Source organism: Pleurodeles waltl, chromosome 1_2, assembly GCF_031143425.1.
Source record: "Pleurodeles waltl isolate 20211129_DDA chromosome 1_2, aPleWal1.hap1.20221129, whole genome shotgun sequence".
In the NCBI taxonomy this organism is placed as follows: domain Eukaryota; kingdom Metazoa; phylum Chordata; class Amphibia; order Caudata; family Salamandridae; genus Pleurodeles; species Pleurodeles waltl.
The window spans coordinates 30,060,083-30,132,171 of NC_090437.1; positions in this window are offsets into that span (position 1 = coordinate 30,060,083).

Below are 72,089 nucleotides of genomic sequence, written 5' to 3' on the forward strand. Positions count from 1 at the left end.
CTAACGCCAACTAACGCCATATTTATACTATGGCGTTAGACGCTTCGGGCGCCAAAGTGCCCGGAGAGTGCGTCATTTTTTAGCGTGAACCCCTTCCTTGCGTTAATGATATGCAAGGGAGGCGTTCCCGTCTTAAAAAATGACTCCCAGGCCTTTACGTGGTATTTATACTCCCGGGCAAAAATGACGCCCGGGAGTGGGCGTGGCCAAAAACGGCGCTTTTGCGCCGCTTTTTAACGCCTGGGTCAGGCATGGCGTTAAGGGACAAGTGGGCTCAAAATGAGCCCAGAGTGCCCTCCCCTGCCCCCAGGGACCCCCCTGCCACCCTTGCCCACCCCAGGAGGACACCCAAGGACGGAGGGACCCATCCCATGGACATTAAGGTAAGTTCAGGTAAGTATTATTTTTTTTTTTTTTTGTGGCATAGGGGGGCCTGATTTGTGCCCCCCTACATGCCACTATGCCCAATGACCATGCCCAGGGGACAGAAGTCCCCTGGGCATGGCCATTGGGCAAGGGGGCATGACTCCTATCTTTACAATGATAGGAGTCATGTTGATGGGGGATGGGCGTCGAAAAAACATGGCGCAAGTCGGGTTACGACGATTTTTTCGACGTAACCTGACTTGCCCCATTTTAAGACGCCCATACGCCATTTTCCCCCTACGCCGGCGCTGTCTGGTGTACGTGGTTTTTTTCCACGCACACCAGGCAGCGCCGGTCCGCTTGCGCCGGCTAACGCCATTCCATAAATACGGCGCCCGCATGGCGCTTCAGAATGGCGTTAGACGGCGCAAAAACTTTTGACGCTAAACTGCGTTAGCGCAGTTTAGCGTCAAAAAGTATAAATATGGGCCTCAGTGTCATTTTTTTTTACTCTAATTCGGTGCAAAACTAACTCCATATTTATACTTTGGTGCTAGACCCCTCTAGCACCAAATTTATGGAGTTAAAGTCATTTTTTGAAAGTGGAGACCTACTTTGCCTTAATGAGATGCATGGTAGGCGTTCCCGTGCAAAAAATGACTCTATGGCCTTAACGCCATATTTAGGGGCATATTTATACTCTGCGGCATATTTATACTCTGTTTGCACCAAATTAGTGTCATATTTTTTTACTCTAATTCGGTGCAAAACTAACTCCATATTTATACTTTGGTGCCAGACCCATCTAGCACCAAGTCCCTGATTTAAACTTTTTTTGCACCGCATTAACGTCATTTTATGACACAAAAGTGGCGCAAACTTACAAAATATTGGCCCTTATTTATACTTTTTGCTGCAAAACTGCACTAACTCAGTTTTGCACCAAAAAGTTTAGCACCGGCTTGCACCATTTCTGTGCACCAGCCGGGCACCATATTTATGGAATGGTGCAAGCCGGTGCAAAGGGTAGGCTAGAGTTTTAAAAAATGACTTTATTTGGGTGGGGCTGGCAGTATGGAAGAAGAGGGTTTAGCACCAAACAATGGCTTTAGGCAGGTTAGAGTTAAAAAAAATGACTCTAACCAGATTAGCGTCATTTTATGGTGCTAAACCTACCATGCCACATGACTCCTGTATTAGAAAAGGCAGGAGTCATGCCCACCACACCAGTGGCCAGCACAGAGGACAGGGTTCCCCTGGGCATGGCCATTGCACCCGGTGCCATGTATGGGGGCCTATGGCACTTTCAAAAATAAAATGCACTTACCTGTACTTACCTGGGATGGGGTCCCCCATCCTCGCAGTCCCTCTAGTGTGGGTGGGGGTGCCCCTAGGGCCTAGGGAGGGCACCTCTGGGCTTATTCCATGGTGTTCCACCATGGAAATAGGGCCACAGGTCCCCTAACACCTGCCCTGACCCAGGTCTTAAAAAATGGGGCAAAGCAGCTTTGCCCCATTTTTTGACCCCTCCTTCCTCCCTTGCACCATTTTTACATGGGAGTATAAATATGGTGTTAAGGCCATAGAGTCATTTTTTGCACGGGAACGCCTACCTTGCATCTCATTAAGGCAAGGTAGGTTTCCACTTCCAAAAAATGACTTTAACTCCATAAATTTGGTGCTAGACGGGTCTAGCACCAAAGTATAAATATGGATTTAGTTTTGCACTGAATTAGAGTTTTAAAAAAATGACGCTAATTCAGTGCAAACAGAGTATAAATATGCCCCTTAGGGTCAAAAAATGATGTTAATCTGGTCAGAATCATTTATTTTGACTCAAAACTGCCTAACGTCATTTGTTTTTAAGCTAGCCTACCCTTTGCACCGGCTTGCACCATTCCATAAATATGGTGCCCAGCTGGTGCTAAAAAATGGTGCAAGCCGGTGCAAAACTTTTTGGGGCAAAACTGCCTTAGTGCAGTTTTGCACCAAAAAGTATAAATAAGGCCCATTGTATTTTGATACTGCCCCAGGTTTATGAGATTTCATAAATCTGAGGCAGCGTCAAAATCTAAAGCAACCCCAGGGATGGCATTAGCATGGCATAACAAGAATTCTGTTGCACACACAGACTGACCAATTCACCATAAAAGATTGTTTTTGTGCAGGAAAGTTGTCCCTTCCTTCACAAAAACAATCTCCCCCTCAACACAGTCATCCTTGCATTATGGCACAAGGGTGGCTGTATTGGATCTCAGCAGCAACTTTAGCACCTGTGCAGGGGGAAACACAGGTGTGTGCCATATTATTATAAATACAATGCATCCCTGTATTTTAGAAGTGATGTATGCGGTGCTTCCAATTTTAGCGCAGCAGCCATGCTCCACCACTTCTATTATATCTGTCCCTTAATGCTGCACTCCTGGCAAAAGAGAGTTTTCCTATTTAGCTCTTTTTCAACTGTTCAAGCCTTGGTGAAGCGAATTGGAATTACTTGGCAAATATGACTGCTATTAATACTTTTTTAATGCTGTCAAAGATACTATTCAGTGTTCTATTTTTACAAACTATTTACAAATGTTAAATGATGAGATACAACAAGAAGAAATAATTGCTGCTGAGGTAGCTAAGGGTAGTTCTCAAAGCACACAAAATTCAGCACTACTAAGTCAAGATCCTCTTGTACAACCTATTATTGAAAACACAGCTGCAGCAGCTATGAATGAAGTGGAAACTGCAGAGGAACAAGTGAGGCAGGAATTTGTGGATCTGGAACATTTAATTGCACAACTCAATAATGAACAGAAGGACATTTATATTGAAGTAAAAGACAAAATAAAACATGGAATTTTTCACAAGAAGAAAGAATGTAATTGCTCATCATTCAAGTCACTACTTTTATATATCAGTGGCCAAGTTGGTCTTGGAAAAAGTTTTTTAATTAAAGCTCTCTTTACTTACCTACAATAGACTACAGAATAAAATTCTTCATGTGTTGTAACAACACTAACTGGATTAGCTGTACACAATATCAAAGGAATAACTTTACATAGATTATTTATGATGCCAGGGGAGCATGAAAAAAAGCTGGATACCAGAAGTTATCTGGTGAAACTTGTCAAAAGTTGGCAAGGGTAGCAAAGAAATTTAAGTTTTTAATGTTTGATGAGGTAAACATGGTTTCAAAACCAATGCTTGCCTTTGTTCACCCGAAAATGCATCAGATTTTAAAAACTGAATACGACATCTTGTTTGGAGGAAAACATTTAATTGTTTTCTGTAACCTGCTACAGCTTATTCCTGTTAAAGGACAGCCTGTTTTCAAAACTCTTTCACATGAAGAAACTCAGAAGCCTTTGGGAAGTATTGGCAATTTAAACATATAACAGTATTTCAAACACAAGGAACTTGTGAAAAATATGTGTCATCGCTCTGACATGGAATATGGAAACATTCTAAAGGACATTAGAGTAGGAGTTCTGACAGAGGAGGGAAAACACATGTTGGAAAGCTGACTTTTCAAGAAATTGTTTTCCTGTAAGAAGACGGCAGCAGAGCTAATGGATAACATTCATACAGAAGGGACTTCATAGTTTCTTTAATGCCCACACTTCAAGAGTGTGCTGAATTTAATGAAGAATTACTAAAAATAGAGAATGAGGACATTTTGGAGATGACTGCTGTCAACAAAATGGAACACCAAGGAATAACTGTGTTACTCAGTGAAAAATCACAAGATAAATTGAAATCTTTGGCAAAATCTGGATCCAGGACTGCTGGACTAGAGAAGTGTTTCCATGTCTGCAAAAACTGTAGGGTAATTTTAAGATGCAATTTAAGTGTTGAAGAAGGATTATTGAATGGTGGGATGGGTAAAGCTATATATTTCCTTCAATATTTCATTAAATAACCTAACCATAATGACGTTGAATTCTTAGCTATAAAATTTGATTGAGTTGATGGCGTTAAGCAACTGGACGATGTGTTGTACTTTTATGTTGTAAAAGACTTATATGTATGGCAAAAACAGTTGCCAGTCTGTCCTTTGTATGCTGTAACTATCCACAAGTCTTAAGGTTTATATGTTGATGCTGCATCTATTAATATTGGATGTATGGTATTTTAAGACGGAATGCCATATGTAGCATTGTCACGAGTTCAAACATTATCTGCTTTGTTTCTGGTTGATTTTGATGAGAAGAAGCTTAGTGCAGATGCAAATTGTGTGAGAGAGTAAAACAAATTAAGAAGTAAATATGGTCCTCATTTCGGACACTATTCTGTTTATGAAAAACTGGTATTATGTCCTAAGTAGAAACTGATAAAAGAAGCAATGAAAATTACAGAAAAGACAGAGAGCAAGGCTAACCAAAAAGATGTCCAGAAAACAAATTGGAAAATGATGGAGATATTGTAGGTTACCAGTTCGACAACACTAAACTGCTATGCTTATGTTGTTCTTAATGTTCTCTTTCATCTACCACATGTTGTAAATACAATTCAAGAAAAACTAGGGAACACATTGTGTACAATATTGTTTCATTGCCTTCAAACGCTTATCTTGTGACAGAAGTGTAATACATTCTGTTTCAGGGATTCAAGAACTAGTAGTCAAATATAGTGGATCTGTACTATTTACTCTAAATGCTCAACCAGATGCATGGGAATTTACCATAGTGCTCCTTGGAGCTTTAGAAGAAAAAAATGTACATTTTGATGACAAATTTGGACTGAGTTATACATGGAACCCTGCGTTTGGAGATTGCTCTGTCTCATCTGCCACTGAAATCTATTCTGGGCAATTTCGCTACTTACCTCCTTCCATCTACTCACTCACCTATACACCCACTCATGCACTCACTCACTCGATTATGCATACAACCTCTTATGCACCCTCTCACTCACATACACAGCTACTCACGCACCCCTTGTCTTGTTAGTAGTGCCACCCTATGCTGACTTATACATAATTTAAAAAATACTTATGCTTACTTCAGTCTAATTATTTTAATTGTAAAGTATTTTCAAATGTACATTATAAAAAGCCAGTGTTTCTTATTTATTTTACACAACTGTCATTGAGAAAGCCAATAGCTATGGCTTCTTGTAAGAGCAATGGTACTTTTTGTATGATATATATTTTTAAAATTATACAAAGAACCAAAAAATAAATTAGTCAGTCGGTACAATACACTAAAAAGGAAGGATTCCTGTAATGTTATACTTACAAAATATACTTTAAAACAAAATAGAAATTCACTCAAAAAACCAAAGGTCACAGGGACATTAAAGTTACGAGATAGAATTAAAACATCCATAGAAATTCACAGAAAAAAAACAAAGGTTACAGGGACATTACAGTTAGAAAATAGAATTTAAAACCTTGGAAATTCACTGACAAAAACAAAGGTTACATGAACGTTATAGTAAGGAAATAGAATAAAAATAAACTTAGAAATTTACTGAAAAAAACAAAGGTTACAGGTATGCTTTAGTTAGGGTCACATTTCACTCAGCAATGCATTACGGGGGTGTGACTTATAATTAGCTGAGGTAACTATAACTGATGAATTTCTATAGTTCTGTATGAGTGAAATGTGAGCCTAGTTATAGCGTCCCTATAACTTTTGGTTTGTTCAGTGAATTTCTAAGGTGTTATTATTTCTATTTCCTAACTATAACATCCCTATTATCTTTGTTTTTATTCAAGTGAATATATACATACACATATATATAAATGTATCACCCTATTAACCCACAGTCCCTAAACCAGTAAATTACCCTTACCATCCAAAAACCCAGACCTACCCTGAACCCTTAAAATTACCCTTGCCAACCAAAAACAAGGAGTGGACAGGGGGCTCAGCTCTGCTGATGGAGTTAACAGAGTTTTTGGTACTCTGTGCTCCACTTGGAGCGCTGAGTTCAGGCAGAAACTCTGCTAGCCTGACAGCGGAGCAGAACTCACAGGTGTGTGCACTGCAGCCTAGTTATGGGCCACACAATGCAAGTGCAGACTGGGCTGCACTTTACACTCGGCCCAAAAGAACAACATTTGCCCCGTGCTACAATAGGCTTTGCTTTCTGCTGCTCAGCTGCATGGAGCAGGTTCAAGCTGTGGCTGAGGTCTCCCTCCTTTCACTGCCTCAGCAGCCTGGGAGCAGGGGGCTGACGGAGACAGAAAGCCAGGCTGCAGGCAATGGTGACCCTACAGGATCCTGTTAAGACCCTCTTTTTGCTTTCTCTTCTATGTGCACATGGAGGCAGGCACTGGGCATGGACACTATTTGCATATGAGCGGGGTCTGTGCTTGGAGAAATTAAATGTGCAGTCACAGCTCCACCTAAAAAGAACCTGGATCCCCAGAGTCCCTGGGAAAGGAAGGGGGTGTTATGGGGTGCTGTGCAGAGGCCAACAGGGAGAGCTGGAGACCTGTTGAGCATCTACTGCTGAGTGGTAGACTGGCAGCCCCCACCACATAGAGATGTGTGTGGCCTGAGAGAGTGCCTTAGAGCCCAGTGGCAAGCCAGGTTGCTGGTGGTGAGCTGGTTTGCTGCTGCTAGTGCTGGGCCCCAAAGAACGGGCAGTCTGAGGCTGTGTGTAAGTGCCTAAGAAGCAATTGGAAGGCTGGTGTAAGATGGGAGTGTGCTTGGCCTGTGAAGGAGGGCAGTTGGTAAAAAGAAGTGTGTAGGTGTAGAGAGCAGCAGGCTCCAGGCCAGTGGACTGTGTCAACACAAGAGGCCTGAAACGGCTGCCTGTTGCATGCCACCCTGGCCTGAATCTGCCCAATCTCAGAAGCACTAAGCAGGGTTGGGTTGCCCACTCTGTAGTAGAATGCTGTGAGCTCTGCCCACATCTACCAAAAACCCATGCCCACCCTAAACCCTATAATTACCCTTGCCATCCAAAATCGTACACCTACCCTAAAATTACCCTTACCACCCAAAACTTATACTCACCCTAAACTCTAAAATTACCTTTGCCACCAAAAACACACACACACCTGAAACCCTAAAATTACCCCACCTCCCAAAACCTATACCAACCCTGGACCCTAAAATTACCCTTGCCACCCAAAAACCCGCACACACCCTGAACCCTACAATTACCCTTACCTCCCAAAACCTATACTGACACAAAACCCTAAAATGACCCTTGCCATCCAAAACATAAACTCATGCACACCCTAAAGTTGCCATTGCCACCCAAAAACCCATATCCATCCCAAACCCTAAGATCACCCTTCCTACAAAAGATCCATTCCAACCCTCAACCCTGAAGTTACCTTTGCCACCTAAAAGCCCTTACCCACCCTAAACCCTAACATTGCCCATACCTCCCAAAAACCCATATCCTCCCTAGACCTTGAAACTAACCTTGCCACCTAAAAACCAATACCCTACCTAAATCCTAAAATTACCCTTACCGCCCAAAACCTATGTTCACCTTAAACCCTAAAATAACCCTTGTAGCCCAAAAACCCATATGGCCCCTAATCTCTAAAATTACCATCACCACTGAAAATCCATACTCATCCTGAACTCTAAAATTAGCTTTGCCACCCAAAACCACATGCCCACCCTAAACCCTCTAATTACCCTTACCTCCCAAAAACCCATACCCATCCTAAACCCCAAAAATACTCCTTCCACCCAAGAACCCATACCCACCCTAAACCCTAAAATTACAGTTACCACCTAAAACCTATGCTAACCCTAAACCCTGATATTACCCTTGACTCCTAAAAACCCATACCCATCTTAAAACCTAAAATTACCCTTGCCACCTAATCATCCATTCCAACCCTAAACCCTAAAATTATCCTTGCCACCCAAAACGCATACCCACCCTAAACTCCAAAAATACCCTTGTCATTCCAAAACCCATACCCAAAAAAAGAAACGGGGCACAGTAGGATTACCCTAACCCCCTGCCTTGGCCCTGGAGTCCCCCTGGGACCTTACCAGGGCAAAAAAGCATTTTTTTAACTCACTGTGAAATTCACAATTCATTTAAAAAAAAAAAAAAAAAAGCAGTCTCCTGTGCTTGTTTTTAATTTTGCCCCCGGGTGGGCCAGGTCCTGGGACCATTGCACCTTTCATAAAAATGTAGGGAGATAAGGGGGCTCTCCTCTTAAGGCTCTTAAAAGCCCTTGGACTACCACCTCTCTGGGGCTAAATTTGACAAACATACAGGGGGGCCTAGCAGCTCCACACGGGCCCTGTGCACCACCACTCTCCTTGGGCTATAAGTAAAACATTATTTGGGAAGCCCAACAGACACTCCCGGGCCCCAGGGATAACCAGCTTCCTGGGGCTATAAGTACAAAATGATGAGGGGGGCATGCGGGCCAATTCATTTTTTTAAAAAAAGGAGGGGACCATTTACAGCCCTGGGGACCACCATCTCCCCGCAGGCTGGCCCGTGCAGAAGAAAGGAGAGGGGACATCTGGCACCCCCACTTGGAGCCATATATGATCCTGGGGACTGCCACCACCAGTGTCGGTCCCTGCTATCTCCCAAGGTGCCTAACCACTGGAGATGGCTGTTTGCTTGGCAGGAGCTGTGATAGCTCCCACGGGGGAAAAAGAAACACTCTACGTTCACCAAGCAGGAGTTGTCAAAATGCTCCCACTTTCTGAAAGAGGAGTTTTTATCTGCAGGCAGGGAATGAGATGAAAGTTTTTTTTCTGCAAGCAGCAACTCCCTGCGTGTAGGAGTAAAGTCGGCTCCCGCAGGAGACAGGGAGCAGCTGGGGCCACAGGGGCCTTGAGTTTCCACCCGCAGTCCCCACCATTTTGTTTTAAAAAATCGACAAATGCTGCCGTACGTATTTCTATTAAGTAAATACACAGTGCAGGATTCATTGTGCCACGATATTCGTTTAAAAGAAAGTAAACCTCAATGGAAAGCACTTACAGATATTGACAAAGCAGGTGCCCAAGTTGAACTTCACTTCTGTGTGTACTAATCATCATCATTTCTTCCACATGGTCAAGGCAAAGCAGGTGCGTTTTCTTTGCATTTCCACTGTGAAAGGTTATCTTTAATCCAGGACCCTGCAGCCAACCCACTCCGTTCACAGCCAAAGGCCATGAGTGGCACAGGGTTGGGTGGTTATAGGGAGTTGACTGCAGAGCCTAGCACAGGTCAGGCCCTCCGACCAACCACCGTGCACAGCCTAAGACCATGCGTGGCACGGAGGCTGGCGTTATAGGGTGTTGGCTGCAGGCCCTGCTGCCATTCCCCACCATGCACAGCAGAAGGCCATGCATGGCAGTGTTTGGATTAACGTAAGGTAATTAAAATTACTTTACGGTAAAAACAGAAATTCCCTGAAAAAATCAAAGGTAACAGGGATGGAAAAGTTTGGAAATAGAATTTTTAAAAAATTACAAATTCATTTAAAATAACTTGCGACCTCGCCATGTACTGCTAATTACCTCACATATTACAACACTCATGACATTGTTGATAACATCATTGTTAATATCAATGTAATTATTGAGGAGAAAACAATGCATGGTGAGGGCTTGAGTACTGGTTATCTTAGGGCAGAAGTTATAGTTTTATAGTTGAAATAACTCTAACTATAACAGCTTAGTTTCTATGATTTTGTATGCTTGAAATGTGAGCCTAACTATGACGTCCTTGTAAGCTTTGGTTTTTTAAGTGAATATATACATACACTTGGTACTTACCTTCAAAATACTTACATTTACAAGTAAAGTTTTTACCATCCACATGCTTTTATCATTCATGCCTTTACAATGAAATTCATTGTAAAGGAATCCGTGGTAAAGGCGTACTCGTGGTAAAAAATGTTGTTGTAAAAACGGTAATGGTAAAATTTGTTTCACTGTAAAGCCCCTGTTGTAAAGGCATTTGTGAATTTGATGATGTGGTAAATGATGTTTCCCTTACTACCCCATGTGCAAGACTCTTACCTCACTGCTGAGCATGCCAAGGGCTGTGTGCTGCTGCGGCTCCCTGTGAGAGCCAGCTCTGCCACCTAGTGGGGGCCCGCAGTACCTCACCTGACCAGGCCGACTGAACATAGAGCATTCGCCCAGTGCACGGCCTGCCCCGCTGAAAGACATACATGCCTGCCATGCAATGGAGTGGCCAGCAGTGAGATGTCAACAACATGTGCTGGTGGTTGCCCAGAATGGAATAAGTGACAGAGGGCAGAAGCAGTTGTGGTCGCCCATGCTCAGGAAGTGCCTGAGAGGGGAAAGTGGCGAGGCGTCAATCTGTCTTCCCAGCAAAGGCTACCCCAAGCATAGGCAAGAGTTTTTTGTTTAAGTTATACGAAGAAAAAGGGTAAACGTTGATGTGAAGAGACAAATACTAATAAGGAAGGCCAGGCTCTAGAGAGCATCAGGAGAACAAAGGAAAGAGAACATGGCTGTCCAGCAAAAAGATGCAGAGCCCTGTGTGACCAAGGGTGTGCAGATGTGCCTTTCTCAGCACTGCTTCCCTTTCGCCAGCTGGTGGACTCCGTGATGGCTGCCCTGCACTGGTGCCAATGGAAAAGGCACCTCCAAAACTACTTTCACACTACACACAAGATGGATGGAGCAGTCATGAGATCCATGATGCTCCACATGGACAGACTGGAGCTGTATGACCTATTTGAACAACTCCCAAACACAGGGGAAGACACTGAATTTATTGCTGCTGTGGCAGCCCTGTATCGACATTTTGACCCCCAATCAAACCCTAACTGTGAAAGGCTCAAACTGAGACAGGCCCAACAGACTGAAGACAAATTAGCAGATATATTCTTCGCAAGCCTACGCAAACTGGCAAACGCCTGCACCAACAACGACCAGCCTGATGAAATCAGGGCCCAACCGATCCAGAGCTGCCATTCCTCCACCTTAGGAAAAATCATACTTCACCAACCAGGCATCACCTGAGACAACATCCAGATTCAGGCAAGATCCCATGAGCTTGCGAACAGCAGGGCTGAGGACATGGAGGCAGGTCTTGCAAGAGACACAGCCCCATCAAACACATAGCATGGCTTTCCTACACTGAATGTTATTAATATACCCCCATGTTCAGATGACACATAGCGAGGGTCAGGCCTACTTGTTCTAAAACCACTGTGGAGTTTACAACATGTTTATGACACCCATTGGTATCTATTTGCCACAATAACCACCCACCAGGACTTGAAAGTGAAACATTATAAATGTCATTTTGGACCTACTCATTGAGCTGATCTCCAGTTGCATTTATATACTTTTGCAATTTGTAAAATTTTACAGTGGCAGGAATGCTGGGCACATTCAAATCCTTAACTTTTGCTAAGCCGAAACAACTTGTCTGTTGTACAGTTTCATTTAAACTATCATTTGAACAGGAATCAGGCATGCTCTAAATAAAGCTTCCTTTCCCCTTATTTGCCAATGTTTTGTTCCCCACACACTTTTTAGGTCAATCAACTTCAACCAATATTCATAGCCTTCTATAGCCAACCAGGAAAGAAAGGAATCCGAATAAATACATTTTGTATCTGTTAATGATAGATGTACATTTTCCATAAATGGCAATTTGAAATAATACGACTCAGCATTTTTTACATTGTGCCCAGAAAAATATGTACATTTTTCATAATATGTTTTAGAACTCCCTTGTGGTGGAGTCGGACAATGTTCCCATTGTGTGTAATTAAAAATAGTTTTCGGGGTACTTGCTCTGTAAATAAAATATAGAGTCCATAATAATTATAGAAAAGCATGTCACCATAATTTTCTTTGGATTGATAAACATCCTCACTTTCAAATACAGTAAAATACTGGAATTCAGTCATCATAGAATCAACTGTTTTCACATCCCAGTCTTCAGAAACACCTCCGGGTATTATTACATCATTCATTGAAAGTTTAAACACATATGGGCCCATATTTATACTTTTTGACGCAAAACTGCGCTAACGCAGTTTTGCGTCAAAAAAATTAGCGCCGGCTAACGCCATTCTGAAGCGCCATGCGGGCGCCGTATTTATTGAATGACGTTAGCCGGCGTTAGCCGCCGGCGCCATCTGGTGTGCGTTAAAAAAAACGACGTACACCAGGCAGCGCCGGCGTAGGGGGAAAATGGAGTATGGGCATCCAAAAATGGTGCAAGTCAGGCTGAGGCAAAAAAATCACCTCAACCTGATTTACGCCATTTTTTTTTCACTCCCAACCCCCATTGAAATGACTCCTGTCTTAGCAAAGACAGGAGTCATGCCCCCTTGCCCAATGGCCATGCCCAGGGGACTTATGTCCCCTGGGCATGGTCATTGGGCATAGTGGCATGTAGGGGGGCACAAATCAGGCCCCCCTATGCCACAATTTTTTTTAAAAAAAAATACTTACCTGAACTTACCTTAATGTCCCTGGGGTGGGTCCCTCCATCCTTGGGTGTCCTCCTGGGGTGGGCAAGGGTGGCAGGGGGTGTCCCTGGGGGCAGGGGAGGGCACCTCTGGGCTCATTCTGAGCCCACAGGTCCCTTAACGCCTGCCCTGACCCAGGCGTTAAAATCCGGCGCTAATGCGGGTTTTTTAGACCCGCCCACTCCCGGGCGTCATTTTTGCCCGGGAGTATAAATACGACGCATATGCATCGGAGTCATTTTTTAAGACGGGAACGCCTACCTTGCATATCATTAACGCAAGGAAGGTGTTCACGCAAAAAAATGACGCTAACTCCATGAACTTTGGCGCTAGACGCGTCTAACGCCAAAGTATAAATATGGAGTTAGTTTTGCGTCGAATTTGAGTCGAAAAAAACGACGCAAATTTGGCGCAAACGGAGTATAAATTTGGCCCATGGTATTTGAATGACCTCCGTCTGGCCGTATATATCAAATGTGACTTTATCCCAAACAGTCCCATCAGGAATTGGTATAGTGGAAATGTTCACAAAAGACAAGTCTCTTCGGACCTTGTGAGAAGAAAAATGGGGTTTTAGGACCTCACCCACCAGTTCAACTGTTGATCTTTCAGGAAGCTAATGACCATGTATTAATAGAAAGAAAGTAATAACAAAATGTCAATCCAAAGGAGGAAAGCTAATACAGTCAAGGAAACCCACAGATAGTTCCATGGGAAAATAAAGTAATTTATTTTAAGCCAATTTAACAGCTTACGTGTTTTTGGCAGTACAGGTGTAAAAGAGGCTAATGAGTCCGAAAAGGTGTCATTGATGTCGGCAAAGTAGCCAGAAGCAGTTCGTTCAAAATCTGGAGATGTATTTAAAGGAGGAGAAATGGTAGGAGTCACGCGCAACAGTTCACTGTAAATGACACCATTTGTTTGTGTAAAAGTAAAATCAAATCGATCAGCAGTTTCTGTGTTGCTTGTGGTAATATATGTTAGTGGAACTAATGCAAGATCATTTTCAACCCTCCCCAAGCTCAGAAAGGTGTCAGCGTTACTGCTCAAAACTTGTAGAAGGACATCTTGACCAGTAGTGAGAGGGATTTGGGTACTAATGGTTGTTCCTCTTGGTCTGCTGTGCAGGATCAGCCACTTGACATTGTCGATGGAGACAAAGCAGTTTTCTTTAGAACCAGGCAGAAGTGGTAGAATGACAGTTCTGGTTTTGTGTACTCCCCGGACTGGGACTAGTGCACGATAGGAAAGACCAATCTCCTTTTTCACTGCAACTTTTTCATGTACTAGATCCCCAACCTTTGGAATCCAGCCAGTACATGTGTCCATCCTTAATTCCTACGGAGGTAGCACTGGCAGAAGCATTGTCGTCATGGACAGTGACACTTCATTTATGTCAAAGGGTGTTTCTGTCACCTCCACGCCAGGACCATTGAGATCTGGAACATAAATTTGAGTACAAACCCCAGGGACCTTCTAGGCAGATTATTAAGTGCTCTCTGGACTCCATACAGGTGATTAAGCCAACTATGACCGATACCTAATACTCTGGCTGTTAAGGATTGCTTTAAATATCAGTTTCGTTGATCCACGACACTATTTCCCTCTGGATGAAATGTTGACGAACAATGGAGGTGGACCCCTAATGAAGCCATGGCGTCCCTGAATGCCCTTGAGGTGAAAGCAGGGCACTGGTCCGAGTAGAAAGCTGCAACTGCATATGTGCTGATAAAGACTTGCAAATCTTTAATAACAGTCCGATCGTCAGCTGAGTGTTGTGGCCACATCAATAGAAATCTGGAGCAGGAGTCAACAGCGACTGAGATGTATTTGTGTGCACTGTCCGGAGTTAGGGGATCACAATGGTCCAAGTACACACATTGTAATGGTTTGTTTGAAATTAGGAAGGGTGTCTGCGGTGGGCGTTTGACGGTGAACCCCTTAATTTGTTGGCAGATGTCACAACAAAGGACATATTGCTTGGACTGTTTGTTTAGACCTGGCCACCAATAATGTGCTTGCAATAGTGTTATTGTAGCAGCCACGCCAGCATGGGCAGAGGCAACCCCCTCATGTGCTGCTTTAATCAATTCTGGTCTTAGGTCCTATTGGGAATTACTCAAAATCCCACACCTGGTATTTTTACTTCTGCAGCAAGAAAGCCTCCCATGCAGTAGGAATATTTAGCAGGAAAAGCTTTTGGTAAGGGCGTGCCTTCAGCCGTGGCTTTCACGGCAGCCCATATGTCATCATTCGGTTTAGTACTAGAACGAGTTACTGCAGCGACAAAAGCTGTAGCTACTGCTGATTTTGCTGCTTTGTTAGTCAGTATATTTCCAGCAACATGTATTCCAACGCGCTGTTGATCAAGTGTATGTACAACATGGTCATTTGGTAAGGTTTCCTTCAGATCCGCTACTTTCCCCGACAGAAGTCTGCGGCCCTCATTACGACCCTGGCGGTCGGTGTTAAAGCGGCGGTAAGACCGCCAACAGGCCGGCGGAAAAAAAAATGGAATCACGACCATGGCGGAAACCGCCAACATAGACAGCCACTTTAACACTCCGACCGCCACGGCGGTAGAAACAAACACCGCGGCGGTAACCGCCAACAGACAGGCAGAACACAATGTACCACCCACCATATTACAAGGCACCAATCCGCCAGATTTTCCGGGGCGGTACCAATGCCATCAAAAGCACGGTGGAAACAGTCTGTGGAACAGAAACCACTCACCTGTCAACAACCAACGAGGAACCAGGGCGCCATGGAGCCCGAGTTACAGTTCATGCCCATGTTGCTTTACCTCCTCTTCTATCAGGAGCAGAAAAGACGCAGGCGACGACCCCGGTGAGTACTGCACCTAGTACACAGGGAAGAGGGGGAGGAAAAAGAGAGTGACACACACACGCAACACCAACACCCCCACTCCCACCCTCACCCACAACACCATACACACAAATACATGCATCAACATTACAGTTACACCTCGTCACCCCCTGGAATAACGCAAGGACAAAATGAAATGATTGTAACAAGTGTAATCGTCAAAAAATCAGATAGGCTTAAATTAAAATCATCAGTGTATACAAATATGTACACCAACTACACAAGTCCGGATAGTAATGAAAACATTGTCTGTGGACCAGTGGTCCAGTGGTCCCAAAATGTATGGGCGAAGCCCACACATGATACCTGACTCGAAACGGAGAGAACACTGCTGGGGCATCAAATCGAAATTAACAGGCACCTCAGGGGAGGGGGTGCACCTCAGCCGGATGACCGGACGACGCCACTGCTCTACAAGGGGGCTCCATGCCCACAGTTTGGTCCTGGGGAGTGCAAAGCCACAGTCTCACAAGTCTCTCCAGTGGGTGGTTTGCCCACTGCTTTATCCTGGGGAGTGCAAAGCCACAGTCTCTCAAGTCTCTCCAGTGGGTGGTTTGCCCAATGCTTTATCCTGGGGAGTGCAAAGCCACAGTCTCTCAAGTTTCTCCAGTGGGTGGTTTTCCCACTGCTATATCCTGGGAAGTGCAAAGCCACAGTCTCTCAAGTCTCTCCAGTGGGTGGTTTGCCCACTGCTTTATCCTGGGGAGTGCAAAGCCACAGTCTCTCAAGTGGATGTCAGTCTCCACTCGTTCTGGAGGGGGCATTGTTCCCAGAGTGCTTCATCCTGCCAAGGACTGGGGTAGCGTATGCTTTTCTCCACTGGTTCTGGAGGGGGCTTTGTGCCCAGAGTGCTTCACCCTGCCAAGGACTGTGTAGGTGGATGCATTTCTCCACTGGTTCTGGAGGGGGCTTTGTGCCCAGAGTGCTTCATCCTGCCAAGGACTGGGGTAGTGGATGCTTTTCTCCACTGGTTCTGGAGGGGGCTTTGTGCCCAGAGTGCTTCGTCCTGCCAAGGACTGGGGTAGTAGATGCTTTTCTCCACTGGTTCTGGAGGGGGCTTTGTGCCCAGCGTGCTTCATCCTGCCAAGGACTGGGGTAGTGGATGCTTTTCCCCACTGGTTCTGGAGGGGGCTTTGTGCCCAGAGTGCTTCTTCCTGCCAAGGATTGTGTGAGTGGATGCTTTTCTCCACTGATTCTGGAGGGGGCTTTGTGCCCAGAGTGCTTCACATTCAGTTTGGCAGGTCCCATTCCCTCACCTGGGTGTGTGTGCCACAAGATTGCCTGGGAACAGGTTGGATGATATGCCATGGAGGCAGAGACACACTCCACCCTGCTGTGACTTCGCCTGCCACCTGCAGGTACAAACAGTGCTGGGTGTTGTGTCTCATGTACCCTGTGCAGGGTCCAGGACGTCTCCTGCAGCCTCGGACTGCTGGCCCCTGGGGATGGTAGCCATGTCAGCTGTGGTGGCACTGTCTGAGCACGTTGCGTGGCTGGTGGCGGTGGTTGCGGCGGTTTCTGTGGCAGAGATGCTGGCGGTGGTGAATGTGTCAGCACCTGTGGAGGGACACAGCAGGACGTCTCCTGCAGCCTCGGATGGCTGCCCACTGGGGATGATCCTGGATACTGTTGCTGAGGCAGCAGACATGCAGGTGGCGGTGCAGGTGGTGGTGCAGGTGGAAGTGTCCACCACCGTACAGGATGCTGTTCTGGTTGCAGAATGGGTGACTCTGGTCCCTCAGCTGGAGGATCCATGCCCTGTAGTGACTTGCCCTACGCCTTGTGCCCCTTCCCCACCTTTGATGTTGCTGCTGGTCCCTTGGCGCTGTCCCCTTTTGGCTTTGAGGAGCCCTTGCTGGGTGGTTGATGCGGCTTCTCCCTACGGCATGTGGGCACCTTCTTCACCTTGGCAGGTGGCGGAATGGGCTGATCCTTGGCTTCGCTAGGTGGCACACTGGCAGCCCTGATGGGTGCAGTCCGCGATGTGGCAGGACTTGCTGAGACCACAGTGCTGGAGGACTTGGTGGCTGAGGTGCTGGGCTGGGACCTGGACATCCTGGCCCTAGGAGAAGGACGGGGGTGTAGGGAAGAGGTCAATATTAGCCAGGAAGAGTTTCTTAGACACACTGGGACGGGAAGATGGAGGGGGTTTGGGAGTGGAGGAAGAGGTAGTGATTGTAGGATGTGTACGTCTGCTGAATTTGGGTGAAGGTGCATGGGCCGGAGGCTGTTGTGAGGTGGATAGCTGTTGGGCGGGTGTGTGCCTGCGTTTGTGTACTTTGGGAGGAGGGCTCACAGACACACTGGGAGAGGACACTGGGGATGTGTGAATGGTAGTAGGGGTGGTGATTGCATGTGAGCAGTGTGTGGTGATGGGCGTGCTGGTGATGGAGGTAGTGGATGAAGCTGTAGTGCACATAGGTGTGAGTGGAGACGAGACAGGGAGGGAGCAGGAGGACATGGAGGAGGGGGACACAGTGGAGGCAGTGGGTTTTGGTGTGTCTGTATAGGGATGGTGCTTGTGTGAGTGCCTATGGGATGTGTGGTGCTTATGTTTGCCATGTCCACTCTTGTGTGTTGATGAGTGTGCATGCTGGTCTGATGGTGTGCTTGGGATAGGCTGAGGTACAGGGGATTGGGTCTCAGTAGAGGAAGTTAGAGGGGGGAGGCTGGATACAGGGACAATGGCTGATATCAGTGCTGAGGCTAGAGCCTGAAATGCTCTCTGTTGGACCACCACACCAGAATGAATGCCCTCCAGGTATGCATTTGTTTGCTGCAAATGCCTCTCAACACCCTGGATGGCATTCAAAATGGTTGATTGCCCAACAGTGAGGGATCTCAAGAGGTCAATAGCCTCCTCACTGAGGGCAGCAGGGCTGACTGGGGCAGGGCCTGAGGTGCCTGGGGCAAAGGATATGCCCACCCTCCTGGGTGAGCGGGCACGGGAAAGTAGATGAGGGGCTGCTGGAAGGGTGGTGCTGGTAAGGGGGGGTGGTGGCTGTACCTGTTGTTGCGGTGGGCATAGAGGTTCCCGTCACCGCAAGGGACCTCCCATCAGAGGAGGAGTCGCTGTTGCTGGTGTCTTCTCCTGTCCCCGTCGTGGAGCTCCCCTCGCCTTCCATCCCACTGGTGCCTTCTGACTCCGTAAATTCACCCTCCAGGGCCATGTGGGTTGCCGCTCCCTCCTGCTCCGGTGCCAATGTTCCTCTGCCAGATGATGCTAATGCACACAAGGACAGGGTGACAAAACAAAAAGGGGGGAAAGACAGAGGAGACACATGGTAAATGCCTGCAACACAACTACCGTTGGCGGACACAACACACAGGGAGCAGCCCTATGCACTAGCGCATGCACTAACAGTGCAGGGGAAAAGCACATGCCCATGGGGGACTCTGTCTAGACCTATTTCATGAACAGCTGGAACCCATACCTGACTAGGTGTAGAGGGCAACTACCACCTTTGGGGTTGGAGTGGGACTGAGCCTGCAAATCAATGGATCTACCTATGTGTGTCTGCCCTGGCCAAGGGGAACCCACAGCCCACCCTCCTCACCCAGACACCTCCTCAAGCGCGCAGGATCAGCTGAATGAGACTGTACTCACCCCCTTGTGGCTGCTGTGATGCCCTCAAGCACCCATCGAACTCAGGATATGCCACTGCCAGGATCCGGTACATCAGGGGGGTCATGGTGCGACGGGCACCCCTTCCATATTGGGAGGCCATCCCCAGCTGGGCCTCCACCGTCTTCTTGCTCCAGCGGTGCAGGTCCTCCCATCTTTTCCGGCAGAGGGTGCGCTATCTATGTAGACCCCCAGGGTCCGCACTCCGTTGGCGATGGAACGCCAAATACCCTTCTTCTGGTGGGCACTGACCTAGAGGAATAGTGAAGTAAAAATGGATGTTACTCCCCTGTACAGTTCTTCTCACACATTGGCCACAAACCTCCCACCCTGTCCCAGAAAAATATACACTCACCATCCTCCCATGCTGGCCTGTCCCCCTGTCTCTTCCATCCACGACACTCCATACAATAATGTCCCATCCACCATGCACATTGTTCACTCACCTGTTTGTCTGGAGGACCATAGAGTAGCGTGTCCTGAGGTAGGACCCCATGCACCAGTTTTTCCAACTTCTCCGCAGTGAAGGCAGGGGCCCTTTCCCCAGACACTGTAGCCATTGTCGCTTCCAGGCGCAGGTCACAGCAGCACTTGCAGTGTAGGTCCTCTCCTCTTGAAGGTCAGGTATCAAGTGAGGGAACAGATAGAAAAGGGCTGTCACATCTGCAGCGGTGCATACCATCACTGCTGGCGTACATCGTCATTGGCTCCTGGAACCCATAGGGCCCAATGATAACCAGTGCTGAATTGTGCAGCGGTCTTCGACCGCCTACCGCGACTCTGCACAATGCCAGCGCAGTTACCTCATTTCTCCTTGTCCCTCCTTACAGGTCAGGCAGCCGCCATTTCAGGGGGCCACACGGTAGGCAAACTAACTGTGTCACAGCTATTTTGACAAGGAATACGGACAGACAAAAGCACACAAAGATTATTTCACGATTGTGCTAAACAGCCTTGTGAAACCTATGTGGGGTATGACCCTCTGCTCACCCTTCTCCTCCATAGGGCATGTCCGCTGGGGCAGGTGATGAGATGGCGGCATCCTCCGGTGTACAGACCCCTGGTGGACCTGTCGACAATGGAAGACAGACACATCATTATCACTTACAGAAGTGATCGTGCCACAATCCAGGAACTGTGTGCCCAGTTGGAGCCAGACCTGATGTGAGCTATCCGCCACCCCCTCTAGTGCAGGTCCTGTCAGTGCTCCATTTCTTGGCAAGTGGGTTCTTTCAAACAACAGTGGCCATGGCATCAGGGATGTCACAGCCAATGTTCTCTAACGTGTTGTCCAGAGTGTTATCTGCCCTGCTGAAACACATGCGCAGGAATAGTGAAGTAGCGCAGCTACATCGTTTTCCCTCAGGTGGAGGATCTGCCCACAGTGAAAGGTGACTTTTATGCCCTGGGACATATCCCCAACATCATTGGTGCCATTGATGGTACACATGTGGCATTTGTCCCACCCCCTTGCAGGAATGAACAGGTGTACAGAAACCGGAAAAGCTACCATTCAATGAATGTGCAGATGGTGTGTTTGGCAGACCAGTACATCTCCCATGTGAATGGCAAGTATCCTGGCTCAGTGCATGATGCTTACATTTTGAGGAATAGCAGCATCCCTTATGTGATGGGGCAACTGGAAAGGCACCGTGTGTGGCTGATAGGTGAGCCCAAGGTCCCCACACAGTTTAAATACGTGTCTGGGTATGGGAGATTACATACTGTTTGGAGGATGTCTAACAGTTGTCCCTCGATATTTGCAGGTGACTCTGGTTACCCCAACCTGTCATGGCTACTGACCCCAGTGAGGAATCCCAGTACAAGGGCAGAGGAACACCACAATGAGGCACATGGGCGAACTAGGAGGATAATAGGACGCACCTTTGGCCTCCTGAAGGCCAGATTCCGGTGCCTCCATCTGACAGGTGGCTCCCTATACTACTCACTGAAGAAGGTGTGCCAGATAATCGTGGCATGCTTTATGTTGCACAACCTGGCTTTGTGATGCCAGGTGCCTTTTCTGCAGGAGTATGGGCCAGATGCTGGTCTTGAGACAGCTGTGGAGCTTGTGGACAGTGAAAAAGAGAAGGCAGAAGAAGGAGATATAGACAACCAAAACAACATCATCATGCAATACTTCAGTGGAGCAAAGGCAGTTTAAGGTGGACAGGGTGACAAAGTGGGACCGAAGGGTGACAACCAGGAGGGTCTATTTCCTGGTGGGGTCTTGGCAATGTTCTCTGTCTTGTTCCTGGATCTCAGGGACCGTTTGTGGGCTGGTTCTCCTTCTGCAGGGGGTGGGGTGCTGGTGGCCTGTTGTTCCTCTGGCGGTGGCTTCTGTCCACTAGCGCTGGTGAAGGTGGAGGACTGTTCATCGTCCAGGCTAGTGTCAGGAGCCCGTTTGTGTCCCACTGTGTCCCTCATGGTGTTGGCCAGGTCTGCCAGCACCCCTGCAATGGTGACCAGGGTGGTGTATATGGACTACAAGACCTCCCTCATCCCAAGGTAGTGTTCCTCCTGCAGCCGCTGGGTCTCCTGAAACTTGGCCAGTACCGTGCCCATGGTCTCCTGGGAATGGTGGCATGCTCCCATGATGTTGGAGAGTGCCTCGTGGAGAGTGGGTTCCCTGGGCCTGTCCTCTCCCTGTCGCACTGCAGTCCTCCCAGCTTCCCTGTTGTCCTGTGCCTCTGTCTCCTGAATCGTGTGCCCACTGCCACTGACCCCAGGTCCCTGATTGTCTTGGGTTGGTGGGTTTGCCTGGGGTCCCTATAGTGGTGGACACACTGCTGATTGATGTGTCCTGGGGACAGTGCCATGGGCCCGCTGGGTGGGTGCTGTGGTGGTGTTTCCAGAGGGGGGAGGGTCTGTGGTGGCTTGTGACTGTGGCAGGGGAACTGACTGTCCAGAAGTCCCTGATGGGCCGGGCTGGTCATCTTGATCCAGGCATGCAGAGCTGCTGTCATCACTGTGGGCCTCTTCTGTGGGGGGACTGGATATGTCTGGCACCTCCTGTCCAGTGACGTTGGGTATGGGTCCTGTTGGGGTGCATATGCAGAGTTTTAGTATCTGTGTGTGCCATCTTGTGCATTGGATGAGTTACCCTCTACTCCTGTGCTTGCATTATTGTGTTTGCCCTTTTGTGATTAGTGTTTTGGGGTCTGTGTGGGTATCTGTACTTGACATGCTTTGGCAATGGGAGTCAATGCTTTGGTGTTGCATGCAGAGCTTGGTATTGGGATGTGTGGGTTGTGATAGTGGGGCATATGTGAAGTGTTGGAGTGATGGGGGTAGGGGGATATAGTAGTAAAGATTTGACTTACCACAGTCCAGTCCTCCTGCTACTCCTGCGAGGCCCTCAGGATGCAGTATTGCCAAGACTTGCTCCTCCCATGTTGTTAGTTGTGGGGGAGGAGGTGGGGGTCCACCGCCAGTCCTCTGTACAGCAATCTGGTGTCTGGATACCACTGAACACACTTTCCCCCGTAGGTCGTTCCACCTCTTCCTGACGTCATCCCGCGTTCTTGGATGCTGTCCCACTGCGTTGACCCTGTTGACGATTCTCCGCCATAGCTCCATCTTCCTGGCTATAGAGGTGTGCTGGACCTGTGATCCGAATAGCTGCGGCTCTACCCGGATGATTTCCTCCACCATGACCCTGAGCTCCACTTCTGAAAACCTGGGGTGTCTTTGAGGTGCCATAGTGTGGTGTGGGTGATGTGTGAGGTGATGTTTGTTGTGCTGTGTGATGTGTTGTGTTGGGGTGTGTTGTTTGAGGTGCGTGGATGTTGTAAGAGTATGTTGTGGTGTGCCTGTGGATGCTGGTGTTGTCTTTGCTATTCTCTCTCTCTCTGCTTTTTCAAAAAAATTTTGTTGTAAAGTTTTGTGGGTAATGTGGGTGTGTGTTTTATAGTGGTGTGAGTATGTGGGTGTGTGTATGTGTATCAGGTGTGTGTATTTCGAAATGTCCAATGTTGTTGTGTTTTGTAAGTGTGTGTGTGTATTTTGAGCGTTGATTCGTGGGTCGTGATAGTGTGGGTGTATTCTTGTTGGCGTGACGGTGTAGGTTTTGGTATCGCCAGTTTATCACTGACCTTTGGTGTGGCGGACTTGTGTGGGTGTCTGTATTGTGGGGGATTCCGAGATGTGGGTCGTAATACCTGTAGCGGATTTCTGCTGCCGCCACGGTATGTTGGCGGCCTTCAGCACGGCGGTAAGTGTGATTTACCACGAGGGTTGTAATGAGGGCCTGTGTTTGATGGTGTTACCTTTAGAATCTCTGAACCCATTCTGGCGCCAGTAATGCAGATCTTCACTGAATTACTGAACACAATAGTATGAATCACAGACAATCAGTGTAAGCTGTGCAGGATCTGTATGTTCGAGTGCCATCACCGGAGCCTTTAGCTCTGCTAGTTGTGCTGTGCAATCCACTAGGGTTTACGTGAAAGTATGTTGTAGATAGAAGTTACTACCCTCCATATAGCCACTTATGACTGTGCAAGCAGCGGAGTATTGATGCTTTGTGCCTATTGCAGGTTGTGCTGAGCCGTCAGTGTACATGACTCTTTGATATTGATCAATAGACAATGTATTTGCTGGAACTGGGTATTCTACTTCATATTGCAAGAATTCTTGAGTTTGTAACTTTGGGTCAAAAATATAGTCGAAATCAGTGGCTGTCAAAGACGTTGCCCCTTGGATCCAACATGGATGTAATGCTTTAGCATTTGGAACGCTGGCTTTGGTAACAGCATCAAGGGCTGGAATTGGAGATACGACAATAATGTGTTTCCCCTAGGACAGTGATCTTTCTTTAATGACAGCCATTTGAACAGCAGTGAGAATTTTCTCAGTGGGAGCAAAACGTACTGCTGTTGAATACAAGTGTGATTTGTATGCAATCAGGACTGTCTCACCCTCATTGAATGTTACATACGTGAAACCAATGACACCAGCAATTACTCTGATGACCAGATTTTTTTTATTGTCCCTTGTATGTAGGTGTTATGCTGCAAGCATGTCTTGCTGCAATGCTGTGAGAATGTGTGTGTGTGTGTTCAACTATCCAGAATTTACTGGAAAAGTCAGGACGTATTAAGTCATATGAAGGGTTTATGTGTGATGCGTCATCTGGAATGTATGTACTGCCAAAATTTAGAAAACCCAATAGAGATTGGAGTTTTTAATGGTTATGGAGGTTTTAACTGCCCACATTGTTCTAAGAATTGTGGTGCTAGGCTCTTTTGTTCACTTTATAGTTCGTATCCCAGAAACAGCACGCTAAGAAAGGCTATTTTTTTTAATTGAATTTATAGCCGAATTCGGCAAATCCCAAAACAATGTGGGCTATCCATCTTAGATGTTGCAGTAATTCTTCATTGGTGAGTTAGATATCATCTACATAGTACAATGCTTCAGGGTCAATGTCGTGCAATATTGAAATCGCACGACCTGCGAACAGTGCTGGACTGTTCTTATACACCTGTGGTAAACAACAGAATTTTTTTCTGGGAGTCTAGTGCACTGAAACTTGTTCTGTCTCTACTCTCAGGCGCTATGTTTTGGCAGAAAAAAACATTGGAAAACTTCAGTGTTGTTTTGTATTTTTTGCGCAGTATGGCCCTCATTATGACATTGGTGGTTAATCCCACTTACCGCCACGCTGACGTCTGCCAACTTACCACCGCCGCAGCGAATATCCGTTCACTATTTTATGATACACACACACCAATTCGTCACTATTCAGCCACATACACAAATCCTCCAGCCCAAAGGTCAGTGATAAAGTGGCGGTATCAAAACCCACACATTTACGCCAACAGAACAACACCCACCACATTATGACCCACAAATCACCACGGCGGACATTCGATGGTGGTAAACCATTGGCGGTACATACCGCTGTGCTCACAATGAACACCCACATACAAAACAACACCACATTGGACAATTCAAACAACACAAACCTGACACCTATTCATACACCACACCCAACACACACCCACACCACTATAAAACACCCACCCACATTACCCACAACCCTTTACAAACAACAATTACTGGCAGGAGATTGACACCAAGACCACTGACACAACTAGAGCCACACACTATTCACACCTATACACCACTCACACACTCCACATCACATACCCCAAAACATCACCCAACACACCCTCACCAACACACATCACACAACAACCATAGCACCACAAAGACACCCCCGTTTCACAGAGGAAGAGCTAAGGGTCATGGTGGAGGAAATCATCAGGGTAGAGCCACAGCTATTTGGAACATAGGTGCAGCAGATATCAAAAGCCAAGAAGATGGAGCTATGGTGGAGAATAGTGGACAGGGTCAATACCGTGGGATAGCACCCAAGACCAAGGGATGACATCAGAAAGAGGTGGAACGACCTACGGGCTAAGGTACATTCCATAGCAGCAAGACACCAGCTTGCTATCCAGAGGACCGGCGGAGTACCCCTACCTTCTCCTCGACAACTCCCAGCATGGGAGGAGCAAGTCTTGGCAATACTGCATCCTGAGGGACTGGCCGGAGTCAGAGGAGGACTGTACTCTGGTAAGTCAACTCTCAACTATTATCACCCCCTACCTACATGCCATCACATACCCTCACCCTCAACCCCATCACTCCACAACATCCCACACACCCCACCATCACAACCCACTCATCCACTCATCCCAATGCCAAGCCCTGCATGCTGTACCAATGCATGGACACCACTCACAGCCCTGCATGGGCACTCATCACTAAAGCATGCACACCATAGAGAATTACCTATCCCACCATACACTAACATACACAAATGAAAGCTGGCAGGACAAATCTAACCATAAAGGGGAAGCCACGGATGTACAATATGTCAGACAGATTAACCATAACATCATTTACATCCCCACAGGTGCCCCAGTCAATGTCAGTGGAGAGGAGGTGCCAGCACTATCCAGTCCCCCAAATGAAGAGGCCCACAGTGATGACAGCAACTCTGGTCTTCAGGATCTGGATGACCTACCTGGCCCATCAGGGACCACTGGACAGCCGGTTCCCCAAGGCCAGTCACACACCACCACAGAGCCTCCACCATCAGGAAACACCACCACAGCATCCACCCAGCATACCCATACCTCTGTCCCCAGGACACCTCAATCAGCAGTGTGTCCACCTCTACAAGGACCCCAGGCCACACCTCGCCCCAAAGACAATCAGGGACCTGGGGACTGTGGCAGTGGGCACACAGTTCAGGGGACAGAGGCACAGACCTCCAGGGACACTGGGAGGACTGCTGTGCGCCAGGGGGAGAACAGGTGCAGGGAACCAACTCTCAAGGAGGCACTCTCCAAGATCCTGGGAGCCTATCAACATTCCCAGGTGTTGTGCCTTGGCTTACCACAGCGCGCGCGGAGAAACCGGGTCGGGACACGGCTGGGGCCGCGGTGCAATTCCTCAGTGGCCCGGCATGCTGCTTCCCTATATTGGCATTACCTCGCACAAGGCCCTAGATTTGGCATCGGGCCTCGGCGAGAGAATTAACAGTGGGCCCCCATTCCCCCCACTATATCACTTACCTGGCATTTTTGCTCTGTTCCGTTCTCCTCTTTTCTGTTTTGTTCTTTTCTCTCTTGTCTGCCTCTTTTTGGGCGGAGCTATGTTCTTCTTCTTCCCAGCATGTCTTTCTCTTCCCTGCATGCATCAGGATCCATTTCCAACATGGTGTCTTCATCTGTATTCCCTATGGTAGTTTTTCCCAATCTAACATGGCGTCTTTTCCTTTCTGAATGTCACTGTATATAAGGACTGAGACTCTTGGTCTCATTGCGCCGCAACACTTCGTTTGGTGGTGATCATGCTCTGGTTTTCCAGCCTTTCTTTTTCCTTTTTTCTGTCCTTCCAGTTATATTTTTGTTATTGAAGACTTACCTCTGCCTGTGCTTCTTTTTTGTTCCAGGGAGTGCCAGTCTTTGAGGTTTTTTTTCCTTCTGGTTTTTCCTGAGGGACTCCTTTTGGAGGGCACAGACTGCCTTGACGTTCCCTTGTCAGCAGCACCGTGGCTACCAGAAAGGGTCGCCCATATCTCGGTCAAGGCAGGACCTACAAGAAGCAAGACCATCCTGCAGATACATCTGGTCCTTCCCGTAAGCGACGAGTCAACCGTGACACCAGGACACGATGGGCCAGATCCTGGACAATGTGCAGGAGAACAGGCGGCTGCAGGAGGGACAGTACCAGGGGATCAGGGAGGACTTGCAGGTCATCAACAACACCCCGTTCTCCATAGCAGGGGTGCTGGCAGACATGGCCAACATTATGAGTGAGGCAGTCTCACACCAGCGTGCCCTTGCCACTAGGCAGACATCTGCACAGCGTTCCACCTCTGCTGCTGCTAGTGGCCAGGAGGCCCCACCACAGGACAAACAGGCCACCAGCACCCCTCTCCCTTTACAAGGTGAACCCCCCCCCCGCAAACGTTCCCTGTGATCCAGATAGAAGCCAGAGATACTTGCCAAGACCCCTGCCAGGAAATGAGACTCTCCTGATTGTCACTCTTGTGTCCCACTCAGTCACCCTGATCACCTTGACCTGCCATTGCTCCCCTTCCTATGTCCCCTTGGATAATGAACCTGTGATGCAAATAGACTAGAAAAGTACCCTGGACTATCCTCCATCATCACCCCATCCCATTGTACTTGCTCCTCTGCATATTAGCACTTCACTTCAATAAACACCCTTTGAAAAAAAACATTTGAAGAATGTCATGTATATCAAAAATGTATTCATTGAAACAGGTGCAAACATTGCAAATCAACTGTACAGAGAATGAGCATAGATTATTGACCTGTAGCTGGCTTTAGTGATCACACCAGGAGTATATGTCATGTCACCAACATCTGCAAAATGAATTGCCAGAGGGAACAGTAAGTGGGCATAGAAGTTGAAAATATAAGAATGCCATTGCCACACAAATTACAACCAATGTCATTGAAATGTGAAGTTAAACTGTCCTACCTGTGTGTCATTGGAAGTATTGACGGATCACAGATGTTCTGTTGTCCTCATCCTCATCCTCTGCCTCCTCATCCTCACTGTCCACAGGGTCTACTGCTGGCACACGGCATCTCCAGCCTCCTGATTCTGCAGGAATGGGACATGGAGTCTGAGGGCCAGGTTATGCAACATGCAGCATTACACCACTGTCTGGGAGACCTTTGTGGGTGAGTATCACAGGGAACCACCTGTTAGATTGAAGTACCGGAACCTGCTATTCAGGAAGCCACAGGTCCTTTCAATTATGCTTCTGGTTTGCCCATGTGCCTCATTATAACGTTCTTCTGCCCTTGTCCTTTCATTCCTCATAGGGGTCAGCCGCGAAGATAGGTTTGAGTAACCAGAGTCACCTGCAAATTTTGAGGGACAACTTTTAGCAACACACTATCCTATGTTGCCCACACCATAACCATATACCAACATCTACTGGGTGGGAACCAGGGCTCACCTATTTGCCACACCCTGTGGCTCTGTAGTTCGCCCATCACATTTGGGATGCTGCTGTTCCTCAGACAAAGGTATCATGCACCGACCCAGGATACTTAGCATTGACGTGGGAGGTGTACTGGTCTGCCAAGCACACCATCTGAACATTCATGGAGTGGAAACTCCCTACAATTTCTGAACACCTGTTCATTCTGACGGGGGGGACAAATGCAATATGTGTTCCATCAATCGCCCCAATTATGTTGGGGATATGTCCCATTGCATAAAACTCAGCCTTCACTGTGGCCAAATCCTCAACCTGGGGGAAAACAATGTAGCTGCACATGTTTTTTAGCAGGGCAGACAACACTCTTGTCAGGCCGTTTGAGAACATTGGCTGAGACATTCCTGCTGCCAAGCCCACAGTCGCTTGGAAAGAACCAGTTGCCAGGAAATGGAGTGCAGATAGCACTTGCACAAGAGGGGGGTGACGGATATCAGATATCAGGTCAGGCTCCAATTGGGTACACGGGGGCATGTCTTAATCTCCTATTCATCCGCAGCGGTAGGAATCTAAGGGAAAAAAGAGTGAGGAGACGGTCACAAACTGATCAATGGAGCTACAACAGTAGTTTGCATCCTGTAAACATGTAATGGGTCAGTGTGATTTGTCCAGTATGTGCTGATATCTCTTGTGAAGCAGCATTATTCCAGGGACTGTCCCCCCCCCCCCTGAAATGGCATCTGCATGTCCGGTGTGGAGGGACAGGTGGAAGTGAGGTAATTCCGCTGACGTTGTGCTCCAATGCGGGAGGCAGTCGGGAACCACTGTGCAACTCCTCATTGTTTAACATTGGGTCCTATGGGATACAGTGGCCAATGGTGATCTACTCCAGCGGTGACGGTATGCACCGGATCAGACATGACTGCCATTTTCTATCATATTCCGCACTTGCTACCTGACCTTCCATAGGAGAGGACCTACACTGCATGTGCTGCTGTGACCTGTGTCTGGAGCCTACCATGGCCCGTGTGACCGGGGAAAGGGCCTTAACCTTTTCTTCAGAGGAGTTGGATATACTGGTGTATGGGGTCCTACCCCAGTATGGACTGCTGTATGGGCCTCCAGACCAACAGGTGAGTACACTGTGGGCACGAAGCATGTGGCATGAATGCATGGAGGTGTGTGTGAAGGCCTCGTGTAAGGGGGGTAGGTGGATGTCCTCTTGGTGGCGTACAGATTGCGTACTGGGCCATGTGTGTGGCAATGGTGATGGGAACGGGTATGGTGGGCCAAATGTGTAACAGGCAGGACTGTTTGTCTAATGGTATTTTCCTGTGTGTATTTCCTCTGCAGATCAGTGCCCATCAAAAGAAGGGTATATGGTGTGCCATCACCAAGGAGGTGCACACCCTGGGGGTCTATGGCAGGCGTAGCACCCACTGTCGCAAACGGTGGGAGGACCTGAGATGCTGAAAAGGAAGACGGCGGAGGCCCAGCTGGGGATGGCCTCTCAACGAGGAAGGGGTGCCTGTTGAACCCTGAACCCCCGATGGCTTGCATACTGGCGATGGTCTATCCAGAGCTGGATAGGCGCCTGAGAGCATCACAGTAGCCACAAGGGGGTGAGTACAGTGTCCATCATTACAACTTACGCGTGGTAGGGTGTATCCGGGTGGTGGATGTGTGTCAGTGGGTTCCCCTAGGCCAGGCCTGACATTGCAGCGTAGGTCCCCTGGTGGCTATGGTTCTGAAGGGATACTCCTGCTACCTAGCTCGTAGGCATCCACTACTGGTCAGGGCTGCCTGGGTTCCAGGTGTGCTGCATTTGGCGGTGTGTGCCCCTCCCCATGCATTGGTGGCAAGCTATTTCTCTGGTAATGCAATGCATAGTGCGTAGGGCTTTTCCCTGTGTGTGAGTGTGCTGTGTACGCCAATTGTGGTGTTGGTTCAGCCATTGAACCAGTGTATCCTTTTTCTCTTCCCCCCCTTTCTTGTTTTGTCATTCTGTCCTTATGTGCATTAGCATTTTCTGGCGGAGGAGGAGAGACACCGGTGACGGAGGGAGCTGCATCCCACAGGACCCAGGAGGCAGAGTCCACCGGCGGTGAGGGCACCAGTGGGACGGAGGACGAGGGGAGCACCATGGTGGAGACTAGAGGGGACACTTCAGACACAGATACCTCCTCTGATGGAAGCACCCTGGTGGTGGCGGACACTTCTGTGACCACCCCAGCTACAGCCGCCACCCCGTACCAGCACTGCCCTCCCAGCAGCCCTTAATCAAGTTGGCCGTGCCTCCTAACCCAGGAGGGTGGGCATCTCCTTTGTCCCAGGCACCTTGAGCCCTGCCACAGTTAGCCCTGCTGCCCTAAGTGAGGGGGGTATTGACCTCCTGAGATCCATCTCTGTAGGGCAGTCAACCATTATGAATGCCATCAAGGGGCTGGCAGCCCAGATGCAACAATCTAATGCATTCCTGGAGGGCATTCACACTGCATTGGCGGCCCAACAGAGATCGATTCAGGCTCTTGCCTCCTCTCTGATGGCAGCCATTGTCCCTGTTTCTACCATCCCCCCTCCAACTTTCACTGCCCAGTCCCATTCTCCTCAATCCAACCTATCCCAGGCACACATACAGACGAGCATGCAGACAAGACAACACCCAAGAGTGTTACAGGCAAACACAAGCACCACAGTTCATCCCACAGGCACTCACACAAACACCATCCAGTTGCCGACACAACAACATCTATTGTTTCCACTGTCTCACCCCCTCTTCCTCCTCCTCCTCCTCCCACCTAGTTATGTCCACACTCAGACCTGCATGCACTACATCATCATCCACTACCAGCATCATCACCACACCAAGCAGGACACATACCTCACAGGCAGACACCACCATAACATCCATGCACACTTCCCCTGTGTCCTCTCCCACTGTGTCTGTGCCCCCTCCTCCCAAAGTACACAAACGCAAGCACTCAACACCCATCCACCTCACAACAGCATAGAGCCCATGCACCTGCAGCCAAATCTAACAGACAGACACATCCAACAACCACTCCCTCAAACTCTACTCCCATTCCCTCTCCTTCTTCTTGCCCAAATTTCCCTTAAAAACTGTTCCTATCCACCATTGACCTCTTCCCTACCCCTCCCCCTCTGTCCTGCAGGTATGGCCAGGGTATTACGAACCCAGCCAAGGACCTCAGCCACACAGTGACCGGATCCAGTCCTAACCACACCCACTGGTGGTGGAAAGGGATCCAGGCCAAATGTACTGAAGGGTAAGGAGTCTGCACCAGCCAGCCTAAAGGGGAAGGAGCCTGCCCCAGTAGGAAGGAAGGGCAAGGAGCCTGGACCAGCAGCTGTGAAGGAGCCCCCACCACCAACCATGGTTGTTCATCTGTCCGAGGGTGCAGGGGATGTGCAGGAGCCTCCCCCCACCAGCAGCACCACCACTGTGCATCCGTCCAATGGTGCAGGGGATGTGCAGGAGCCTCCCTCCAACAGCACTACCACCACTGTGCATCTGTCCGAGGGAGCAGGGGATTTGCAGGAGCCTCCCCCCACCAGCAGCACCACCACTGTGCAGCCGTCACTGCCGGCAGACGCAATGTAAACTTGCCTTCATGGGCTGCTGGTCTGGCTGCCCCCTCCAGAACCAGTGCGCAAGACACCCACTCGAGAAACTGTAGCCCATCACTCCCCAGGATCAAGCACTGGGCATGTTGCTTCCTCCAGAACCAGTGGGCAAGACACCCACTTGACAGACTGAGGCCCATCACTCCCCAGGATCAAGCGCAGGGCATGTTGCCCCCTCCACAACCAGTGGTCTTGTTTCATCTCCCGGCTGAGGTGCCCCTACTTCCCCCTGAGTTGCCTGACTATTTACCAACTGATGCCCCTGCAGTGGTCTCTCCGTGTTGAAGCAGGTGACAAGTGGGGCATTGGACTTTGGCCTGTGGCCATGTGGCCCACGCAAATTGACGACTGGGCTGTGTCCCTTTTTCTGTAAATTTGTATATATCTGTAATATTCCCTAACTTATTATTTATACTGTGTTTATTGTATTGCAAACAAAATCCGAAATTGTGTTGTCCTTGCATTTTTCAGTCGATTTAGGGGGGGTAACTTGTTTTCTTGGGCAGTAGGTTGTGTGTATAGGGTGAGTGTATGGAGTGTGTGTGTTGTATGTGTGTGTCACTCTCATTTTCCTCCCCCTCCCCTGTGTGCTAGGTGGCTGTACTCACCGTTGTCGTCTTTGCCGCTGTTGGTGTTTGTGGTGGAGCAGAACACAGAATATCATCCGAAAAACATGCAGTTCTGGTTCCATGGCGGCATGGTTCTTCCCTGGGTCTCCAATGGTGAGTCCTTTCACTTCTATGCTTTGTTTCCGCCAGGCTTTTGATGTTGTTGGTAATGCTCCGGAAAAGGTGGTGGTTTGCAGGGTCATAATATGGTGGGCAGAACATTGACTTCCACCTGGCTGTAGGTGGCTACCACCTTGGTGACTGTAGTTTCCACCCTGGCAGTCGGTGTGGTATATTGGCTGTCTTTCGGAGATCTTTCTGCCATGTTCTTAATTTGGCGGTAATTACTGCCAGCCTGTTGGCGGTATTACCGCCACTTCATCACCAACCGCCATGGTCGTAATGAGGACCTATCTTGTTCAGAAGTGCTGTGCTGTGAGAGTTTTGTATAGTGTATGTGCGTGTGTGACTGTTTAAGTGTCTGTAATCTAAGACTATTCTGCATGAATTGTATGGTTTAGCTACAGGGAATAAAGGATTATTCATAGGTGAGACACAGGGTTCGAATATGCCCTGGTGCTCCAGTTGTGTGAGGATTTCCCTCACAGGTGATTTAGCATCATGTTTTATTGGGTATTGGGGTTGAGGTTTGGGTTGATCTTTAATCAGAATTACATGTTGGTGGAATCTTTATCCCACCCTACATGGTTGCGATATAATGCAGATGCCTATGCCACTGCCCAATCAATGGCGTAGGATTCTGTGAGCTCATCTGGAAAGATGGGAAATAAAGAAGGCTTGATAACCTCTTCCCCACATGGGCAAGTACGGACAAATTCAGGTGGCCAATCCCTTTCAGCCAGTAGAATATCACATATGTTTACGACATGGTCCCAAAAGATTGTGTTGATTATGTGTTCAATGTCTTCTAACTGTAACGTTACTTTGTACACCCTATCAAGCGTGGAGACACGCATGTCCACAGTTTCAACTTGTAAGAAGTCATCAGTTGTTTTCACCTCCAGATGCTCTTGAAGATTCTGGCAAGCTACTTTGACCTCTGCCGTGCTGTCTAGCAGAGCTAGTGCCCAAGTCATGTTCTTCAATAGTGCCCTTTTATTGAGTGGCATGATGAATCGCAACTGCTGCCACTTTCTTCTTTTCAAATTGGGTTTTGTGTTGGGGAAGTTTCACTTCTTTTTTAACAGAAACTTCTGTAGAGCGTTGTGAATCCTGTCTCAGTTTCACGTACTCAGTTCTTCGCTCTGACTGCCCACCTCTCTCACTGCATTTTTCCGGTGAGTCCTGAAAGGAACGAGATTGGCGTGTATCAGTATATTGATACCTGTCAGGTGTTTTTATATTATCTCTATTTCTTAGATAATATCTATTCTGTGGGGTCTCCGTATGCGGAGATTCTCCCTTTTCTTTTTTAGGTGTTTGTTGTTTTTTTATCCAATTATTTTTTAGAACACTTAGGAGCTTGTTTGGTAGAATCTTTATTAGATTTACCCTGAAACTGTGGTTTTGTGGGACTGGCCCCCAGACTATCTCGACCAATACTAGAGTAGGTCTCCGTAATATTCTTTGGCAGTTCACGTTCTTGATCCAGTGGAGGAACGTACTGGAGGCGCATGCTAGTGCAACTGCTTCCCCTTTAAGGTTACTTAATATGATTGAAGATACAGTGGCAACATTGCCCATAAGTTGCATTCCAAAGTCCAGGGCCAGGGCAGCCCCGTATTTATCTTGAATTTGTTTTAACACTTCGGGTAGATTGGCAAGTGTCGGTGTACCATGTGCAGTAGTATAGAGCGTGGCAAATATAGTGCCCCAAGTATTGCAGTTATCTACTATGGAAACCATCCCAAATGGCAAGCACATAGTTAATATTCTATGCTTATCCTGAGGTCCCATATGGGGAAATACTGCTTCCAGTGCTTTTATTTTTTGAGCTAACCAAAATGGAATCTCCTCTCGTTTGGCAGGTACTTTACCCATAATCGAATATACAGTTGCAGGATTAATGCCTGGCGTTACTGCATGGGGTTGCGCCAGGGCAGCACGTGCTGGGTTTGTATTTAATGTTTGCATTACAAACTGTACTAACCGTCTGTATATTTCCGTAAGGTCAGTATCTAAGCGGTGGACTTCAGCTACCATCAAGGTTGCTGCATCAAGGTGCGGTGTATTGGTGGCCAATAAAGGCCAGGTAGGACCATCATTACTTAGAGGACCTAACCTAACGTGTAGAATTGTATGTGGTAGGGTGCCATCAAGCCAATTATTATGTTCTTGATAAGATAGAGGTATTTCTAGATATGCATATGCTCTATGTTGTGCAGGTATGTTTGCAAGTGTATAGTGATGAAATGTATTTGTTTTACCATCAGCTGCTGGAAATGTGACCCATGAATAGAAAATTTCTGTTCTATAGGCTCGATGAGCCTCCACAACAAATGTAATTGGACCCCTCTGGGCCGTTAGGTCATGTGCCAATAAATGTGCGGTAAAGGGTGGTCGCATACTGACTGCAATTGCTACCCGTTGCGGGTTCGCATGCTGAATGACAAATTTTGTTCAGAGATAAGTACACCGAATGGGGATTATCCTTTTCGGGTTCAAGCTTGAAGAACCTACAGCATTAGTTAGGTATTACCTACTTAGCTGAGGAAGAAAATCCTCAATACCCCAGATGTCTCCTTAAATAGTACTGAGGTGTCTTTGCATGTAGTGGGACAGAGATACTCAGGAGGACCCGAAAATTAGTGCCTGACCAAACGTTGGTGACGCCATGCCACGTAGGTTATCACTATCCTAATGAGACTACTGGATTCAGGTGGCAGAATCACTTGTATTGCGGGGGACTGAGCCTGATCCCACACCAGGTGACACTTGCCGGCCTAATCCGGGTTTTGTTCCGGCTAACTAGCAGTGCCTCATCCCCACCCACGATCAGGGATGATTGGGCAACTGGGCGCATGACACAAATGACTCCTCAGGGAAATTGTGGTCACTCAGATCTCATCTGTTTCTCTCAGTTACATTAGTGTCAAATATGCAACGACAAACAGAGGCAGAGTATAGTTCAATAAGGTTTTATTGAAACAACCGCATCTTAGATAATAAAGCATGTATTGCAATAACTAGGACGATGAAGCATGACAGGATTAAAATTGTGACAAGGAGAATAAAACACAAAAATAACACTACCATGTTGTCACTACGGTTTTTAAGAATAGTTTCTACCTTAGCTAGCATGTAAAGCTCTAATTCTGCCCTTCTGGTTCCCCTCGGAAGACATCATCCCTCATACCTGAGCGAGAGGCCTGTAGTCTACATTAGCAGCTCCAGCAAAGCACTCAGCAATCAGTATACAGTTGTGGTCATCTGGCTGAAATCTCCCTCTAACGTACATGGGTCAAAGTAGTGTTTTTATAATAAAACAGCTGATGTTCCAGGAAAGTATCCCCATGTAAGAGAGTGTATGTTTCTTTGAACATTGGAGACAAAACGTACCACATTTGCTGACAACCGATCTTACTGCACCCTTGAGAGAGTGAAAGAAATGTCTTGTTTAAGAACATAGTGCTGACCTAGGCGAAGAACAGCTAGATAGAGCAAATAAAACAATACCGCAAATGTGGCTATTGTTAAAATAATATGACAGAGCTAGGATAAAACATATCTAGGTTAAAGTGCACAGCTGCAGGCCTAATTTGCTAAAATAACGTATATAAAACTATAGCTAAAATGGGTACAAAACACTGTGATCCCTTTATAGTTGTAAAAAGAGCTAGTCAGATCTACGCATGTGGCAATGGGGTTTGCCTACCCCCTATCATGCACTTCAGCAATCTGCACAGATTCACACGGTTGATCTGTGCATTTTTGTTCAAAGTACACAGGCATTTTGGCATTTGTGCAAGACTAAGATTGCCAAAAAGGTGCTTTGGTGCGCTGCTCTTCTGCAGCCCTGGTTCACTAAAAAAACAGTGAGCAGAAGTCTGTCCTCCAGCCCATTCCATAAGCCCAAGTATACACGTGGCAACAATGACCTACGTGCAGTGCTTTATTTGAATCAGTGTTTGCCATTGGAGGCAGCCAGCAGTCATTGTTGGGGACCTGCACTTATGTTTGTACACTAGACTTTCACACAGAGAAAGCAGAGGAGAAGAGAAAACATGGAGTGAAGGAGCAAGAGGAAAACTGAGAAAACAGATATGACAAATACCTTTCAATAGTGAGATAGCACGCAGGGAGTGTCTGGTGGTGAATAACAAAAGGCCCAAGGTGGAATTAAGACTGTTCAGCTCTAGTTCAGCACCACTGTATTTGGCTGCTCGACTTTGGGTCCCAGGGCTTACAGTTTTATAAATTAAGCAGTGCTTATGTGTGCTTTTGCGAGCCACGTCTGTTTTTAGCCACCCATTTATTCTGGTTTTACCTGTACACCTTTATATGAGAATATTCAAAATGTGTAAAAGGAAAATAGGTGCTCCTCTTGTATTGGGTACCTAAGCTTTCTCAATATTTATAATTAATATGCAATGTCTATGCCAGGGTGGACAAAGTTAGAAAGTTTGGCTCCATAATACATGCTAATACTAGGCTTATAACTAGTTGACTACAACATTTTCCAAAGGTGATTTTTGATGTTTATATTGAGACTTAGCACCCCTTTTAGGCTCTTTTGAGAAAGAAAGGATTGCTACCAACGATCCTGTTTTCAAGTTACGAGGAAAACTGCTTTAACCCCTTAAGTGTTCTTGACGGAACCATTCCGTCATGATCACCGGTGTTCATGTGCTGAGGACACAACCATTCCATCTTCATCACACGAGCACGAAATCCCTCTGCTGCAAACAGCAGAGGGATTTCATTTTTGATTTCTTTCACATTAGGATCTGGCAAAGACCTTCTCCACCTGCCTGAAACATTTTCTTTCCTTCACTGCAAAGACTGGCGCACTGACATCATTACCGTGAAAGTGAAAATCAATCAGCTCATTTCACTTGCAGTGGTGTGGTGCTCATGGAGCTATCTCAGAACCCCAAGCACCAAAGTACAAGGGAGAGGTATTGTTGGAAAGAGGGGAATCTTACCTTACCAATGGTACCTTTCTCAAATGGATCCCTGCTTGGGGACTGCCCAAGGAGTTTGATACCAAAGCAGGGATCAACCCCACTAGACCCTAGGGATTTATTTAGAAGCAGGGAGCGACCCCTTAGACAAGGTCTATTCCCCTTAAAGGGAAAACCACTTTGGCCTTTTTCTGCCCCCTAGGGCAGACTGGCCTTATATTTAGGTCAATCTGCCCTCGGGGGAAGAATACCACTAAAGACCAGGGACATAACCATATATATTTGTCGGGGAGCGGCACCTTGGGCAAGGGTTATTCTCCATTATGGGGGCATTACTTTGGTCATTTTCTACCTCCCCTGTGGGCAGATTGGTCCTATTTTAGGCCAATCTGCCGCTGGGGGGAGGAGGGGGCAGAAAACCACTGGACACCAGAGATTCCTTTTTTATCTGTAAATGGTGGGTTCTGCCCAGCATGTACATGGCCATGCCTCCCCCCTCAAAACAGGGAACAGTCCTTCTGCCACTTCAGGGGGCAATTATCCCATCTGCCCCACCCAAGGGGGCAGAATGTCCTGTAGACATCAGGGACTCATTCTTTTTTTATTTGTAGGGGTGGAGGCTGCCAGGTATGGTCATGCCCTGCCCCCCAAAAAAGGAAAATAGTTTTTCTGTCCTCCTGGAGGCAGATGGGGGCAATTACCCCATATGTCCCCCCGTGGGGCTGAAAGCTCAATAGACACCAGAGATTATTTTTTTTATTTGTATCGGTGGGGCCTGCTCCAAATAGGCTTGCGCATGGCCGCCCTCCCCCCAAAAAAACTAAAGTATTTTTGCCCCTCTGGGGGTGCAGTTGGGGCAATTACCCCCATCTACTCCCTGCAGGGGGCAGAAAGGCCACTAGACAACAGGGATTACTAGTTTTTATTATTTGCACTGGGCGGCTGCCCTGCATGGGCATGGCCATGCCACCACTCCCCTCAAAAAAAGGGAAACAGTCTTTCTGCCCCCGAGGGTGGGCAGTAGGGGGCAATTACAACATCTGCTCCCCAGGGTGGCAGAAAGCTCACTAGACACCAGGGATTAAGCTTTTTTTTATTTGTATTGAGGGGTGCTGCCCAAAATGGGCATGGCAAGGCCTGCCATCTCCCCAAAAAAGGAAAGGTTCTTCCGCTTCCTGGGGGGGCAATTAGGGGCAATTACCCTTATCTGTCCCCCCATGTGTGCAGAAAGCCCCTAGACATCAGTAATTACTTTACTTTTTATTTGTAGGGGTGGGGGCTGCCCGCTTTTGGCATGGCCATGGCCACATCCCTTCAGAAATGAAGAAAAGTATTTCTGCTCTCCTGCGAACTAAACATTTTTTCCCAATGGCAAGGAAGAGGCCATGCCCCCCCTCCACCCAAACAAAGGGAAACAGTTTTCCATCCCCCAAGGGGGTAGATGGGGACAATTACCCTCAGTCCACTAGACACCAGGGATTAGTATTTTTTATTATTTGTACTGGTGGGGGCTGCCTTGCATGGCCTGGGCCATGTCCCCACTCCCCCCAAGAAAGGGAAACAACCTTTCTGCCTCCCATGGGGACAGATGGGGGCAATTATCCCATATGTCCCCCAGTGGGGCATAAAGCTCACTAGACACCAGAGATTACTTTTTTTATTTGTAGGGGTGGGGCCTGCCCGCCATGGTCATGGCCATAGCCACATCCCTTCAGAAATAAGGGGAAAGTATTTGTGCTCCCCTGCAAACTAAGTAACTTTTCCCAATGGCAAGCAAGAGTACATTTGATTTTTTTTTTGGGTGTTGTTTTAACAAAGTAGGCCAGAAGAGTTTTGCTAACTCCCAGTATCATCCCACTTGCAGTGATAAACATCTGTACTTTTTGGGCTTGAATAGGCTGCCACCTTGAAAAACCTACTAGACGCAGACTGTTCTGAAAAGTAGATGTCTGGGGGAGTCAGGGGTGGTGTGTTTCGCATCCTTCCCACATCATTTTCCTACCCACTTTGCCCTGCAAATGTCAAATTATGAACTAAAACACACATTTTTCCTCATGTTTCTGCAACTGAAACTTTTAGAGTATGAAGGAATTCACAAAATTCATACCACCCAACATTGCCCCACTTCTGATGATACAAATGCTGTGCCTCTTGTGTGGTTGAGCCTAGTGCCAGTGACAGGAACAGATCCAACTGATGTCAATAGGAGTCCCCACAAAAGGGCTTCCATTGTCCTTGGTTTGATCTGTTCCTGTTGTGGCACTAGTATTTATTTAAGAAATAGTTTTCAAATATTAATTTTGAAATGCTCATGCTTCCATCTACCCTTACAATGCTAATTGTGAACTAAGAGGCAAGTTAGTTATGTGTACCCTTTGGATGGGCTAGGTTCCTATTTTACGTAGACAATATTTTAGTAAAATCAAATGTTAGAGAAGTTTTCGTACAGCGCACATCCTGAAGGTATGTATTTCGAGGTCATATTATATGTAATGATAGAGAACAAGCATTGGCAAAGCCTATATGTCTCGCCTAGAGAAATCTATTGTCTTTGTCAATGTTTTTTTTGTACATGTTGCAGATGATTATAATCAAGATGTGAAGTATTGGAAAGAACTGCCGACTTCAGTAGTCAGGTTCGAGACTTGGTGACCGCTCAACATCCTGTGATCCTGACCATATCGTATAATCTCACCAGTGCAATATATCTGGGGCTCTCATAAAGTGCTGAAATACTCTGTAGAACTTTTAAGTGCCTTTTAATAAAAGGTGCTCATACTGTGAAAAAGAATCTGTAATTTTTTAAGGTGTGTTAGTGTCCTAGGAGAGGAGAAGAGGAAGCCCACTAGGGAGCCAAGAGATATCAGCCTTAGCTGGTTTTGAGTTGGGATTGATGGTAAAATATAGCAAAAATCAGTGTTCAGTGGGTTTCCATAGGAAAAGCATTTTTTGTTTTGCCAATAACTTCGCCATTTAACAAATCTTCACAACATTTTCAAAACTAATACGACAGTTGGTTCAGCTGCTGTCTTGAAAGTTTTGGTGTAATCTGTCAAGCGCAGACAGAGAAAAAGAGGTCTCAAAATGTGTTTTCCCCATGCATTTTCCCATAGGGATTCTTGAACACGATTACAATCCGATTCCCTGGATGGGTTTACACAAACGTCTGTAGAAAGCTAGCCCTTGGTCCAGAAAGCATGCTTTTTGTGATTTGGTATAAATCTGTTCAGTAATTGTTTAGATATTAAAGAAAAAAGACAGTTGCATATCTCGGCAGAGCATAAGCACAGATCTCATGGTGAGTTCTGATTGGCTGTTAGCGCTTCAACCAGAAAGTGATGTCAGCCATCTTGTGACCAATGTCCATGATTGCACCCATTGAAATATATTGTAGATATTGTCCTTTCCAAATGTCCGTGGGTCAAAAATCATGGGCCAAGCCCACACTTGCCTCAATACGGAGAGAACACTGCAGGGACATCAGGTCGTAAATACACAGGCACCTCATGGGGATGGGGAAGGGGGGGCAAATCAGCCGGAAGATGGTACTATGTCACTGCTCCTGGAGGGGGCTCCATGCTCATAGTGATGTCCTGGGGAGTGCAAAGCCACAGTCTCTCTAATGGGTGGTTTGCCCACTGCTTGGTCCTGGGGAGTGCAAGGCCACAGTCTCTCTAGTGGGTGGTTTGCCCACTGCTTGGTCCTGGGAAGTGCAAGGCCACAGTCTCTCTAGTGGATGGCTTCTCCACTGGTTCTGGAGGGGGCTTTGTGCCCAGTGTGCTTCATCCTGCCAATAAAAGGGTGAGTGGATGCATATCTTCACTGGTTCTGGAGGGGGCTTTGTGCCCAATCTGCTTTATCCTGCCAAGAAAAGGGTAAGTGGATGCATATCTCCACTAGTTCTGGAGGGGGCTTTGTGCCCAGTGATGCAGCACTTGGGGTGGGGCAGTTCACATTCCCTCACCTGGGTGTCTGAGGCACTAGATTTGCAGGGACCAGATTGCATGATAGTCAATGGAGGCAGGGCTAGACTCCATCCTGCGGAGCCTAAGGCAAACTGGTGGTAGTGCCGGTGCTGGTGGGGGTGCTGCCAGTGGTGGTGGTAGGCCCCAGCCCATCTCCTACAGCCTCGGACGGGCGCCCACTGGGGCTGCTGCTGCTGGTAGTGGTCCTACTGTCAGCGGTGCAGGTGGCGGTGCTTGTGGTGGTGCTTGTGGCTGGGCTGCTGGCGGTGCTGGCCGTGGTGCAGGTGCCGGTGCTGCCAGTGGGGGGAGGCACCAACCCTTCTCCTGTAGCCTCGGATGGCTGCCCACTGGGGATGCTGCTGCTGACAGTAGTGGTGCCAGCGGCGGTACAGGTGGCGGTGCAGGTGGCGGTGCTTGCGGCAGTGCTTGCGGCGGTGCTTGCGGCAATGCTTGCGGCGGGTATGCTGGCGGTGCTGCGTGCAATGCAGGTGGTGGGGCTGGCGGTTCTGCTGGTGGGCACCTGCAGCCTCCGACGGCTGAAGTGCCTTGCATTGGGTTTTCTGCCCCTTCCTCACCTTAGCAGGTGCTGTTATGACCTTGGCTCTGGCAGCTGGAGTTTTAGAGGAGTCCTTGTTGTGAGGGTCATGCTCCTTGCCATTGCTGCATGCTGTCACCTTCTTCACCTTGGCAGGTGGCAGAATGGTTTTGTCCTTTGCATGGGTTAATGGCACACTGGGTGGCCTGATGGGTGCCCCCTTTGAGCCTCTGGGAGCTGCAGGTACCACAGTGGATGCCGACTTGGTGGCTGAGGTGCTGGACTGGGTTCTGGACACCCTGGCCAGAGGGGAAGGATGGGGGAGAGTGGAAGGGAACAGGTCAATGTTTGCCAGGAAAAGCTTTTTAGACACACTGGGGTGAGAAGAGGGAGAGGGTTTGGGAGAGGAGGAAGAGGGAGTGGTTGTACGGGGTGTCTGTCTGCTGAGTTTGGGTGAAGGTGCATGGGCTGGATGCTGGTGTGAGGTGCATGGCTGTTGGGTGGGTGGGTGCTTCCGTTTGCATACTTTGAGAGGAGGGGTCACAAACACAGTGGGAGAGGACACAGGGGACATATGCATGGTTGTGGGGTGGTGACTGCTCATGAGGGGTGTGTTGTGATGGGCATGCTGGTGATGGAGGTAGTGGATGAAGATGTAGTGCATGCAGGTGTGAGTGGAGATGCTACTGGGAGGGAGGTGGCCGAAGAGGAGGAGGGGGCACAGTGGAGGCAGTGGATGTTGGTGTGTCTGCATGGGTATGGTGCTTGTGTGAGTGCCTGTGAGATAAAGTGCGGTGCTTATGTTTGCCTGAGCCACTTTTGTGTGGTGATTTGGGTGAGTTGTGGTCTGAAGGTGTGCTTGGGATAGGCTGGGGTTGAGGGGATTGAGTCTGGGTAGAGGAAGTTGGAGGGGCGAGGCAAGACACAGAGACAAGGGCTGCTATCAGGGAGTAGGCCAGAGCCTGAAATGCTCTCTGTTGAGCCGCCACGCCGGAGTGAATGCCATCCAGGCATGCATTTGTTTGTTGCAAATGCCTCTTGACACCCTGGATGGCATTCAGTATGGTTGACTACCCAACAGTGAGGGATCTCAGGAGGTCAATAGCCTCTGCACTGAGGGCAGCAGGGCTGACTGGGGCAGGGCCTGAGGTGCCTGGGGTGAAGTAGATGCCCACCCTCCTGGGTGAGCAGGCACGGGAAACACGCTGAGGGGCTGCTGGGAGGGCGTTGCTGGTAGGGGGAGTGGCGGCTGTACCTGTTGTTGGGGTGGCAACAGAAGTGTCAGCCACCGCCAGGGAGCTTCCATTGGAGAGGAGTCATTGTCTGTGGTCTCCCCTCCTATCCCTGTCGTGGTGCTCTCCTCCCACTGGTGCCCTCACCCTCGGTGGATTCGGCCTCCAGGCCCATGTGGGATGCAGCTCCCTCCGTCGCCGGTGCCTCTTCTCCTCCTTCAAATGATGTTAATGCATCACAAGGACAGGGTGACAAAACAAAAAAGGGGGGACAGAGGATACACATGGTCAATGCAAGCAACACCACCACTGTTTGCGTACACAACATAAAGGGAGCAGCCCTATGCAATAGGCCATATACTTCCAATTACTAAGATAGTCACCAGCCCATGGGGAACAATGCCTAACGCCATTAGCTGCACACCTGAAACTGCCCAGTAGTAGATACCCACTAACACTATTGGGGTAGGAGTGCTTCAGAGCCTGCCCAACAAGGGACCTACCCTGCCATCTTCACCCTGGCCTAGGGGCACCCATAGCCCACATCCCCCACCCAGGTAACGCTTAACGCACGCAAAGTCTGGATTCAGAATCTGTACTCACCCCCTTGTGGCTGCTGTGATGCCCTCAAGCGCCCATCCAACTCCGGATAGGCCACTGCCAGGATGCAGAACATCAGGGGAGTCATGGTGCGACAGGTACCCCTTTCTCGTTGGGAGGCCAGCCCCAGCTGGGCCTCCGCCGTCTTCTTTGCCCAGTGACGCAGGTCCTCCCACCTTTTGCAGCAGTTGGTGCTCCGCCTGTCAAAGACCCCCAGAGTCCGCACGTCCTTGGTGATGGCACGCCAAATACCCTTTTTCTTATGCGCGCTGACCTGCATGGAAAAGACAGAGGAAAAGGGAATTAGTCAACCGTTCGGACAGTCAGACTCATGGCCCACCAGATCCCTCCAATCCCCTGACGCACATGCACTGACCACCTTACAGGCTGCACTCAGGCCAGGACATCTCTGCCCCCCCAACATGTGGCTACACACTCAGCAATCCATACATTCATGGCCCACGCATCATGCTCACAGTGTACTCACCTGTTTGTCTGGAGGACCGTCGAGTAACGTGTACTGGGGTAGGACCCCTTCCACCAGTTTCTCCAATTCCTCCCCAGACACATGAGCCATTGTCGATTCCAGACACAGGTCACAGCAGCATTTGCAGTGTAGGTCCTCTCCTGTTGAAGGTCAGGTAGCAAATGAGTAAACAGAGAGAAAATGGCGGTGACGTTCACGGTGGTGCGCATCGTCACTGCCGGCGTACATCGGCATTGACTCCTGGAACCCCTAGGGCCCAATGATAACCAATGCAAAGTTGCGTGGCTGTCATCGACCGCCTACCGCGACGGCGCACAACGCCAGCGGAATTACCTAATTTCCACTTGTCCCTCCTCACAGGTCAGGCAGCCGCCATTTCAGGGGGGCACAGGCCATGTCACCTAACTGCGTCACAGCAGGCATTGGCACAGAAACTGATTGTTGGATTCACATACTGGTTCTGTAAAGGAAGAAATTCATAATGAGTGCAATAGATGTGTGAACATGACCCTCTGCCCACCTTTTTCTTCCATAGGCTTCAACCGCTGAGGCTGAATATGAGATGGCGGCATCCTCCAGTGTACAGACCCCTGGTGGACCTTGTGACAATGGAGGACAGACACATTATATAACATACAGACTTGATCGTGCCACAATCCAAGAACTGTGTGGCCAATTGGAGCCAGACCTGATGTCAGCTATCGGCCAGCCCACAGGTATCCCCCCTCTACTGCAGGTCCTGTCAGTGCTCCATTTCCTGGCAAGTGGTTCCTTTCGAACAGCAGTGGCCATGGCATCAGGGATGTCTCAGCCAATGTTCTCCAACGTGTTGACCAGAGTGTTGTCTGCCCTGCTGAAACACATGTGCAGCTGCATCGTATTCCACCAGGTGGAGGATTTGGCCACAGTGAAAGCTGACTTTTATGCCCTGGGACATATCCCCAACATCATTGGTGCCATTGATGGTACACAGGTGGCATTTGTCCCCCCCGGAGAAATGAACAAGTTTTCCGGAATAGAAAAAGCTATCACTCTATGAATGTGCAGATGGTGTGTTTGGCCGACCAGTACATCTACCATATGAATGCCAAATACCCTTGCTCTGTGCATGACGCCTTTATCGTGAGGAATAGCAGCATCCCACATGTGATGGGCCAACTCCAGAGGCACCGGGTGTGGCTAATAGGTGAACCCAAGGTCCACACACAGTATAAGCTGGTGTCTGGCTATGTGGTTGTCCCTATGGGTTAGTATGTGTCTAACACTTGTCCCTCAATATTTGCAGGTGACTCTGGTTACCCCAACCTCTCATGGCTACTGACCCCAGTGAGGAATGCCAGGACAAGGGCAGAGGAATGTTACAATGAGGCACATGGGCGTACAAGGAGAATTATTGAAAGGACCTTGGGCATCCTGAAGGCCAGGTTCCGGTACCTCCATCTGACTGGTGGATCCCTGTACTACTCACCCAAGAAGGTGTGCCAGATCATCGTTGCATGTTGCATGTTGCACAACCTGGCCTTGAGACGCCAGATGCCTTTTCTGCAGGAGGATGTGGCAGGAGATGGTCTTGTGGCAGCGGTGGAGCCTGTGGACAGTAAGGAAGTGGAGGCTGAAGAAGAAGATGTTGACAACAGAAGCAATAGAATTCAGCAGTACTTCCAGTGACACACAGGTAAGACACTGTAACTTCACTTTACATTTCAGTTATCTGTTGGACATTGTACAAGGTAGCCTCTTTCCCCATGTCTATGGACACTGACTGTACCCTTTGGCATCTCTATTTTCAGATCTTTGTGCCTCACTCTGACTCATGCTATGTGCACTGCTGCCCACCAAACGTCATCCCAAAGTATATTTCACTGTACATTACAGTTGCAATGCTTTGATAATGTTGTACTAATACATTTGTGAATCATAGACAGACTCCAGATTGGTATTTGTTCCAAGGGTGTTTATTTAGGTGCTCATAAGTAGAGGGGGATGTGCAATGGGCTGGGGTGATGGTGGAGGAAAGTCCAGGGTAGAGTCCAGTCTCTTGGTATCACAGGTGCATTGTCCAACGGGGCATAGGAAGGGGATTAATGGCAGTTCAAGGTGGACAGGGTGACAGTGTGGGACACAAGGGTGACAATCAGGAGAGTCTTATTTCCTGACAGGGGTCTTGGCAATGTTCTCTGGCTTCAGCCTGGTTCACAGGGATGGTTTGTTTGTTGGTTCTCCTTCTGCAGGGGGTGGAATGCGGGTGGCCTGTTGGCCCTGTGGCGGGGCCTCCTGTCCACTAGCGCCGGTGGAGGAGGAAGGCTGTTCATCGGTTTGGCTAGTGTCAGGCACCCGTTGCCACTGCATCCCTCATGGTCTTGCCCATGTCAGCCACCACCCCTGCAATGGTGACCAGGATGGTGTAGATTTTTGTTAGGTCATCCCTGATCCCCAGGTTCTGTCCCTCCTGCAGCCGCTGGGCCTCCTGCAACTTGGCCAGTATCTGGCCCATCATCTCCTGGGAATGGTGGTATGCTCCCAGGATGTTGGAGAGTGCCTCATGGAGAGTGGGTTCCCTGGACCTGTCCTACCCCTGTCACACAGCAGTCCTCCCGGTTTCCCTGTTGTCCTGTGCCTCTGTCCCCTGAACCGTGTGCCCACTGCCACTGACCCCAGGTCCCTGATCGTCATGTGTTTGTGGGGTTGCCTGGGGTCCCTTTAGTGGTGGACACCTTGTTGATTGACGTGTCCTGGAGACAGTGCCATGGGCCCGCTGGGTGGGTGCTGTGCTGGGGTTTCCTGAGGGGGGAGGCTCTGTGGTGGGTTGGGACTGTGGCAGGGCAACCGACTTTCCAGAGGTCCCGGATGGGCCAGGTTGGTAATCCTGATCCACGCGTGCAGAGCTGCTGTCGTCACTGTGGGCCTCTTCTGTGGGGGGACTGGATATAGCTGGAACCTCCTCTCCAGTGACGTTGAGTATGGGTCCTTTGGGGATGCAAATGCAGTGTTAATGTATCTGCGTGTGCCATCTTGTGTATGAGTGTCTTTCCCTGTATGATTGTGATTTCCCTGTCCACTTGGCCTTGTGTGAGTGGTGATTTTGTGGGCTGGGTGAGTCTCTCTACTGGGCATGCTATGGTGATGGGTGTCCATGCAGGTCTGTGTTGGAGGTCCGTGCTTTGGTGTTGCATGCAGGGCTTGTTATTGGGATGGGTGGGTCATGATAGTGGGGTATATGTAAGGTGGTGGAATGATGGGGTTGAGGCTAAGGGTAGGAGTTTGTGATGGCATGCAGGTAGGGTGGAGGGGATAAAGTAGTAATTATTTGACTCACTAGAGTCCAGTCCTCGTGCTACTCCTGCGAGGCCCTCAGGATGCATGATCACCAAGACTTGCTCCTCCCATGTTGTTAGTTGTGGGGGAGGCGGTGGGGGTCCACCGCCAGTCCTCTGTAATGCTACTTGGTGCCTTGCAACCATGGAACGCACCTTCTCCCGTAGGTCGTTCCACCTCTCCTGATGTCATCTCTGGTTCTTGGGTGCTGTCCCATGGCGTTGACCCTGTCCATGATTCTCTGCCATAGCTCCATCTTCCTTGCAATGGACATCTGCTGCACCTGTGATCCGAATAGCTGTGGCTCTACCAGGATGATTTACTCCACCATGACCCTTAGCTCCTCCTCTGAAAACCTAGGGTGTCTATGGGGTGCCATGGATATGGTGCGAGTGATATGTGTGAGGATGTGTGGGGTGATGTGTTGGGGTGTATGCTATGATGTGCGTGGATGGTGTGTGGGTGATGGTGTTCTGTGCCTCTGATTGAGTGGGTGGTCCTGGTTTGTGTCTCTCTGTGTTGGCAATCTTTTTTGTTGTTGAAAGAGTTGTGGGTAATGTGGGGGTGTGTTTTATAGTGGTGTGAGTGTGTGGGTGTGGTGTGTGTATGTGTGTCAGGTGTGTGTAGTTTGAATAGTCCAATGTGGTGGTGTTTTGTAAATGTGTGTGTATTTTGAATGCAGCGGTGTGTACCGCCAATGGTTTACCACGGTTGAAAGACTGCCATGGTGATTCGTGGGTCGTGATACTGTGGGCATATTCCTGTTGGCGTAACGTGTGGGTTTTGCTATTGCCAGTTTATCACTGACATTTGGTGTGGCGGACGTGTGGGTGTCTAGATTTTGGCAGATTCTGAGCTGTGGGTCGTAATAGCTGTAGCGGATTTGCGCGGCCGCAGCGGTGTGTTGGCGGTCTTCTGCACTGCGGTAAGCGGGATTTACCGCCAATGTTGTAATGACGGCCTAGATGTTTAGCTGATGTTGAAAATTATAGTTCCCCAGTTGCAAATTCTGCAGCTCTAGCGGTAACGCCACATTCTCTCCCCTAAATGTGACGTATAATCAAGTGATCAACTGGATAAAAAACATAAATATCCTTTAAAAGAGCTTTTTCGTTATTTGAGAACTCAGAAAATATGTCCTCACTTTCATTTTTTAGAGCACTAACCACAATTTCTATGGGAATAAGACTCTCTCATTTTTACTTTTTCTCACCATGGAGGGCAAGCAGGATGGGCACTGGAAGCACAACATTCCACGGAGGGCAACAGTAAAACTTTAATGTTGTACACAAAGCAATGGAGGGAAAGTGGGAGGGGGTAAGATACAGCAAGCTGATCACACGGGGCAGGTGGGAGGGGCTGTGGCAGCACACAAGGCCATGCATGGCAAGAGACAAGAGTAGTGCAACCACAAAAGTCAGTATCTACACAAATGGAGGCCCAGAACCAACACCCCTAGGAGTATTCACGGAGTTGATGGTAGAAATTGAGGGGAGAAGAACACAAGCCAGATTTCAAGTAACCAAAGAGGACACCGGCTCCCTCCTGGGATGGCACACAGCAGAAGACCTGGGCCTGATTTTCATTACCCAACAGGTGCATGAATGTTAAGCAGAGAGCATTCCAGATGAATTCCTGCAGTTGTTCATAGGCCTAAGACACCTGAAATGTGTGAAGATAAAGCTCCACATTGATGAGACCAGACACATTGTAGTCCTGAGACACAGAAAAGTGCTGTTTCACCTAAGACCATTGGTTGAAAAATAACTAGAACAAACTAAATGGCTTTCTGACTGTGGACTGACCCTCCAGTGACAAAAGTGTTTCTTCTGTACAAATGCTCCTGAGTTCTTTGGGTGCCACTTTTCGAGTGACTGACTGCGGATTGATCCAAAGAAGGTGGCTGCCATATGGTTGGCGGCTGTCCCAAGAAATGTGCTCGAAGTGAGAAGCTTCCTGGGGATTACCAACTATTGTGAGTGATTTACCTCCAAACTGGCCACATTGTCAGAGCCCCTCTCGACCTTAACCAAACGTGACTGCTCCTGCAAATGGGACAGCACAACCAAACAGGTATTCATTATGGTGAAGAGAACACTCCTGGATGATGCAACAATGACACATTTCAGCCCCAGGCACAGAAACCAACTAGTAGCAAATGCAAGACCCATAGGCCTTGGCGTTGCCCTGCTCCAAGAAACATATGTAGGCTCATGGGTTCCCATCACCTATGCTAGTTGAGCCCCCACATACACCGAGACCCCTACACCCAAAGTGAGTGCAAGGCACCGGCAATTCGATGGGCATGTCTGCACTTCTACCTACGTCTCTGTGGGCAGAAATTCCAGGTAGTTACAGACCACAAACCGTTGGTCCCCCTGTTTCCCGGCACAGCCAGAAACAGACCACCCTAGATCAAGCAATGGGCTATCCAACTTCAAAAGTACACCTTCAAGGCTGTGTACCGCCCTGGGGTGAACCATCCAGTGGCCTACCTATCCAGACACCCAATTGCACCAACTGGGGTCAGCAATGCTGAAGAGCATGAGGGTGCAGAGGATTTTGTAAGAATGATTGTCCATGATGCCTATCCAAGAACTCTCTCTGACGGAAATCCAGGAAGCCACTGAAAGTGACACACGTATATCCAAGGCCAAAAAAGCGCTTCAGAGAAGACCATGGTGCAACTTCCTACATGGCCCCAGAGCTCTCACCGCGAAGAAGCAAGCAGCAATGAGCCAAATCTGGCATATTGGAGATGAGCTCAGCATAAGTGACAAAGGTCTGTTGTTGCAAGGACATCAGATTGTGGAGTCAAGGAGTGTATGGGCATGAGTCGTCAAGGAAAACCACCAGAGACACCAGGGCATGGCCACAACTAAAGCTCATCTCATTGACAAATTGTGGTTCACTGACATTGACAAGTGGGTGGATGAAAAGATCAGAGACTGGCGCTCCTGTGCCATCACAAGTGGAGACCCATGAGCTGCACCGGTAATCACCGAAGAGGCAAGCCTCACTGCATGGTCATGTGTCAGCATGGACTTTGGCAGTTTCCCTGATGGCAGACACACAGCGGTAGTCATGGACAGCCACACCAAGTATCCCATAATGGACCTAGTGAGATCCACTGTGTTCAGATACTTCAAACTCGCACTGAAGAAGATCTTTTCATTGCTAAGGATTCCAGATGCAATCAAGACTGACAATTGGCCCCCATTCCAGGTGCAAGAGTTCCAATAGTATCTCCACAACCTCAACATAAATCATTGGAAAGTGACTCTGCAGTGTCCCCAGGTATATGGAGAGGTCAAGCGCTTCATGCACACGGAACTGAGCCTTAAGGATCAGAGTGGAGAGAGGACAAGTGACTTGTTATTGAGGTGGTGTACTCAAGATATTGTTCTGGCTGGGGCTAGCTGGAGGCCAGCAGTCATCCATGTCCAAGTCACACAGGAAAAGCACATAACCACAAATGACCAGGCCAACCAAGGTCACAGGACAGTGGTCGTGTCGGACTCACCCTTAGAGACAGGGATCATAAAACATTGACACCTAGGGTGGAAATCCTGCACCTGGTTCGAAAAGCAAATGTTCGACGTCAAAAGCGTCCAAGAAATTATGGTCACCATTCAAAGAGCAGAGTTCATAGTGTCAAGAAACATATCCTGGTCCAAGAAGACTAGATCAGCTGAGCATGAAGAAGACAACAGCCACAAACCCATAAATGATACCCGGCCCTGAGGCACCTATGCTTAGCCCCCACCCAGACACAGCATCAGCAAGGCCTGACAGGTGAAACGTCCCCCTGTAAAATCCGCAACCAACTGCCTGCAGCCCCCGATGGATTTGAGTGATTAACAAACCACGAGACAGAATTCCAGTAGCCACAGTCAGAGGTATGGACTCTGACACAATCCAGTACCCAGCCAGAGACTGAGAGGCTATGTCTGTTTCATCCCAGTTCTCTGATTGATCCCATTATTGTTCCATACCAGTAAAAGTTGGCGGGGATATAGAGTGCTACCCAGTCTCTACCACCCATGTAACAAAAATGTCACCAGAGGGCCAGGCATGGCCTGAAGCCATAAAAAGAGGCTGAGTAATCCCTCATGGTCACTCTGCGATACGCAGTTTCTAGTGTGTCTGTCTCCCGTTATAAGTTGCCCTGCATGCTGCAGCATTAGCGAGTGGTATCATACTGTGAGGCCTTTACAGTCACAACAAAAGGTAGTCAGGTGTATACATGTGCATATGGGGTTTGTGTACCCCTAGCCTAGCAACTTCAACACTCTGCTCAGATTCACAAAGTAGATCTGGGCATTCTCTTTCAAAGGTATGCATTTGCATGGGACTAAGATTACCAAGAAGGTTCTTTGGTGCACTGCTGTGCTACAGCCCTGGTTCACTGAAAGGACAGAGAGCAGCAGTCTGTCATCCAGCCCATTCCACAAGCCCAAGCACACAGGTGACAATGGTGACCTATGTGAAATTTGAGCTGATGTTTGCCATTGAGGACAACCAGCACTCATTTTGAGGGACCTGCAATTATGTTTTTACTTTAGGCTTTCACGCAGAGCAAGACAAAGAAAAAAACAAGAAAAAAGGAATGATAGAGGATGAGAAAGGTGGAAAAACAGTGACATTGGGAGAAGATAGATATGAGAAATACCCTGCAATAATGAGATAGCGCAAAGGGAGTGTCTGGTGGTGAATAGCAAAAGGCACGATGTGGAATTAAGACTATGCAGCCCTGGGTCAGCACTCATATGCATCTGCCGCTGAATTTTGGGTCCCAGGACTAACAGTTTTAAAAATTCAGCAGCTCCTATGTGTGCTTTTGTGAGCCACAGCTGTTTTTAGCTTCTGGTGGGCCTCACCCACTTATTCAGGACTTACATGTACACCTTTATTAGAGCATATTAAAAAGTAAAAGGAATCTATGGGCTCCTGTTGTAGCTGGTACCTAGGCCTTCTCAATATGTGTAATGAATATGGAATGTCTGTGCTCAGGTTGTGCCAAGTTAGGGAGTTTGCATGTCAAAAACTACGCCAGAATGCATATGAATACTAGGGGCATATTTATGCTCTGTTTGCACCTGATTTGCATCATTTTTTTTTTATGCAAATCTGGTGCAAACTTAACTCCATATTTATATTTTGATGCTAGACATGTCTAGCACCAAAATATTGGACTTAAAGTCATTTTATGCCTGTGGAAAACTACCTTGTGTCAATGAGATTCAAGGTAGGCATTCCGAGGCAAAAAGTTACTCAAAGGCCCTAGCGCCTTATTTATCCTCCCATGCAAAAATAACGCACGAGAGGAGGAGGGCCTTAAATAATTGCGCTAAGCCTGCTTATCACCATTATTTAACGATTGGGTCAGGGCAGGCGTTAGGGGACCTGTGGGCTTTTTGCCATGGTCAGAGACCATGGAAACAGCCCACAGGTGCCCTTCCCTACCCCCAGGGACACCACCACCCACCCGCACCCACACCTGGAGGACACCTAAGGATGGGTGGACCCATCCCAGGTTAGTCCAGGTCAGTATATATATTTTTTTTTGCAAAGTGCCATGGGGGGGTATAACTTGGAGACTTAAGTCCCCTGGGCATGCCCATTGGGATGGGGGGCATGACGTCTGTCTTCATTTAGACAGGAGTCATGTCCATTGGGGTTGTGCGTGGAAATAATGACGCTAATCAGATTGGAGTCATTTTTTTTACTCTAACCTGACGCCACTGCTAGAGCCTGGTACACTCATGAACGACTGATCTTATTGCCAAATGATGATTTCATAGAAACAATATGCTCTTTCACCTGCGGATTCAAATTCTATATTAAGAAACTTGAAGTATTTTTCATCACATCTTCAACAATTTGTTGTAAAATAGAGTTGGACCTAATGCAATAAGTACCACAATGATCTATTCATGCGTTGCATAATATTTATAGTCAATTGGGATTTTTGTGGCTGAATATATGACTCGAAATCTGCATTAGGAAACTGGAAAAACAACTTTTCCGAAAAAGGATTTACCTAGGGGAATAGGGCAGTAGGTATTAAGCTAATATTGAAGTCACTTAGGAAGCATACCAGACACTATATTCCGATTCCATTGATATGCCTGACTTCCCTAATAAGACTATGAAACAAAAGGGCTACCACACTGGACTATAGGTATGTCTGATTTGTTTGGTGACTACGGTGAACTCCAATGCCCATGAGACAGTATAATCACTACCACCACTCCATATTGCTGACAAATCTGTTGTGGTGTAACATAGAATGGTTATTTCAGTAATGCAAAATATATTGTGACCGTTATAGTCTTACCAGGCATGGCACTTATACCCCTTATGGCCGTTTCTTGGATTTGCTGACAACGGTGAAGCAAAGACACGAGCTGCGTGGCCTGGAACCGGAAACGCACGCAGCTCAGACACCAGACGCCAGGAGAGTCTGGAGAGGCGGGAATAGTCTAGTGGCTTCCCACTGGTGCCCTAGTGCTCTCCCCTGTGGACCCAGCTGGAAAGCGGTCTGACCGGTGCACTGCTCCCGCTACTGCCAGAGCTTCGGAGTTCGTCTGCACGTCTGGGGAGCCTGACTGTGGCCGTAGTCTCCAGGTAAGTGGCTTATCCCGCGGCTTCCCTTGCGGACAACTGCTGAAGCGGCCCATCTGGGTGCGGCTTGCAGGGATCAAGGGGGGCCCACCCCCTCTGACTGCCACTCTAAAAGGACGTTTCCTTCAGAATCTAGCCTCCCCTTATGGCTCGCTTGCCCACGCCCTCAACATTGCAAAGAGGTTCAGTGCTTTACTGGCACAGTGCTCCGGGGCTCGACTGCTCATCTGGGGCCTGGGGGTCTGCACATCTGGGGAGCCTTATGGAAGCAAGCAGTGCACTCCTCCTGCAGCTCAGCCCCTCTGATTGCCTTGTGAGAAGGCCTTTGCCTTCAAGCAGTGCACTCCACCGGCAGTCTAGCCCATCGGTCTGCAGTGTGAGAAGGCCTTCGCTTTGAAGACCCAGCCTCTCTTCACTGCGCTCCTGCCCCGCCTACGACACTGCAAGGAGGGTAAGATCAGAGTTTAGCCGGCACAGCGCACTGGTGGACGTAGCCGACGCAGCGGAGAATAGAGTGCAGAGAGCGCAGAGGAACAGCAGGCAGCTGGAGGTTGTTGCTGGTCATTTCTGGATGCCCATTAAGTTGGGTTAGGCTGGGTCAGCTGGTGAAGAAGCTGTTGAAACTGGTAAAGAGGGTGATGACCATGTGAGATTGACCTTGTTTTCCTCGCCCGAGCCGCAAATCTCCTGTAGTAGTCTTTTGTGCCCCTAGTGGGGGTAGTCTTTACGATGACTATGAAAAAGCTCCGCTCAGGCCGTCTGCTACCAGGTAGATCCTGCTTAAAAAACAAATCCAACCCTTTATGTAACAAGGCTAATCCTGCTCTTTTGCTGAAGGGTCAGTCACAGAAGCAACTATTTACCTTTTGGGGAAAAGAGAACACCTCAATACAGGAAACAAAAGACGAAGTACTCCCAATCGCAACACCGGATACTGAGCCCTCTGGAGGGCCTACAAGGGAGCCCCCAGGGAAGCTCTCAAGGGAGTCTTATCAGGCAGAAGTAAGCCAGAAAAGAGGAGTTAAGACCTCGGAACAGGGCCTTTTTTCGTCCCTTGCGGAGACTGCAAAGACTGTTCAGCCTGCCTGGAGTCCAACGGGGCTGCAGCATTGTCCCTCCCCTACATCTGCCTGGCAATCATTTCTTTTACTCAAGCCGACCTGGCTCCGAAAAGTCCTCAGGAAAGTGGTGCCATTTCATCAACAACATCGGTTGCGATTAGTCCCTGTGACTCCACGCTGCCGGATCTGGATCCAGACTAAGGATCTCTCACCTGCGTCTGTGGTTTCAAGGTCCAAGTGCTTGCCGACTTTAACTGGTCTGGAGCTGTTTAATAGTACTCCCTCGTTACAAGATTCACTATACATCCATTCTCATTTGACTGCAATGCCAGCTTTAGAACTAAGTGGAATACAGCCTATTCACCCCCGGAATAAGAGGCTAGGCTTTCAGACTCTCTGTTTAACTTGGAAAATCTTCTTGCCTCAATCTTAAAGCTCCTGGAGAAATTTGTAGGGGGTTCAGACTGCATTCTTGACTCTGTAACTGCAATTTTAGCGAAGTTGACTAAAGATAAAAAGGTGGCCGAACTTTTAGATCCTATTCAGCCCAACGCTCCTTCTTTGCAATTTTTTAAAGATCAGAGGCCTTCCTGGATGCCCCCTAGGGCACCCCGAATGGAGCACACGTGTGAGGACGTATGTATTCAAGCTGGAAGCGCCCAATGCAACCGTCCTAGTGAGGCAAAGTCGCTGCTGTGTAGTCCGGTGGACTTTACTCGATTTATCTTTGATCCTCCTATGCTGATGGGTACTTACTCTGTACAGTGTAACCAGCCCCCTTTGAAGGTATTCTCCATCTTTGGAAGAGCTGTTAATCAAAAGAGTGGGCCTCTAATTTCTCCAGCCACGTTATCCTTTGGAAATGCACCTAAGATGGGAAATATTGCTAAAGGTGGAAAAAAACCTAAGAGATAGAAGAAATTAAATCGACGGATTAGTAGGAAAAAAAGAAGGAAATTACTTTTCCCCAATGTAATAACTGATGGGACTATCTTACACCGAGTTCATACAGATCAACACATGAAGCAATCCTGCCTGCTCTCTCTGCGATGGCCCAATATATCTAAAAAGGGGCCTGAAAGTGAGCATAAAACTGACCTCTCTAACACGCCAGCCGTGAATCCAACCACCTCTCCATTCTTGCATTCCAGATGGGAGGCTGTTTCTAATGACTCCTCCCTCCCTTTGCCTAGTGAAGGAGTACTTTTATCAGGTTATAATATGGACTCTAGATAGTAGACTTTTTTCCTATATTTGATGCTGATTTAATCTTAAATAGGTCCACTTTGTTAAGATGCCTCTCAGAATCCAGTTCTTTGAAACACATCACTAGCTATGATATTGACCTTGTCTCCTTACTGACGATTAATGGTGGCTTCAGGGCTAGGATCGCCTTCCGCTCTATGCGCGCAGCGAACCTGGTCCTCTCCCTCGCTGATTTTCTACAGGGTTGTGGGATTGATGTGATCCTGCTCTTGTCCTATACTGCTTTTGGTGAGGAAAAGGTTGTGACTAAGGGCCCCAAGAGGCCCCTGACCACTTTGAAGGTTCTGATTTCACTATGTTCAGACCTAGATTAGATCTACAGGCTCTTAAAGACTCCCTAATAGGGGAGGATAGACAGGTGTTACTGCAGTAGATACGACCCATATCTAATCACCCAGCCACTTAATTCCAGGAAGACTGGGGTTAGCTTCCGGGTGACCTTGCTCTAGAGCAGGGGCCCAGGGACCCGCTCCATTCCTCTTCCTAACAGAGGACTAAAAATCATTTCCTGGAATGCAGCTGGGGTAAACTTTAGCAGGGAAAAAATTCTCTTATCTTAACACCCTTAAACAAGACCTAATTTGCTTACAGGAGACTTGGTCAGACACGGACTTATTGTGGGTCAACTATTTTGGTATTGATTGTAATGCCACTTCGTCACAAAGGTGACATGCTATAGGGGGGTAGCTTGTCTACTGTCTAACACACTCAAATGGGATTATTCCTGCTATAAAGACCCCAGTAACCTTTTCATGGTCCTAACTATTGAATTGCAGAATACCGCGTGAGGCCCCACTTCACTCTTACTAATTCATGTTTATGTGCCGCCAAAGGCAGTTTACGATTCATTGTTACATAGGGTTTTTGCCTTTCTTGAGGACACCCTAGATACTGAGCTCCCTCCATTGATAGCACTAATGGGAGACCTAAACTCAAAAATGTCCAACTTTGTTTTATGTCAAATACGTGAAGTAGAAAGAGAAATAGCGCTTCGTATTCCCCCTTTAATTAAAACCAACAAAAGAGGTAAACTTCTCCTTAGCCTTCTTAAAAATAACGACTGTATTATCGCCAATGGCAGGCTCCCCTCGGATTCTCCAGCCTCCTTTGCACATATATCCCTGGGCGGAATGGCCATTTTAGATTATTTAGTACTTGGATATTCGTCATAGTGTTTATTAGAAGGCCTTAGGATTATAAGTACCCCCTATAGTGACCATAATTTGCTTTTTATCAATCTTGAAATGTCCATATTGTCACTAGACTCCTGGAAGTCTGGTGGGTTTAGCCAGAGTTTTACTAATAAGACATGGATGTCCCAGTGGAACTTTAAGAGGGTGGCAGGTGTTTCGGCGATATTAGCACCCATGGTTGCTGATTTGATTAGTTGGGAGGGGATGGAATTACAATATTTCTCCATTCTCATGAAACAGCTGGTCGTCAACACCTAGTCCGGAGGGCAAAAAGTAGTCCGGAAAACCATCCCCGTACACTGCTTGATTTAAAAAGAGAAATAAATAAGTTGGTTAGGGCACAGTATTTAGTTTTCTCCAAGGAAAGGAATGCTAGGGTCGTCCTTTTGAAAAGGAGAAAGAAGTGGTTGAAGGCCTGCCTAGCAAAATTATCTGGGGATAGGCTTTGGATTCAGCTCCAGGAAGCCACCACAAAGGGCCAAGCAAGGCGCTTTTGGGCATTAGTGGGTGAAGGTTGTGGGTCAAGAATTCATCCCCCCCCCCCCCTGTTGCGATCACCGAAGCCCGCTGGTCTGAATTTATTGCCTCCCTATATGCCTCAAATGGGGTTGTTCCATTTCAGCCCCCTGAAAACTCAGGAGCATATACTCCTTTTCCTCTGTCAATAAAAGAGATTGAGTGTGCTATTCTCGATATGCGCTCTTCTACTGCAATGGGCCCAGATGAACTTATCAGTTATAAAACAGGACAGGAGTTCTTGGTGTAAGATCTTTTATGTAGTCTTTAGTAGATGCTACCTTTCTAGATGTATTCCTCCCTCATGGGTTAGTAGTATCATTGTACCCTTATTTAAAAAGGGCGACCGATCCCGTCCTGACAATTATCATCAGATTGCCCTCCTTGATGCTGTGGGCAAAATATTTACCAAATGTCTGCTTTCTAGACTAACGTCTTGGGCAGAGGAGAATAATATCATCCCCTTGGAACAATCTGGATTTAGGCACAAACATAGTACCATGGATAATATTGCTGTGCTACAAATTATCTCAGAAAAATATGTAAAACTGAGAGGTGGGGTGGTATATGCCACCTTCATTGACTTTTCCACTGCTTTTGATAAAATTAGTAGAGATCTATTATGGGCTAAGCTATGAAGTCTGGTTTACCTATATCCCTCCTTGAGTTAGTAGTAGCTCTCCACTCCAATACCTGGTGTAGAATCCTTTTGGGGGGTGATAGAGGTCTATCCCACAAGATACCTACGTCCAGCGGGTTAATACAGGGTTGCCAATTGGCTCCTTTGCTTTTTTCCGCTCTACATTTCAGATCTCCCCTCCTATTTGTCACAGGGCAAGGGGTATTCCCCACTTTTGGGTGGGTGCTATCTGCTAGATGCTGACGGCATTATAATTCTCGATTTAACCCCTAAAGGTCTGCAGAACCGCTTGCAGCATTTATCAAAATATTCTAACTCACACTATTTGAAGATCAACGTTACTAAAAGTAAGGTTCTCTGTTTTCTGGGGAAAAAAAGATGACTTTTCCCGATTACCATTGGACTTTGTGTAAGCAAAACATAGAAATTGTGAAATCTTATCCCTTCTTAGGGAAAATAGTCAGCGGGAACCTTAGTGATGTTGCCCATATTGCCTCAAATAAATCAAAGGGTGAATGTAAGGCAAGAAATTTGGGGGCCCTATATACAGCCACAAGGAGAAGGCATTTTTCATATCTTTTATCTGCATATCGAGTCAAAATTCCTGCACCCCTGCTATATGGGGTGGAACTCATAGATATTTCCAAATGGGGGTTCTTTGTATCAGTCAGAAGGCAAAAGTCTTAGAAAACTATTGTCTGTTAATACAGAAGTCTCTGTGGCGTCTTTAATGTTGGAAATGGGGCTTATAAGTGCGTAAGTTCAAGGATTAGCGGGGTGATTCGGTTGGCCGCCTCAATTTTAAAGAGCGAGGAAAACTCCATAAGATCAATATTAAAGAAAGAACTCTTTTTAGACAATAGAAAGGTCAAATATGTCTTTTGTAAGAACTTTTCTAATGCCCTTGAAGGGCTGGACCTGGAGTGTAGCTAGGTCCTGGAACTCTCTTTTTGGCATTTGAAAGTTATTTTGAAGTACACAACATGGGCTTTGAGCTTCCGCTTAGATCTCGAGAGCTGTAAAACAAAAGGTTATTTTGAGATTATAGTCAATACTCTAGTAATAACAAAATCACAACCTTACATCACATTGAATATTCCTCATAGTGTCAGGCGCTTTTGGATGCTGCTTTGCCAGGGATTGCTCCCCCTGAATATACTACTGGCGAAATGGCACAAAACATCTAAAGAGTGTAACTTCTGTCTGGAGGAATCTCAATACCTAATCCACTTATTATTAGTTTGTTCATCTCTTGCCTCACTCTGGCGTAAATGGCTAAAACCAATCTGTCTTCAGCTCTCTTTGTTGTCGGTGCCTGAGTTCCTCCAAGCCCTGTATGATCCTCCTAACAAAAGTTTCTGTTTCAAAATATTTAATTTTTTCAAATGTTTTTTAAACTTATTTTAAGAACACTTGCCATATGGCAAGTCGTGTGGCAAGGCCTAATAATATGTCTAATACTTTAACTCGCCTATAATAACATTATCGTTATGGGGCAGAGATATCAAGGCTCCTCAAGACAAAACGTAAAAAGTTGGTTCGAGTTTCGCCCATGAAAATCTTTGTTCCCCGTACATGTGTATATCTGTAATATTATGGTTAGACAGGTTCTGTCAGTCGGTGTTGGTATCTTTGGTGTTCCTCTCTTCTACATATTGTGTTCTACTTATACTTTGGTACTCTACACTATGCAGTTATATTAGCGGGTATTGCTCTTAAAGCCTTAAATATTTTTTTTCTTCTTCATTCCTGAAATTTTAATTGCACTGATGTGAGCATCCACATTTTCTTCTCCCTTTGTGCTATTATTTTAGTAATGTAGCATGTAATTACAAGGTTGGAAAACATCGTGGAACATCTTGATACAACTTTTTATTGTATAAACTTCTTCTCGGTTTCCAATTTGATTTTAGATTAAAATAGTAATAATGATTAAAGTTTTGTTGTATGGTGCATTTTATGTGGACCTCAGCTGAGTTCCAAATCATAAATAAAATAAAATTGAATTATGCTCCTTTATACTACCCCACAAAAATCCTTGGAGTGTCATTTAAAGTTTCTGCCGCTAACACCACAGACAAAGTGGGCCCCCAAAAAATAATTTAACAGCAGTCTTGCCATGTCAAGACACCATGGTGGAACTGCCATCACATACAAACGTGCAGCTGTGGGTCCCCAAATCAGGGGTTTCCTCACCAAGCCTCACATAACCAATACTGGGGTTTTCATTCAGATTTGAAGGGAATTTAGAAGGTTTTGTCTGTGGGCCTTCAGTGGGCCTATGTGGACTAATTTGGCAGCCTCTATAACACAGTTTTCATAAATATCAAATATCGACGGCAAAGTGAGAAATTATACCACTATCAGGAAAAGCATCCTACTTGGTACAGTAAAATGAGACTCGGTTGCAAGAGATGGGCAGATGGGACATGTTCTGTGTTTGGGTCTGTCACATTACTGCATACTTCTATGTTACCTCCTTTGTGTCAATGGGTATGATGTGAGAGTCTTGTGCTTGTTGCAAATTTCTGGGGCTGGCAGTCATAATGACAGTAGCGTTCAAACCTACTTATTGAATCAACCATAGAAAGAAAAAACAGACTGAGCACTGTCACCGAATATTTACCACTGGAGGATCAAGGATGGTTTGATAAGGAATGTCTAAAGTTGAAAAAAGCATTGTCATTGGCCCTAAAGAACTGACATTTGAGTAAAAAGAACAAACAACTATTCCCGGACAGGAGAAAGAAAAATAAAGGACTGTTAAGTTATAAAAAGAAGCATTACTGATGCAAGCTCTGGAAAAACATTTTGGAAGCTATAACCTCAAGAAATTCAAAAAGATTTTGGGAACTTATCAGAAGGGTCTGTGAAGGTCCGCCAAGTAATCTGGAGTTGAATACTAGTCCACAACTCAGGATAGATCACTTTACTGCCTTACACCAACCAGAGTGATGGTTATACCTTATTGCAAGTATCCAATGACTTGTTAGTGCACCACCAGGCATTACATCAATCAATAAGTCACTCGTGAGTGTCTCAGGGCGCTGAGGGGGGAGGGTGCTGCTACTGCTTGAACAGCCATGTCTTGAGGTGTCCCCAAAAGGTTAGCAAGTCCTGTGTCTGTCGCAGGTGGGTAGGAAGATTGTTCCACGTCTTGGCAGTGAGGTGGGAGAACGATCTGCCACCAATGGTCATTCCATGGATGTGTGGAACGCTGGCGGGGGCAAGGTCAGCAGAGCAAAGCTGTCAGGTCGGGGTGTAGAAGGAGAGCTGTCCAGGATGAGGCACGCATAGGCGTTCTGTATGCGTTGTAGTCTTTTCTGGAGCTTGGTTGTGGTTCCTCTGTAGAGGGCTTTGCCATAGTCCAGTCTGCTGTTTACGAGGGCTTGAGTGACAGTCCTTCTGGTTCTGGTGGGGATCCCTTTGTAGATCTTCTGAAGCATGTGGAGGGATGTTGAAGCAGGAGGAAGAGACGGTGTTGACTTGCTGGGTCATTGATAGCGATGAGTCCAGGATGAACCCCGGGTTGCGTGTGTGCGTGGTCGGTGGGTGTTGGTGCGGTTCCCAGTTTGGCGGACCACCAGGAGTTGTCCCAGGCGGAGGAGGTGGAGCCGAGGATGAGGACCTCAGTTGGTCAGAATTCAGTTTCAGGCAGCTGTTCTTCATCCTTTTGGCGACAGCCTCCATTTCTTTGTGGAGGTTGGTTTTGGAGGTGGTGCGGTCCTTGATGATAGAGGGGATCAGCTGGGTGTCATCGGCGTATGAGACAATGTTGAGGGGATTATTTCATCTTAAACAAACCACTCCAGTTAGTAAACTATAGGGGGATCTCACTCCTAAACAGCTCTTGCAACTTATGACAAACATTGGGCTGCGAAACAACTACAAGAAAAATTTAGTGAAAAGGAAGTTTCTCAACCCATTCTGGCACAAAAATCTCATAAGGCAGCGGGCCCGGCCAAAATCCCCCCAGATGTTCATAGTAATCATCTAGCTTTATGGTTACCAATCCTAACCCGCTCTTATAACAACATCTGGTCCTGGAAGAAATTCCCTCATCATGGAGGAAGTCAATAATTGTGCCCTTACATTAAAAAGGTCCTGGAGATCTTTTGGCTAATTATCGGCTGATTTCACTGCTTGGTGGTGTTGTCAAAATATTCAGTAAACTGTTGTACCATTTGGAGAAGTGGCTTGAAGAAAGAGATCTAATAACACCATTTCAAGCAGGTTTCAGGAGGGGCCAGAGTACAGTAGATCAAATTTTCAGGTTGAACTTAATCTGCTCAAAATATGTTTGCTTAAAAAATCTCCATTGTACCTGGTATATGTCCACCTTCAAGCAGCCTTCAATAGCGTTGACTGCCCCATACTGTGGCAAACTTTGAAGGAAAGGAGAGTTCCAGAAAAAATCTTGAACCTATTAGTTGCATTACATTCTGGCAACAGCACCATGGTCAGATTTAGCACTAAGGGTGAATACACAACAGAGATCCTGATACAGTGTCAAACGCGGCTGCATCCTCACACCAACTCTCTTTAACTGCTATATAAATGACGTTGTTAAAACCCTGAAGGATCCTCACCTCGATGTACCTAAATTAGGTAACAAAACCATACCAATACTGCTCTTTGCTGATGATGCAGTGCTCCTGTCTAAAAAAGAGATATTGATGTAGCTATTGCTGGAAGGGCTAGAGTCCTTTTGTGTCTCTAGTAAATTGCCCATCAATGTTGGGAAAACTAAATACATGTTCTCAGCCAAAAACAGAAGTTGTGAGACACATTTAAGGCTTATAATAACCCTTGGATCAGGTACCTACTTATGATTATCTGCGTATCCGCGTGGATGGAAAATGTTTGTGGCGCCCGCAGTTACCTAAAAGCAACATCTCCTTGGCTCAGAAAGCTGGAGCAGTGCTGAGATTTTCATAATCTTGTGGTAATCACTCTGGGAGCTTGGCTTTGATGGCCTATAAAATGAAAGCAAGGACAACAAGCATTTTTCGTGCTGAGATCTGGGGGAATAAGAAGGCCTCAGAATTTCAAATGACTGAAAACAATTTTCTAAGATGACGTTTGCATCTGGGCAGTGGAACGCCAAAGAATGTTGTGAGAATCGAGCTGCATATAGAGAAAATTGAAGATTATGGCCCTCATTATGAACATGGCGGTCCGTTCCGCACCGCCGGTGGCAGAAACCGCCAACAGAGGAGCGGTCCGGACCGCCAAATAATGAACCAAACGAAACTCTTGCATCCCGCGCACTACCCACCGCCAGGAAAGTAGTCCCGCTGATGACGGCAGTGTTCACCCACAGGCCGTCAGAAAGTCCCAACCCACCCATCAAATTATGAACACCATTCCACCGCCAGTTCCAGGGCGGGAACCACCGCCACACAAAGCCAGGCAGAAATGAAACAAATAGAAGGAAACACTCACAGGAGTACCACAAAATGTGCAGCGGCAGCCATGGACATAGAGCCTTGCTCCTTGCCATATATCTACACGACCGAGACTGCCGACGAAGACGACAACGGTAAGTACCGCAACCTACAACACAAGGGAGGAAAGGGCAAACTTGCATACCCACCCACTACACCCACCCCGCAAAGCCCCCCCACCCATTCCCAGCAGCACTAGTCAGACACCCCACACCAAGAGGGACGTACCTGACCGGAGGCCACTGCAACATGGACATAGGACATACAACAGCCCCATACACATAAATCGTTTAAACAAACACCAGAGTGGAACTGCGTGCAGCCTAAACACAGGCCACACCGAAACTTTATTAACTTGCTCAGTGAGCTAGATGAAGCAAACAGGGCCAATGGCCAGTCCAAGATTCAATTGTCCCTGGCCACATCTGACTCCCACAAGTGCCGGTACTCCACAAAACGGGGCACCATAGGGGGATCCAGGCACCTCACGGAATGGGGGTGGGGGGGTGGGGGGATTTACGACAGGGTGGGACTTAGACTTGTGGGAGGAAGTTGGAGGGGGGGGCTTCTCCTTTGAAGGGGGTGGGGGCTTTTTGGCTCGAGTGGAGCTGGATGCCTTAGGCTCCGAGCAGGTCTTCTTCTTCACTGGAGAAGGGGCACGGGAATGGGAAGGCTGGATCAGGGTGGGCTGCGATGTGGAAGGTGCGGAAAGGGCAAGGAGGTGGGCACGTTTCGGAACAAGACAGGGTGGGCCAGTGGGTTAGAACAAGTCTACACGGGAGAGGAAAAGTTTCTTGGGAGCAAGTGGGGTGGGCGTGGATGAGGGCATGGGAGGGGAGGCAGAGAGAGTTGATGTATGGGGTGTAGGTGTGCGTGTAGTGGGTGCCGGTGACTGCTCAGTTTGCTGAGGTGTGGTGGATGTCTGATGGGTGGGTGTCTTGCTGCGTTTGAGGGTTTTGGGAGGTGGGGGGTGGACACAGTGGGAGAAGACAGACAGCTAGTGTGGATGTATGTTGGGTGTTTGTTTGCAAGTCGGGTGAGTGTGCTGCATGTGTCGACTACAGTGGAGGTGGTGAGTGCAGGTGTGGTGTATGGGGTGCATATATGGCTGTCTGCTATTGTGGTGAGTGCAGGAAGAGGAGCAGTAACAGTGAGTGACAGTGCAGTGCATGAGGGTGTGCATGTAGAGGGGACAGACAGGGAGGCAGAAGAGGCGGGCACACTGGGGGAAGTGGACGTTGTTGTGTGTGCAGGTGTATGTTGGCTGTGTGAATGCTTGTGGTGGGAGGTGTGGTGCTTCTGTTTGGAAGTGTGTTTTTTGTGTTTTGAAGTGCTTGACTACATGTCTGAATGTGTACCTTGGACGGGTGAGGGGAGTGGCGTGCTGGAAGGGGTAGAAGAGTTTGGAGGGGGGACGGAATGGCCAGGGAAACTGGCTGCCGTCCAAGAGGAGGCCAGAGCCTGAAAGGATCTCTGTAGGGCAGACACAGCACAGTGATGCTAACCCCTGGATGGCATTGACGATGGTTGTCTGCCCTACAGAGATGGTTCTCAGGAGGTCAATAGCCTCCTCTGTGAGGGCAGCAGGGCTGACTAGGACAGGGGAGGAGGTGCCTGGGGCGAAGGAGACGCCCACCTTTCTGGGTGGGTGGGCACGGCCAACTCGGTGGGGGGCAGAAGGGAGGGCACTGATGGTATGGGTGGTGGCGGAAGATGTCACGGTCGTGATTTGTCCACTAGTGTCCGCCACTGCCGGAGGACCCCCATCGGAGGAGGTTTCAGAGTCACTACCACCTGTGGTAGTAGCCTCCCCTGTCAAAGTCCCCTCGCCCGCCCACCCACTGGTCCCCTGGGCGTCTGTTGTCTCTGCCTCTGAGGATCCGTGGGCCGCTGTCTCCCCACTAGCGGTGCCTCAGCTCTCTCGCCTGATTTTGATGCTGTACCAGACACACAAAAGAGAACAGGGATGGGGAGACAAAACAGGAGAGACACTTGTAAGTAGCTGAATGCTGATACACAATGGCCAGACATACACCTACCCAGCAGACACGCCCAACAGGCTGCACCGTGCACTAGGCCCATGACCATGGCCCTGACTACTGAGCAGTATAGTGACCTACACCCATATCCTGTCATTGCATTGAAGCTGAGGTAGGTGAAACCTGACAGGGACACCCCTACACCCTTTGGGGAGCAGACAGTAGCTGGGCACCAGTCAAAACCCTGCTCTAAGCCCCATGACCTTATCGCACACACACTCATCCTTCCAGGCTGAAGTATGGGCTGTGAGTACTCACCCCCTTGTGACTGCTGTGCAGCCTTCAAGCGGCCATCCAGGTCTGGGTATGCCACAGCCAGGATCCTTCGCATTAAGGGGGTCAGTGCCCGATGGGCACCCCTACCACGTTGGGAGGACTTCCCCAGCTGGTCCTCACTGATCTTCCGCGCCAGGCATTGCAGGTCCTCCCACCTCTTCCGAAGGTGGGTGCTCCGCCGGTTGTAGACCCCCAGGGTCATTACCTCTTTGGAGATGGCATGCCAATGTGCCCTTTTCTGGTGGGTGCTGACCTAGTAGTGAGACAGAGAAGAAACACAGAGGTCAGGCACCTGCACAATGGCAATGGCTGGCTGATTGTTAGACATAGGACAGACAGTACTCCCAGACATGCAGGACAGTGGCACGCAGCATTCCATGCACCAAGCCCCATCCTGGCTCACAGGAACGCACATCAGAGCAATCCACTCCATCCATTACACATCAGTGCCCCCCAAACCCGGACTCACCTGTACCTCTGGCCGGCCGTAGAGTCTGCCGTACAGGGTATTTCTCCTCACAAGATCAGGGAGTCAAGTGGGCACACAATGACGAGCGTGCATACGTTCAGCAGTGGAATGCACTGTCCCCGCCGGCGGCGATCATGATACGCCAAGATTCCCCATTGGCATCCATGTTATCCAATGAGGGTGCGAACAGCGGTAAACACCGCCAAACGATGTGACTTCAACCGCTAGCAGTCTTAGGTCACTTCCACAACGAAGGGGCAGAACTACAGTGGGCAGACATTTTGCCATCACCAACGCATCTTGAAATGCAGTTTAGTCACAATGCTAAGCCTACTAGCCATACGATTCACATATGTCTCTATCCATAGAGTATATTATCACACATGATTTACTCCGTTCCCTCTCAGTGGTGACAATGTACATCTGTCAGGTTGCAGTTATTGTACAGACACTACTATAAAGAATGCAGTGAATGTGTTTAGCAAATATGCCTGTGTATGTGTGCACATGACTCCTTGTTCTTACCCCTCACAGGTACAGACCCTTGTGGCGAGGAAGGGCACATTCTGTGTACAGACCACTTGTGGATATGGGGATCATGGTGGCGTGTCAGATCATTATCACTTACAGACTCACACGTGCAACTATTCAGGACCTATGTACATTACTGGATCCTGCACTGACTCCCGGAAATTGTAATCAGCATGCCATTCCAACTGAGGTGCAGGTGCTCTCCGCACTCCATTTCCTGGCCACAGGCTCATTTCAAGTGACAGTGGGCATGGGTGCTGGTTTCTCACAGCCAATGTTCAGCCAGGTACTTACAAGATTTCTAAATGCATTTGTACAACATCTGAAATCCTATGTGCAATTCCCCCAAAGTGCTGGGCTTCCTGCCATCAAGTCAGACTTCTATGCCTTTGCAAACATTCCCCATGTTATTGGTGCCATCGATAGAACCCACATACCTATCATCCCCCCAAGAGTGAGTGAACAGGTGTACAGAAACAGGAAGAACTTTCACTCCAAGAACATCCAATTGGTATGTACAGCAGACGAGTACATATCCCATGTGAATGCCATGTTTCCTGGTTCAGTCAATGATTCATTTGTTTTGAGGTACAGTAGTGTGCCACAAAAGAGGGAGCAACTCTAAGAGGACAGAGGGTGGATCATAGGTAAGTATGCCTGTCACTAACTGACACATTGCTGAAAACCAGCCTGTCAGACTAAGGACATTCCAATGACGACTCTGTATTGGACATTTCTCTAGGTGATTCTGGCTATCCAAACTTGTGTTGGCTCCTGACACCAGTGAGGAATCCCAGGACGGATACAGAGAGGAAATACAATGAGGCCCATGGATGTACTAGGAGGGTGATAGAACGTACTATAGGTCTCCTGAAGGCTAGATTTCGGTGCCTACATATCTCTGTGGGTTCCCTGGCCTATGGGCCTGATAAGGTGTGTAGGATAGTGGTGGCCTGCTGCATGCTGCACAACGTGGCAGTGAGACATTCAATCACCCTTTTGGAGGTGAAGGGTGCTATAGGTCCTGATCTGTTACCTCAGAGAGATGAGGAGAGTGATGGTGAGGATGAGGAAGGGGAAGATGTAAATTCCAGAAACCAACTGATACAACTCTACTTCCAATAACTTTCGGGGACTTCAGCCTGTATATGTGGTTAGTGACTGATACTGTAAGTGTGCCATGTCAACTAGGGGGAATTGGTCATGATATGCAAGTCATGGACCTCTTCAGCATGGTACAGACAGACAACATAAGCATTACCTTCTTTACTTTTTAGAAACACACTGTACCAGCAGCATGCACAATTTGACAATAAAGTGTATCCCTGCCTGTTGCATCATTACTCCACTTTGTTCAACATTGAAGATAGGGGGACAGTGTTACAGGTGAGATATGTTGTTTATTGGTGGAATACAGTGAAATGTGCTATGTACAGTGATGGAAGTCGTTATGGTTGGTTGTCCTCAAAACCGACTTGGTGGCAGGCCTGTTTGATTTCATAGGTGGGTCCTATTTGTAGTTCTGTTCATCATATAGCCCTCAGCTAAGTGCAGTTTGTGAATGGGTGTGTTGGTTGCTTGGGAGTAGCAGCAGTGTCAATTGTTGGTAAGGGGCTTGTTCTTGGCTGGGTTTCCAGAGCCATATCTTGGCCTGAGGCTATGTTTGGGCGGCTGCTGTGGAGTTATTTGGGGTGACATGGTCGGCCCTTGTGATTCCTGGGAGGGTTTTTCCTGTGCAGTTTCAGCTGCTTGGGACAACTGTTGCTGGTTGTCTAGGGCTGTTGTGGGGGCCTCTTGTCCGGTGTGGGTGTCTGAGGGTTTGTTGACCAACTGCAGCAGTGCTCCAGCAATGGTGGCCATTGTGGCATTGTGTTCTTTCCACTGCTCCATGGCCTATTGATGGTGTTTCAGCTGCATCTTCTGACTTTGCTTCAGGGTGGTTACAATCTGTGCCAACCTGTCTTGGGAATGTTGGTATGCCTCCAATACCTCTGCAATGACGTCCAGGGCTGCTGCATCTATCCTACCCCCCGACCCACTGTGGCACTTGACCTTGCCCTCGCCCCCGTGCCTGTGTCCCCTGCGCAGGTCTGGACATGCCACTAGTACTGGGGCCCTCGTCTTCCTGCATGTTGGGGGTGGGAGACTGTGGCCTCTGTTGCTGTGTTCCACATGTTTGTGCTCTGGGTCCACTGGTGTGGGCACGCCTCCCCTGGCCTGCTGGTCTTAACTGGGTGTTAGGGGTGACTGTGTTTTCCTGGGTGGGGCTGCTGCATGGTGATCATCCAGGACTGTGTGAAGGGCCTGCCTGCTCAGCACTGTCCAGGGATCCTTCACCTGTGTCCTGTGATGTGCCTCTGTTTCCCTGGAATGCTGTGGCACTCCTTGTGCCCTCCCTTAGGATTGCATGGGTGGTGGTGCCTGTTGGGGGACATAGAATTGTTTGTTACATACGCAGGAGGGTCTGAGGTGGGCAGTACTGTACAGTATACAATTTAGTGCTGGTGTGTCTTTCAGTGGCCTTCAGGGGTGCCTTTGTGAGGTGAACATAGCATCTAGTGGCAGCAGTGGCGTTACATTGTGGTGGGGGTTATTATTCCATTGTGGGAACATGCATGGATGGGTGGCTGTGCACAGCGGGAGTGATGTGGGCCTGGTAGTGAGTTGTGGGTGATGCAGGGTGGTGGATGTGGTGGGTAATGGCTGGGAGGGGTATGGGTCTAGGTGGGTGTGGGTGGGGTGGTGCATGCATTGCAGGTATGGTGTACATGAGGTAAATGTAGACGACTTACCTGAGTCCATTCCTCCAGTAATTCCAGTGAGTCCCTCTGGGTGCAGGATGGCGAGTACCTTCTCCTCCCAGTCGGTGTAGTCAGGTGGTGTTGGTGGTGGTCCTCCCCCAGTCTTCTGCACTGCAAAGTGGTGCCTGAATGCCATGGCCCGGACCTTCCCCTACAGGTTGTTCCATCTCTTGCGGATGTCGTCCTCGGTGCGTGGATGGTGTCCCACTGCATTCACTCTGTTGCCGATGGTCTGCCACAGCTCCATTTTGCAGGCGATGGGTGTGTGCTGCACCTCGGAGCCAAATATTTGTGGCTCCACTTTTAGGATCTCATCCACCATGGTCCTTAGCTCCCTTTTGGTGAAGCGTGGATTTTTGGGGGGGAACATGGTGAGGGTGGTGGATGGCGTCTGGACTGGGGACGGTGTTTGGGTGCTCCTGTGTGGGTCTATGTGTGTGTCCTGTCTGCTGGAGTTCTCTGTCTGGCTCTGGTGATCTCCGTCTTCTGGTCCTGGTTTAGTTGCAAGGGATTGTGGGGTGTGTCTAGGGGTGTTTTATGGTGTTCTGGATGTGTGTCAGGTGTGTGGGTGCTAAGCCGAGCCAATGTGTACAGTGGTTGATGTTGGGCTCACTTGCCGCCTGTGGCGGTCGCAGCCACCAATGGTCGTCCGGCCTCCTCTATCCGCCAGGGTGATTTGTGCATCTTTATTTGGAGGGGGGGATGTGGGTGTGCTTGGCGGTGGCGGAGTGGGGTGGGCCGTGATTCCCTCTGACAGGGTCCTGGCGGGGAGTGGTGGTGTGGGAATGTTTGGCGGTGTTGTTTTTTTTTGTTCATTATATGGCGGGTTGCCATTCGCCGGCGGCAGCGGGATTCTGTTCACCGCCGCCACAGCGGTCGGTGGTCTTTACCGCCATGTTCATAAAGACCGTCTATATCACATTGGCACCAGTAAAATACTGGTTCCGCATTTGGGTCAAGGAGAAACTTGTCTCATGCAAAGCAACAT